Here is a 60,948-nt window from a genome sequence, read left to right on the forward strand (position 1 = left end):
TACTTTAATACAGTCAAATCAAAACTGAATGAATCCGAGCCCCAGCATCTGAGTAAGCTGCTGAAACCTCAAAATGGCGACAACTATCAATCGCGTCACCGGAACTTTGGAAAGAATTCTAAGATTTCTAGATGGAGAGTTGCCTCCAGTGAGAAGAGCTTTTGAAGCCAAGATACTGTTCTTTGCTGGGCTGACTTACAGCATCTTGCAGGTGATCTCGCATGTTCTATTTGGATTTTTGAGTTATGCCCTTTACGCAATCACATCAATTCTGATCGCTTTACCCAAGATGATTCTTCCGCCGTTGTCGTGGTTGCTTTACCCGTTTTCATGGTTCCTGTCTCCCTTCTATTGGCTTTTCTCCTGGTGGGATTCCGATGAAACTTGTCCTGCCATTTACACACACTCTGACATTGGTGACCTGTATGAACGAATCAAGAACATTGAGGCTTCGTTCAACTCCCAGTGGAGGCTTTTTATGATTTCTCTTATTGTTATGATGATCGCAAGCTCACTTTTCATATCATGGTCAGTAGTCAAAATCAATTTAATTTTGAAATCGTTTAATACTGAAAATGGCGGAAATACCAGAGGACGTCGTGAATTGAACGATGAGGAACGTTATTGCACAATATGTCAGGATCAGAGAAGAAATAGTGTTATTCTACCATGCCGCCATATGTGTATCTGTGACAATTGTGCGAGGGAGATTCGAACAACAGGGAACGGCTTATGTCCTTTGTGTCGAAGTAGAATTTCAGAGTTGATCACCGTCTTTCATTGATTATATTTTATCTCTTTATATGCTCTGGGGAAAAAAAATGAAAAGATACTTGTAAATAAAAGTGCTGAGAAAAATGAAAATTCCATTCATCCGTATAGGTACTTGGTATAGAGTCACCTACATACACATTGACCCTAACCATGCTTTTGGGAGGGGGCTGTTCTCTGGCCTAAGATGGGATTGAATCAACCCCCTTGACATCTTGGCCGTCGGTAGCCAGTAGCGCGAGCGCCGTGGAAATGTTCACAGTGACAGTGTGCAATGTTATCTACAAGGCTGTATTGTTATTTTCCCCCGAAATATTAAGATTTTATTTTATATGGATTAATTATATGCTTGAATCATACTTTTTGTTCTGACTAATTCATTAAAAGGGCACGTCCACCCCAACAAAAAGTTGATATTGAATAAAACGGGCATAACGCAGAAAATTTCATCTACATCAGGTAAAAAAACACTTTAAAATGTTTAATTTTCTCCTCATTGTCAAGTGAAAATTAGTGAAACATGCTTTACTCCTAATTGCATAATGTAATATTACCATTGTTTTAACATTTTGTGGTTCAGTCAAAGTTGTCCTTATTGTCAAATCTGTAAAAATTGAAATATTGTAGAATTCTTACCAAAAAAAAAACAAAAGAAATAATGGGTGAGTAGTATCATCGTGTATATCACTGTGTTGTGCACATCCATGTAACTGTAATGTGAAAAATAAGAGAAACTTACAATTGTCATAACTTTCTTACTTTACATCATGTTTTAATGAAAATTGCAGCATTAGACTGATTTGATATTACACTATTGGTTTAAATTATTTTTTCTGGGTGGAGAATGCATATATTTGCTGTGAATATTCTTTCAAGCATTCCTGAAAATCAGTTATTTTGTAATGCATTTTTATAATTTTTTGTGTATTTCATCGTTTGTCGACCGTTGTTTTTCTTTGATTCAAGTGTATAGTAAACTAAAATGCAGTGTGTGGAAAACATTATTATAAATGTTTCTCGTGTTTGTGTGGCTTTAAAACCAATAAATTATTAAAAAGCTTGACTTTAAACAATAATTCAATACCCGTATCCGTGTGAATAGTCATTTTCGTTGAAGTTCAGTATTGCCATTTCGTTTCTAATTCTTCTTAATAACATGAATAATGAAACTATACATTTGATGTATAGCGTAGTGATAACTACTGACTTACTTTCTTTGAGCTGCAATGTTTCACATGGTGGTATTAATAAACTTAACCACCTGATAACCAATTCTTTTATTAATATAAGACTACGAAGAATAAACAAAAGAAATAAAATAAAAAGGCGTCTTGCATTTTACAATTTGTTTTCATGGAAATATAAAGTAATCTACTTCATGTGGACACCGTATGTGGCTCGTCTCTCTTCCTGTCATGAGATGTGTTTCAGGTGCCTATATGCAACTAAAAAAAATCACAACGTCCAAATAACGTGTGACTTTTAGCACGCTGAGTGCAGTGGGTCCATAGACATGATAGATACATGATTGGGTCAATATTTAGCCTCTGATGAGCCACGACGCGCAGCGGAGTGGCTCTGGACAACTCTAAAGATAATTTAATAATTATTCATTATGTCCAACTGATAAAAAAGTGTCGTGTTGATTCTTGCATGGGCGACAATGCCGGGAGGAGGGGACGTGTCGAATTTCGAATTTTCGAACAAGGGGAGGGCGTGGATGTAGCCCGTGGGCCGCGGAACGGTATTGAAAGTGGGGGGGGGGGGGGATGACTGACCATGCAAAACAATCACAATCAGATGGTAAGTTTTACATTGTTGTACACGGTTTTGGAAAAAAAGTGGGAGCTGAAGCCAACCCAGGCCGCCCCCTCATTTCCGCCGCCCCTGTGTCTATAGCCCCCCCCCCCGCTCACCTGCGTTTTTTTTTAGTATACATCTAAAAAATGTGGAAAAAAAAATCAAATGGTGATGTGCAACCCTCTCACAACTTACATGTTCGTTCCACGGCCCCGATATTATCATCTTTTTGATTATCCATAGCTTTGATCAACCCCTTTCTTAATTGTAAGAATTTAACAATATTTGGGAATGCCGATCTAATCTCTCAACACGTAAATCCCTATCAATGGCAGCCATGAAAACCCGATTATCACCGCCATCACATTTATCATTTTAAGGTATTTATTTGTAAATCGCGAAATGTAAAATGGAGATATGTTATGCATGTACCTTGTGCATGGAATTACATTTCATCAGTACGTGTTTGGTTGTGTAAAGCGAGTCCGGTCAATGTATATATTTGCGGGGTTGATCATGAACATTGAACACTTTGGTGAAGCTCATTCAGGTTATGTAACATCAATGGTCATGGTACTTAAAAACCATTGAACATGGACGTCAAAGCCATTGTTCCCTTTCAGGTTAAGTTTAAAAATAGATGAAGCCCTGCGGGGAAGAGGCGGATAGTGATGCAGATTAATATGAGCGGATCTTCGATCGACGTCAAGTATTGATTTGTTCTCTCAGAATCGCCCGGCCAAGCCCTTTGTCTACCCCCAAAGACTGCTAAAGACGCCCTCAATCGGCCCCCAATTCAACCCACCCCTTCCTGATTGTTCACGATCTATAGAAGATATTGATCGATGTGACTTACGCTTTGTAAGACTTCAACAGTTTCTGGGATACGGGACTGTAAATGATACGGTCAAGCTGGCAGGGAGATGCCTATTGTAGATGTAAACTGTAGATGTTTACGGACCACCTGTGCCAGAGGTTCAAAACAGGTTATGACACCAGATGTCGACGACACTGGAGGATCTTCAGAATTTCTGGTTTAGGTTCTGCTTACTAGGAGTTCGATGTGATAACACTAGAAAACTTGGAAACCGGTCTGGTCCATGGAGTCACCTTAGATTTCAACACCTCTTTCTCGTGCTGAGAAGAACATGGAATTTGGATCAGAAGAAAGAACGGTTTGACGTGGACCTTAATTATGGAGTATTCAGCCTTTTGGTAGCTCCATTTCGTGGATTCCCTTAAAGAATTTTACAGCAGGATGTGCAAGTTTGAAAGTTCCATCGGGTTTCTGTAATTTGGTTTAACTAAAAATAAAAAGTCACTCCGACTTAATGTTGCAAAGTGTGAAGAAAAAGATCTGGACTGATTTCAAATTATCTTATATATTTTTGTTCATGATTTGTGAATTATAAAACATTTCGGTATTACTGGACGTCTCTGCTTATAAAAACAAATCAACTTGCTTTGACAAGTAGAACCAGAAGCCCGATAATCATCACGTCCGTGCCAGTCATCATGTGGATTATTTAGGCAAGATGAACTATCACAGTACCTTCTCGCTGCAGTCGATACATAGGTTAACTATGATGATTTGATTGCTATATGAACAACATTTCTGAAGAATCAGACAAATCTTCAATTTCACCATTAAAGTGACCATCAGGAAAGTTAAATCCCAAGCGAGCTATATCATGTATATCCTGGAGGAGAAACGCATTCGATGTATATGTCATAATCACATTTCATTATCCAAATCAGGAGATTGAAGCCTTGCCTGTAACAAAGTCATGATTGATTTGTTCCTTGTTGGTTTATCTCACTTTGTAATATTCAATGTGTTTGGTCTTGCAAAGAAATGACATCTACTTTTTAAGGCACTGTATACTTCCTATTCAGAGTGATTTTTAATGACTGCCCAAATACGCATCATCAATTCGCCATAGAGATGGAAGTAATTGTGTAAATCGTATCATGTTGGAGAATAGGTGACAGAAGAAAGAAGAACAAAACTATTCAAGAATTTCTTCCGGGATTAAAAAAAAATTAAAGTCCGTATTAAGAACTTGATGACGACAATGGCGACAGGACGAGTGGAGTTCCCTCAGCTTCGATCACTGGGTCGACCACCAAAGAAAGCGAACGCGATCACCGCCGGCTTGAGAGATTCATCAAGACTAGTTGACATCAACTTGAGTTCTCGCTTGATTAATCGTTTACCGGCCACCATCTCGTCAACGAGCGTTGAAGAAGATGAGCCGGTGTGTGAAGACCCATCCCTTCCTCGTCATTTCTCTCTTCAGGGTCAGCCGAAGAATAAAACCGCCGAGAAACGACTTCAGTTCTACAAACGAATGAGCAGTCGTAATTTAATCGGAGTACAAAACGCGGTTGAAGCCACTACTCCCGGGAACCTTGATAGCCATAAGGTTGGAGAGAAAGAGGAGAGGGCGCGACGGCCGTTTACGCGTTCGGAGAGTTTCCGACTTGGAGCTATCAAGGAACTCGCCAAGCAAAACAGCTCTCTGAGTGATATTTACGACGACAGTGCGTATTTACGACGGTCTAGTAATTTCAGCGACGGAACAGTGGATGTTGTCAAAACACGCTCCGTGCCTCGACCGCGAGGAAAGTCTCTCACAAAACAGATAAGTCTTCTCAGTCTTCGCTCGAACACGTCGACGATGTCGTTGATGAGTTTAGACAAGATGGGAAGGAGTGGGAGAAGGAGAAGCAGAGGTAGCTTTAATCCAAGGTCGGGCTCACGAACGAGGAAGTCTGGTCGACAGGGAGAATCACCATCCCGGATTGGCGGGAGACTAAGCAGGAGATCGCAACTCAAGGCTATCGCTCCCCCTCCAAGTTTGGTAAGTCGGCCATGATCAAAATTATGCACTCATATTGTCATAATCTCACGTGTCAACATCGAGCAAAATTCGATATTTAATCTTCTTTTTCAATTCAAGTTAATCTTCTTTTTCAATTCAAGTTTTTAATTCATATCTCTCTTTTTCAAAATTGTCCCCATCAATAAAAATATCAGATTTTTTTTGTAAAGATATCTGGAAATAATTGAGGTATTTTGGGAAATGAATAAAATAATATAGCAATATAGTGCGCATCGGAATAAAAAAAAAAGTCAAGACATATTTTCGCTATTATGAATGACTACTGTTATTATTTTAGTTATCATCATACATCTTACTTAGATTTATATCATTATATTCATCAAATCTTTAATACAAATCGTCATCATCATTATTAGTAGTAGTACTAAATTATGCGGAGCAAATATTCGCTGATGAATGATACGCGCCGTATAAGCTAAAACAACTACATGATGACTACAGTTATTCGATTAAAATATTTCACACTCACTTATTAGAATGGATTATTTTGAAAATGTTAAAAATTAGAATATAAATTTGATAATTGGGGAGGGGGTGGGATACCTTCACTGCTTTCGGTCTATTGTATTTGTAACCTTTATGTTGAGCTTAAATGAAACGGACAATAAACAATTCTTCATGAATATGATATCTCATTTTCCCCTGACAGATAAAGCACCGTTTTATGAAGGCTGTAAGACTTCTTCAGCTAATTAACCGCTCGTTTCAGATCAACAAAAGGTAAGTCATATCTTCTTGATACATCCCCCTTCCCCATCCCCTCCCCCTATCCCCCTCGATCTTCACTGCCCCCGGCCCCCCCCCCCCCTTCTCTCTCTCTCTCTCTCTATATATATATATATACCCGACAATATTCGAATCTTAAGGAGCGTTCAACAACTTTGGTGTTATGTTTTCTTGTTTCTCTGCTTGCATTTATTTCTGCATGTATTATGTTGCATATGATACTAAAGCATGTTATCCGTAAAAGTACTAATACCATCGTCATATGTAAGGTGTACACCGCAACGATGTAGGGCCTATATTTTTCTTTAAAGTATAACAAGAAACAGCCATCTATTCCAGTACATGATTCTACATTGTATTTGTATAATATGTTCTTTATATTATGTTACAATAGATACAGATTTCTTGCAAACATTGTGTACAAACAACAATTTTGATGATAAGATAATATGATTTTGTTGAAATAGAAGCCGTTATGTGAGGGAACAAGATGCCGAGAGTGTCGGTCTGGGTAGCCATTCTTCTCCTAAGAAAGAAGTAGGAATCTTTTTCGATCTTAATCACTTCAAGGCGAGAAAAGAGGTACGTACGTGTAAAACAGGGGCGGATCCATGATTTCCCAAAGGGGGGGGCAATTTTTCCCGGAGAATATTTCGTACCAGAAAAAATTTTACAAGCAAAAAAAAAAGTCTTCAACCACAAATAAAGGATATTTCGTCCCCGAAAGAAAATTGACAAGCAAAAAAAAAAATCTTCAAGTTCGAAAGAGGGGGAATACCTGTGTTTTCATGGTATTTTTACATTACAAATTTTTAAGTTTGCTTCTCAAAAAAGGGGGCACGTGCCTCCTGTGCCCACCCCCCCCCCCTGGATCCGCGCCTGGTGTAAAACATGAAGAAGGATTAACCATCCCTGAGAATTTAGTTAAGGCCTTAACTTTAGAACGTTATTCATTTTCATAATTATATCAAACATTCTCTGAATGATGTGGTGGGTATATCCGACATGTGGTTGTTATTGAAACGCGAGAATTCACTGAGGGGCAGATGTGAGATTCATACAAGATGGTACATAGTACTCTCTTCATTTTCTTTTAGAAGCAAAAAAGGGGGCATCTCTTACTCCATGAAAGGGCACAGTTGCTCCCCCGAAGAGCTGTCAAGTAAAATACAAGAAATTGGGCACTTCTCAGATAAAACATAAATTTGATTGTGGACAAAAACTTAAAAAGATGGCAACTCGGCATGTGATTCCATGACTACGATACTGATTTTCAATGTTATTGTCTAATTTGTTCATCAATAATTAAGCGTTCGCCATGTGCCCCTATAACTATGAAACTAATCTTTACTGATGTTTTCGCATTTTGTTTAATACATTCACCAATAGCAATAAGGTCATATATATTGTATCGTTGTACAATCTTAACGTCTATCTCAATTGCAAGCTACCTTTCAACCTACTTTATATTAGTTGGCTTACCGAATTAGACAATTAGGCTATCAAAATGATAATTACGTTCTCAGCTATTATGCAAATCAAAATAATGCTGAATAATTTAATTGACTTCCGTGGCGCTTCTTAAAACCAAACATTTAACTTATCTCCGAACAAGATTGGTTTGTTCTTTCTTTCTTCACAGTGATCATGTTCATGTATATAGACCTATATAATTCCCTTTTTCAACGTATGCAAATAAGTTTTCAGTAGTCTAAAGACTTTTATAGAAATTTCGCTAATTATTGAGCTAGATTGTTTTTTGTAATTGGTATGTTTTGTAAGTTGGTATTTGTACGCAGTGCTACAGGTGGGGGTGATACGCTTCCGAGCAACAGCTATTTATTATGCTTTTGTCACCCCTGACCAGCATGTAGCACTGTTCCATTCTGTATTGTTGGTTTTTACCATGTATAATGTTATCTATGGTTCTATCATGATAAGGTCAAATAATAATAATAACAATGATGATAACAATTTGATGGATTTAAAAAAGAGAAGAAAAAATATATGAAAGAAGCTATAAACTTCCTTTTGAAATCTGTGGCAAATATGGTAAATTCTTACTGGTTTTCATTAATAGAGCCAAGGAAAGAGGAAGATCAGTTATCTGCCACCCGGAGCCCCAATTTTTAAAGTCGTTTCATTTTCCTTTATAGGGCCTACATTTTCTGAGTTATACCGTATCTAAATAAATTGTAGGCATGTTATTATTTGGTGAATGATCTCCTATCCTTACCAGACTGAGATAATTGTCATTTCTTAAGGGACATGCTGTACAGACGATTCCACGTTAATTACGGTGGTTGATATTCACCTAGAAAGGCGATGTCTAGTCAACGACTATATTTGTTATTCCAATTATCAGTTTCGTAACGTAATTTCTCTCTCGTCTTATCAGCATGGGGAAAACAGACCAAATTGTTTCCCATCCCCACACATAGGCGGCAAAAGCGGGGGGGGGGGGGGACGGGGGGGGGGACCAATTTTTTGTTGATAACCTTTTTTTATTCTTTATTTTTTGCTTGTCAATTTTGTTTCTGCGTCCCCCCTAAATTCAGGTGGACCCCCCTAAAATTTGGGTTGATAACTTTTTTTTTTTTTTTTGCTTGTCAAATTTTTTACCAGTGTCTATCATAAAATTTTAGGTGGACCCCCTGAATTTTTTGGCTTCCGCCGCCAATGTCCCCACATAGAGAGTTGCACTCCAACCTTATACCCTTTTACATAATTCTCTTTAATTCAGATTATTCGCTTTCTTATAGGGGTAGACAAAAATGATAACAAAAAAACATTTCAATTTGATTCCACGAAAGGTATATAGGTCTGTGGGAGAGGTGCCACATTAGGGTCAAGGGAGTCTGTGTGCTTGAATATTTCAAAAAAAGGGGAAAAAGGGGGCTAAAAAGGAATGACAGAAAAAAGGAGTATAAAAGGGGAGATCAGGGTTGACCTCACTTTTGGTTTGATCCTGCCCCCTATCAAATGTCCTGGCGCCGCCCCGCATAAACAGAATTTTATTTTGTTAGGACTATAATGAAACAGCTGTTTGACAGTGTGGTTTCGTTGTAATATTTTTTGTCCCTTTCCCTCTCCTAGTCACGCTCTTATTAAATAATCGTGTGGGGGGGGGGGTCGGTCACTCATCGCTTAACATGGCTAAGCATAGTGTAAGCGGAAATATGGCACTAAAATGTTAGAATATAAGGCGACTCAAAAGCGCAATGGAAAGCAGGGAGACGGATATTTCAATATCGACTCCTCACAAGCCTTGAAACATTTCCTCTAAAAAAGTATCAATATTTCGGAATCTGCAATCTCACGATTTATGTTAAGAGTTTTATGGTGACGCCCTGTATCGTCTTCAAAGATCATTAAAAAAACCCTTGCGAAAAGCAATATAACCTACGTAAAAAGTGGCCTTGTTGAGAGACAAGAACAGTGTGCAGATCAAGTATTTTCGGAAAAGCTATTCACTATTTTTAAAACCTAAATCAATCCGTCTACTGATTGTGAATACAATTGTTTTCTACATGTTTAAAATCGATACCGACAACGCAATAAAGTAAAGGTGCGTCTGTTAGAGATAAATGACCTCATGACCTCGTGTGACGAAGGTAAAGATGGAGCCACCAAAATATTGGGGCGCCATTAACAATTAATTATTATATGATAGTGGGTATAGAAATACATGCCCACCTATAATTTGGGATCAGAAACAGCCCCTGAAATAACGAATCCAAAGACTTAAAGAATAAAATAATTTGCCTTTAATTCTTAAAAAGGTGAATTAATGAGTGGTGATATTTATAAGTACACAAATTCGTCCACAAACAACTCAATTAAAATTCTATTGAATTAAGTAAATACCATGAAATTGTGCGAATAAGTACATGATGCAATGATGACCCCATTTCTAAGTAATGTTTTACATATTTGAAAATTAAGTATTTCGAGGCACAGCTGTATCTTTAATGATCATTCACATTATGCTGAAACAAATACCTATTTACATGGTGTAAGAACGTTGGGTCTAGATCTAAACAAAGTAAACATTTTTTATCGCAATGTTTGTAATCAGAATTCTCTCACCCTCCTATCATCACGTGACGTGAGTTTCTATAATCACGTGACTTGTATTTCTATAATCATAACTATTAGGGTCAGCTCAGTTTGGAAGTTAAACGGATTTTAATGAAGGAACCAAGTGACAGGAGTCATGAAGAAGTAAAGAAGGTATGTCATTGTGATTGTTTGGAAATTCCATAATTATTTCAATTGTAGTAATCCCCTCCCCCCCCCCCCCCCCGCTCCCCCTCTCTTCGAAAATACAAGCCGGATTTAGATTGTCTTTTAACTGCAACTGTTTCCAGCCTTTACAATGTATTTAAAAGATTTAGCATAAATTTTATTTGGATACCTAGCAATTCATGTTTTAAAAATCTGTCATATGACACGAATTGAATTTGTGTATTTCTTGTAATAGTATAAAATATAACTATTTATAGTTTACAAAGTCTTTAATGAATAAAGGGCAATTCCTTAAAATATGTACGTCCGACCCCTTATATATGGGACCTACATGAAACCATGGACCCTACCATGATGAAACTTTCTGATATCTGGTTCTTATGACAGTCTGTAATGGTCTAAAAAGACCATGACTTGGTCAGTTTTTCTCAAACTTGAGAAAAATGGGAGTCAGACGTAGAAAAGGGTTGATCGTTTTATGGACTTGCCCTGATATAAGCCGTTATTGATTGTTAAACTGATTTGATATCAATTTATTGATGATTATCTTGATTCTCACCCATTAACCATATTCCCAGGCATTAATTTCACTTCGTACAACTCTGGACGCTTTCTGCGAGTTTCCAGTTCAAATGCAACAATCTATCGCAAAATTTGGATTCTATAACAAGTAAGTATGAACACTCCAATAGTCATACACAAAACAGATTAAAGAATTCACATAGCTTTTCGTAAGTGTTTTTTATAATTCAAAATCAATAAATTAGTGATTTGTCCTGTTTCATTATATATATAAAAAATGATGATATATAAACAATCACTGGTAGGAAAATATAAACTCTTAATTGTAGATTGTTATAATTTTCATGAATGATATTTTCATGAACATAATACATTTGTATCTATTGCCGTAATCATCATTATCATCAAATTAGCAGTAATACAGTGGTAGACGAATAAGTAATAGCTATAGTAGAAGTAGTAGTAGTAGTAGTAGTAGTAATAGTAGTATAGTAGAAGTAGTAGTAGGAGTAGTAGTAGTAGTAGTCGTAGTAGTAGTAGTAGTAGTAGTAGTAGTAGTAGTAGTAGGTAGTAGTAGTTGTTGTAATAGTAGTAGTAGTAGTATAGTTACAGGCGAAGTAGTATCAGTGTTGTTATTATTATCATTATTGTTATCATCCGAATTTATATCATCTGCATATCATCATTAAAATCATCGAAGCCGCTATCGTTCACATTGAATGGTATAATTATTTTGCACCTTTCACATAATTCTAAAGAGGAATAAACTCTGAGTAAACTAATCTGTAATATTTGAATGAAGGCTTGAGAAACGTCGCGTGATCGTACGGGAAGGTCATCGAGCAGATAACTTTCACCTGATGTTATCAGGTACAGCGATCATCACCACAACTACCAGGGATGAGCAAACTCAAGAACCAAGGGTTAAACTCGTCAACTTCATCAAGAGAGGAAACACTTTTGGAGTGAGTATATAGATGTCGGTGTCTCGCTTCTAGCACAGAGGCGCCAAAGTTTAAGATGACGTTGAAATATGTACACTCCCTAAAACAGGATTGGTCAAAATGACTATTCTCTCAGAGAATGGTCCGGAATGGTCATATGAACTAGGCTTGGTTAATAATGCGAATGACCGATGAAATTGGTCAAAATCGATCAAATTCTTGGTGAAATTTATTTAAGCAATTATTGGTTAATTTTAAACATGTTTCTCGGTTGGACACGTATTAACAAAGAGAATGGTCATTTTGACCATTGTTCCGTCAAAGACTACGCCTCATAAATATCGATGAACATGCATTTGCGAACCATGTAGCAGTTTGTTGGCGTGGTGCAATCGGTCACTCCATGAATGGTAAGGCCAAAGGTGCGGGTTCGAAACTCCTTTGGCCGTGCTGTGAAGAATACAATTCCAAGCCTATAAATTATTCAAAATTTCAACACGGATATCCTTCCTTGCTATCTTGCGGAAAAAGAGGATGCGTCCGGGCAGAATTAACTCATAATTCTGAGAGTGAATGCTAGATATGTCATGAATGAACTTTATTTGAATTTTTATCATTTTCTTGTAGGAACGAGAACTGATGACTGGGGTTGTGAGACCACACACTATCGTATGTCACGAGGAAGTTGAATTACTCAGCTTAGACAGAGAGGCAAGAAATTGATTCGATTTAAAATAGTCGTTTTTTTATTAATTTTCAATTGATTATGAACATTGATTCATTAGTTGTGCATACTTTTTTTTATCTTCTTTGTAATTTGTATCAATAAGATCTTGAACATAAGAGTAAAAAAATAGGCTGGGAGGGGGACTTAGAATAAGCTGGGACTCAAGGATTGAAGCCATACACTACTTATAGGGTGAAATCAGTATGCTTCATTCAGACACATAGGTATTTATGTACTCTTTACATTCGAATTTAGATTGAGAGATTTGTAAATAAATGTGTTTTCCCTTTTCCGTATATTAATTGGTGTAAAAAATTTCCCCATCGTACGTAACAAAATGCGAAAATTGTGACACAAAATAATTTAAACTCCTTTTTGACTACGTTTTCTTTAAGGAATATATGACAATCTTCACACCTAAGAACGAGCTTGAGATCGAGCAGGACGTCGATGTGGTCACTTTTCTTCGTACGATCACGGTTTTTAACGATTGGCCTGTCGAGAAGCTACCGAAGAACAACCCTGCTATCTGCCTTCTCACCTACTTTAGAAAGGGCGCGGTGGTTTGCCTGAACAGCAACAAGACGGAATGGATTTATGTCGTCAAATCTGTGAGTTGTTTTCTGATCCTATAGTCTCGCTAATATAATATTATATGGGGCAAACGTCATGGTTGAGTATTTGCCTGAACAGCAACAAGACGGAATGGATTTATGTCGTCAAATCTGTGAGTTGTTTTCTGATCCTATAGTCTCGCTAATATAATATTATATGGGGCAAACGTCATGGTTGAGTATTTGCCTGAACAGCAACAAGACGGAATGGATTTATGTCGTCAAATCTGTGAGTTGTTTTCTGATCCTATAGTCTCGCTAATATAATATTATATGGGGCAAACGTCATGGTTGAGTATTTGCCTGAACAGCAACAAGACGGAATGGATTTATGTCGTCAAATCTGTGAGTTGTTTCTGATCCTATGTGTCTCGCATATATAGTATTATATGGGGCAAACGTCATGGTTGAGTATTTTCCCAAAATGACGTCATCAACTTTTGCGTCAAACAAGTCTAGAGTAATGGTTGTGACTTTATTGGTAAATTAGCAACGATATTCACCATCGTTGGGGGGGGGGGGATACCTTAGAATGGATAAAACTAATATCAGGCGTTCTTACACAAAAAATGCATATTAAATCAGTGTTGACAAAATGAATATGAATCACTGATTTGCCCTACATACAAACTTATACTTTTGAAATATTGAAACATTGGCATGTTTAAATGAAATTAATGTTGTTATCAATTTGCGTCAGTACAAACATTCCTGATAAGATGCAGGCAAATTGAAAAATAAAAACTTAACAGGCATGTCTGCGAGTATACTGGACTATCCTTTAAGTTGCATGCCGAAAAGGGAGAAAATGAGAAAAAATTGCAAACGTTTGAAGAAAAGAAAATGATTTTGTGAACATGATTCTTACAACCGCCTTGATTCACACAGCATACATTGTTATTTTTTTCCTCCATCCAGGGAGCTTGTCAAGTGCTAAAAGAACTCAAAGAACCTATAACTACAACTCCACGCAAGACCAAGGTGATAGAATCTCCCAGGAAGAAACAAACAACTCACAAAGCAAATCGCAGTAAGTACTTAAACTTTATTGGTTTTTTTTTCAGAAAGAAAGATATCGTTGACACTCCATGAACATAAGATTTAAAGAATCGGTCTGTAAATCGTTTTTTTTCTTTTAAGGAATTATTTTGTTATTTAATAATTTAAAAGGTATGTAATAGTGCACGTGCCTATGTGATAAATATTATATATCCGCGTATTTCTCTATGTCTGTCTGTCTCTCTCATTAAGTATGACAAAACTGGGAATACGAACATTGCGTGCTTTTTTTCAATAACTGTATTAAAACAGAACAGATCTCGCTGCTCCCTCTAAAGAAAAAAAAATGAATACATCGACGGTTGCCTCTGATTATCAATTCTAAAACATGTTTATTCTTACGTTTCTTATTTTCCCTTTTTTGCCATACCAATTAGCTGGAGTATCTAATTCATTTATAAATGAGCGGCCAATGCAATTTGGTCTATTACTACAGAATCTTTTAAAATAAATGATGTTCACCCTAAAGGGCGCAATCGCTTTCTGAAATGTAAGATAATAGAAAAGAAGATAGTGAGGAAGAAGAGTTGCTCTCCCACCCCCTCACACACGCCTTCTTTTTCCTTCATTTTCAATTTCTCGTGACGTTTCTCCCAATGCTCTCCTCCAATCAGGAAAGAAACTGAAGTTACCACCCATCATCAAAGTCACGGAAGACGACCAACCCTCATCCACGTCCTGGTCCTCTAGCCCCGCCCCTAGCATCAGAGATGACGTCAGCATCGCAAGCATTGGAAGTAATGGGGAGCCGAAGGTATCCAAGGAGAAAGGGCGGTTTTACAAGGCAGCTAAGACAGTTTTCACCACTGAGGTACAACTTAGACAGAAGCTGGACCGTATTGGAAACGCCGAGGAACACATTTCATGTAGGTTTATCACTGTTTCTATACACCCCCTCCCCACAAACAAACAAAATGAATAAATAAATGAAAAATTAAGTAAATAGATAAATAAATAAATAAATAAATAGATTAATTAATTAATAATGATAACAAAATTAATATTATAAGACTCATCTCATTGTAAATACAATCATTAAAAAAATGCAGCTATTATAGCAATTTAAGAGTTTCATTCAGTCTAAAACGTTATCATCACTTTTATATTGAATGTAAAATTCTGAATGTTTATTTTCTTTATTTTAGTGTTGGATAATATTAATGCTCGGAGTCGCAGCCCTCGCCTCGCTGACTTAACGGTGGGTTTATCAGTTGTAAAAATCGAATTCATGTCTCATTTTCTTGTTTTATGTTCTTGGGTATGTTGCAATAATAAGTAGCGTTCGAGCTAGAATGGTGCGGCGGAATTTTCATGGTTCTCACGGCTCCCAAACCACCGTCCTGATCAGCACCAAGTCCGATTTTAAGAGAGGATATGGGATATTTGCTGTCATTATTTGGTCTTTGCATGTTTTTGAGCATGGTAGATGCAGGATTTCAACAGCCGAACCAAAATCAGTTAGGAAGTTTAATGCGATTCAATTATTATCTTACTTAAGTCCGGGGGGGGGGGCTTTATGCCCCATCTTCGGTCCAACTTTGCATGCAATTAGTACCACGAGATGGATACTGTCCTCCCTTTTGTGTCACACCCTTAGCCGTGACGATATTAATAAGTTCCTTTGGATGTTTTTTTTTATAGTAAGGGTCATTCGTTGGAAGTGACCGTTTCTTTCTTTTTTTTTTCTTGAGTTTATGAATTTACCTCGATCTTTTCTTCCTATGTTGTGCTTGTAAATTGATCAGTTTCCTGTTCTCCTTGATAATTTTTAAATCCTGTAAAAGTCGCTCCTGGTGATCTTGAAAGGAATACATCGGAGGCATCTAATCTCTTGCTATAGCAATTCGTATAATACTAAAACTCCCGACTTTTATTTCAACAGACAACGCTGATGGTGTCCATGGCTTCTGATGCTGGTAGTACACGAGATTGTGACGAGAGGAATTCAATCTTTCTTAAACTCCGACGATGTGTTTCGGGTGAAGTTTTCGTAAGTAAAATACTCTAGTACAAATTATGTAATGGCTTGACATTATTGTTCTACATTATGTGATAAATTTGAAAATTTACATAGTCTTATGATTAAGACCTAAAAGAATGTTGCACTTTTCGTTACTTTTTACAATATTCATTCTACTACATGTGCAAAAAATAATAATGATTTAGATCAGATGGAAATGATTTTTGAACCGAAATACCACAATATATATTCTGATTGTTGAATGGAAATAAAGGAATCGTCTATTTCAATATTAAATCATGTTTTATAAGGATATCCACTCCGGGCTTAGTTTTCTTGGTTCAACTCAAATCAATGTTTTTTTTTTTTTTTTACAGGGGCTCAACTCAATCCTCTTTAAGTCTGTCGGGGGTTCCCCTAGTTTAACTCTGACGTCAGAAGGGGCCGAGTGCATCCTCATCTCCAAGAATTTCTTCCTGCAGCACCTAACTGAGACAGCCAAAGATCGTCTACTTCGTACGGTAAGCCACACTAACAGCTACCGGTAAACAGTAGACGCCCCCTACTATGTGCGGCAATTCGTGATTTTTGTCAGGATGGGGAGGGGGAGGGCAAAAGAACCACACCCCCTATAGGCTGATGTAAAAATAAAAAAAAATCGAAATTCGAGATGGACTCGTCTCAAACCCTAGCCCATTTTCCCTATGTAGATGTGGTCATATAAAGATACCAGATTAATCACAACTTTCAAATTAAGTAAAGACAGTAATAAACGGGGCATGGCGATTGTCCACTATGATTTTTCATAAGATGAAAAGAAGAAAATATAAAGCAACCCCAAAAAACCAACTGGTCGACAAAAGGTACAAAAATTATCATTCAGAAAAAATATATAGTTTGTGGGTTGCCTTTGTGGGATGATTTTTTAATACTTCGAAAACGTATCTGCTACGAGGCGAGTGGTGTCGTGGTCAAATTTTTTTTCCGAATGCAAATGTAAAAGGTTCATCTACTTTTTGTATCTAAAATTCGCTGCTTCAAACCTGTCAATGTCGCTATGTTTACTGAAAATTTCTTATGTGGACCAGTTATCAAGCCATTTCCTTAAAGAGTGACAGATTATTGAAGTGTGTCGTAAAAAGATGCTCCCCCATGACTTAAATAATTACCATTATTACCTTATTTTCCTTCTAGGTCCCTCCGTGGCCGGCTGAAGCTCGTTTACAAGAATTACTTCAAGAACACGCTGACTGGGATAAATACAAATCAGCTATGATTGGAGATATCATCACATTCAACAAGAAGGTAGCCACTGGTATAATCTGATGAGTTTATCATGGACATGTTCATCTCAATGTCGACGCCAAAGACAGCATTTGTATTACTAGTGCAGAATTTACGAAAAAGTGCGGGTGTATGTTTTCGAACAGCTATACTAAACACCCACCCGGCCCAGCCGCTTTCAAGGGGAAGTTCACCCTGTCAAAAAGTTTAATGTAAAAATAGCAAAAAAATAATTATAAGATATTGTCGAAAGTTTGAGAAAAATCCATTAAAGAATAAAGAAGTTATTAGAATTTTAATTATTTGATTTGTGACGTCGCATGGTTAAAAAAATCAATGAAATGTCATAGTCTCAGAAAATTGAACATAGTTTTTACAGTACCTTCAGTATATCAATAGACAAATCATTTCACATCCGTCGCTAAGAAGAAAACAAAAGTAAGTCATCACGAACCATTTAAAAAAAAGAAATTTAGGCATTTTATATTACATAACATATGGGGGCAGCTGCTCGTTTATGACGTCACAAATCCAAAGCTTTAAATTCTTATAACTTTCTTAGAATTTAATGGATTTTCCTCAAACCTTAACCAATATATTTTATTATTTTTCTGCTATTTTTACAACAAACTTTTCTTCACGGTGAACTTCCCTTTTAAATGTGAGACGGATATCAACCCCATATGGAATCAACACATGTTTGTCCACAGTTAGTGGCGTAGTATTATTGTTTTCAGTACCCCCTTTTCATCCAAGTTTGATCATAACGGTTAAATCTTGATCGCAGGTCGGACGACACTCTAAATCGCAGAGATTTCAAATAAATCCTCATCGGCTGTGGTTCGTTACCAGTCGAACTCCTGCCTTGGATTTTAATCGTAAAGAATTGAATTTAAATCATTTGAGAATAAAAAAATAATCTTGAGCATTAAAACTAAATACAGAGTTGGACTGATCAGTTCGGATTATTAGGATTTATTTCAAATATCTGAGCTTGAGAGTGTATCTCATCACTGCTTTCACGGGTTTATGGTTAACTCAGCAAACGTTCAAATAAGTTCAGTGCAAATTAAAATTCGGGACATATTTTAACTCATTTATTCAGTTGAAAAAACACACACATAATTAACAGATAAACCAAATATATACCACAATATTGCACAACCTAACAGGTTCATCTACATCACATATTGGCTAAGAAAAAATATAAAAAGTTTCTGAGATTATAAAGGACGGAAAATATACAGGCACTCGAATTTTCTCAAATAAGTCTTCAAAATATACATATAAGACACAGATTTCACGATGAGATAGCCAGTTCTATTGCACTGACCTCTTTTGTGTCTAATTTATACTTTCTCTCGAGTTGCATTTTCACAAATTTAATTTCGCAGAAAATATGTTCAATTACCATATTTTGTCATTTTATAAATTCGATATGATAAGCATTCAGGTTGATAATATATCTCTTCATGATCATTAGACGAAAAACATCTTCGATTTGCTTTCAATTTCATCTGATTATGTTTCAATACACTGAGCTTTATTGGTCGAGATATATTAATCTTAATTTAAAATTTTGTGATAATGTTGTGTTTATTGTTTCGAAGTAAAAGTGCTGTCTCAAACTGAGAGTGAATATTTTGATGCTCTCTTTTAATTAATGGTGCTATTCCATTATTGTACTGTATCTTACACTGTACACTCTTAGAAAAAAGGTTCTTAAAGGGTTCTATATACTAGTCCCGTATTTAAAACCTTTACATGTTCCCTAAAGGGTTCTAATTTACCATAAACAGCCACTTTGAGACTTTTCAAGTTCTTTTTATACGTAAAGAATCTTTTTCGAATCCCTTTTTCGAGAGAGTTCAAATTCGCACTTTTTTTTGAAAGAGTATATAAATGAAGATAATTTGTATTTATACCAGCAAACTTGTTAACTTATTCAATGTATATCATCTGTAGTGACATATTATTAAATAGTGTTTAAAATATTAACAATTTCAAGCTTGCAATTCCTTGTATAACTTCGAGTCATTTGAGTTTTGATGCTTTGGATATTATTTTGACTACTTTGTCGGCAGGAATAAAAATAACCAATGCTGCACGATTTTGCTAAATTTGTTCCAAACACAGGTTATTTAAGCATAGCTCATTTAAGCAGAATCAATTTAAAAATTGGTAATATATTGAAAGCCACTAACGGTGAATTCCGGTAGTGATGATTAAAATCACTTCCATCACTTCTGATACTTAAGAATAGACATAAATAATGATATAAAAAAAGCGTTAGGCCTATATCTTTCGCATCATTCGATCATAAGACCATACAGGTGAGGCACCAGAAGGGGGGGGGGGGGCAAGACGATTGAAAGTCAAGATGACTTCATTTTTATCCCACAATTGAATTACAGGGATCCTTCAGAGTTACACCACCAAAACCTCTCCTTTGTGCACCCTTTTTTTCTTCCCTTTTCCCTCTTTTCCCTTTCCACCACTTTTTTATTTAATTTTCTGTTCAATGCTTGAAAAGAGTCCCCCCTGCCACCACCTTTGAGGGCATGGAATAATGAATTATAAAATTCTTATTGGCTCAAACATCTATTTATTTTAAGTTGAATACAATAAAAACGTTACCCCCCCCCCCAGATTTGAACTTGAATCTTCATTTGTTCCTCGATCTGATATAATATTTCAGAAAAGACCTAAATGGAGGTTGGAAGTACGCTTCCATCATCTTATATTTTTCTCATTTTCTACACGTTGTTGAGAAACCTTGTCAGTTATTTTAAATATTAGATCTAATAATCGGGACAGGAGATCTCTAAATGTTATAAATTACTTCTGATAAGAAAAAAATAAAAGATGTGTACCTATGTTCCAATTTTGCACCAGTCCTTCAAACTGTATACACTATGACCCTGTATCGATAATTCATGTTTTTAATGACTGATCATCATGCCTTCAAGTCTTTCATTTTTGATTGATCATTGAGTATTCCTGACAGAGTCTCTGTTTTGTAAGTCGACCAGTTCGTGTGACTTTGAAGATTTTCTTGAAGTTTCTCAGCCGTCGGGTATGGATACACCAGAGATCGGACGTTCCGTTTTACAGCGTTGGGGGCGTGCTTCATAAAGAAATCTTTCTTGACCATGATGCATTCAGCCCCTCTACTCACCTGAAAAGAATTGGAAGAAATATTATCATAATACCAGTATGAGATAGAAAAAAATGCATTGGAACAAATATTATCATAATACCAGTATGAGATAGAAAAAATGCATTGGAACAAATATTATCATAATACCAGTATGAGATAGAAAAAATGCATTGGAACAAATATTATCATAATACCAGTATAAGATAGAAAAAATGCATTGGAACAAATATTATCATAATACCAGTATGAGATAGAAAAAAAATGCATTGGAACAAATATTATCATAATACCAGTATGAGATAGAAAAAATGCATTGAAACAAATGTTATCATAATACCAGTATGAGATAGAAAAAATGCATTGGAACAAATATTATCATAATACCAGTATGAGATAGAAAAAATGCATTGGAACAAATATTATCATAATACCAGTATGAGATAGAAAAAATGCATTGGAACAAATATTATCATAATACCAGTATGAGATAGAAAAAAATGCAAATGCAATGAAATAAGCCGAATTTCTTTATCATGAGATTTGATTGATTCAATACAATGATTTTTCTTTTTTTGTCAAAACAAATCCGTAAAAGGATAGTTTCATTATTAATCATAATTTTTATTCTATAGAAACAATAAAATCAGCCACACACCTTGTGACCGTTTTTAGTATCGCAATATCTTGTTCTGACTTTTCTTGAAAATCACACCTTTTCTGAAGTGGTTAAAAGACTTTTTCAACATTTTTTTGTCCATGAATAGAATATCTAGCATATCCATGATATTGTATCCTATGTATAACGTGTAATTTACATTTGTTTATCAATTTAACAGATGAAAACAAGCCTAGTTGAATAGAAAATACTAAATTTAAATAGGTCTGAAAAGAAGCTTGAGTATGTTCTGATCCCACTCAGGGGGCTATGGGGCTTAATAACTGACCTTATTTGCAAATTTCTTGGGATTTTTTTTGGCTACGTAAGGGCTGACAAATAAATACTTGAGCAGAATCAAAATATGAATAGGGATGAAAACAATCACAAGTTATAAACTCACCAGACTGACTGACGATTGCTTGTAATCAAAACCAAAATCAAAGTCAAGTGATGACAAACCCTGCAATTAGAAAAAAAAAACAAATATTTCTTTTAATATTTTACCAATCAAAGTAACGTTTGAAAATATAATTGTAGATACATTTATAAACCATTGTCTGAAGGCAAACGTATAATAGAAAAACAACATCAGCCGACTGCATCATACGTTCTCATATTTCAATAAATTTTATATAATAATAATGCACACCTCTTGATTTGTAATTATACACAACTTAACAAGATAATTGTGCAATTATAGACAACAGGATAATAGTACAAGTAATAACAATTATATACCACAATAATCCATCATATATATTTCAAAGGTGTGCGTATCGGATTTTTTTTTTTAAAGTTGTTCCATGAAACAAGTACTCGACACCCACTGAAATATTACAGTATTATACTGCTACAACATCTGTCCTGTCGATGTAGCTGAGCTATGATGATATTTAGGACTGCTGATACGCGTGTTCCCTTTTCTTTTCTTTTTTTCTTTTTGTTTTGTTTCTTTTCCCCCCTGTCCTTCCCCCCTTTTTTTTTTTACTTCCACCTGACAGTGCATGGCGCCCGAAGAACAAGACCACATACGCCATACGCTAATGGACGCTGCTGGTGTGGCGTCGACAATATTAAAGGTGCAGATATGCTGTTGAAACAATTTATACTTACAAAGCAATCCTTAGGATGTAGGAGCTCAACCTGGATGAAAACAGATATTCCCTTCCTATCGGTAGGAATGGATGCTCTACGCCTACGAATAGGATCGGCTGAAACATTGATACTTGGTAAGCTGGGAGGAGATACCTGATGAAGAATGAAACGAGAGAGAGATAAGATAAACCACAGAAAATGTCAGAACAATGTGTAACTTTGTTTTAAACGAGGGCCTATTTATAATTGTAAAGAATATGGTCAGCAACATGTCAAGTATGATCTTCTGATATGTTCTGGTTTCATTGGTTTTCTACTTTCTAGAACAGATTACGTCTTATTTACACAATCGAGAAAGATAGGTTATTATACCCTTAAGGTTTTTCGTTTTGCTTGTAGAGACTTTCACCTACTTTGTTGCTGCAGCTCTCATAAAGGTACTTGTCAGTTTCTTCACTGTGTAAAGAAAAATGTTTAAGAGTTTTAGAGAAACAAGTTCATTCAGGATTCAATACTAACCGATTTTCTTTTCTTTTCCCGCTTGCTGCCAGATCGTTTTGATTTTCCTGATGACAATGACGAGAAATCCCGAAATGTACTCGGGGAAAACGACTGCTGAGAGGGCGTGGCCCCTTTCCTCATGTCGATGTTTGGCAAGGAAGCAGTCATGTGATTAGTCACATGGTTTGTCATGTGAGTGATTGTGTGACTTGGTAGGTTGTCCATTTCATCCTCTTCACTCTCTGAAAGAGTCTTTGATCGAGTGAGGAAAGTAGGCGTGTCTGAAAGACTTCGGATATCCATGTGCTGTAGTGTTACCTATAATGGACATAATGACAATTGTCCATGATAAACATGCTTCTCTTTCGCAAAAATGGGTGAAACTCTCAAACACAATTTGATTTTGTGATATGATTGGTAAAACTTAAATTCTACAGATGTGATAAATACTGCACTAAGACAGACATGAATATAAGAGTCAAAGCCAAGGTGATGACACTCTATTATGACTCGTCATACAAGAACGGAACTACAGAGGTTAGGGGCGGTCACCCTCATGATTTTTCAAGTAGTGTAAAATGAGGTGGGGAAAAGGAGAAAGGGAAAGGTTGGGAAGGAAGGAGAGATCTACGTCGTGTCACTCTTACCCTTGTAATTCAATCGGGGAATTATGACGTCATCTTGAATTCATCTTGCGCCCCCCCCCCCAAAAAAAAAAAAAAAAAAAAAAAAAAAAAAACGTCACCGCCACTGAGTGCAACCGTGATGATAGACAATAGTAATACCATATGTATTGAGGAGCTCTATGGATGCTTTCATTTACGCTCTTGTCCCATGTCATGCATAGGTCTAAATATGTCAATTTCTGATAGAAAAGAAAGAGAACAGGGCTCCCGGATATTACAAAAAATTGTTGATATTGAGTAGCATATAATTATCTTACCGCTTTGGTGTGTTGGCCAAGCATGACCCTCTTCGGAGACGAGACTTTGAGTGGCTCGATGTCTGGTAGTGACAGCGTCTTACTCCTTAAACGAGAATTCACTTCAATATCTGAGGCAATAAACATAACGATAATAAATAAACAAACGTGACAGACTTTCGATGAAAAAAATTATGAATTTCATTCAGTGGCAAATGTAAACGAGTGAGTTCGTCACTCGACGTAAAGAGCGAACAAACGTTCACTCCTCATTGAGCGGTTATTCACTGTGATCCGAGTGTTCAGCATGATATTTCGTCGTCCGCCTCCTTACTCGTTTTCCGAGTGGTCAATTTTCCTTACAGTAAACAGTCGATCTTTCGCTCAATCTTACTCGTGTTATCGAGTGTGTGACAAAGGAGAACTTGATAAATAGGAAGCAAGCGAATTTCACACTTATAACAAATCAAAAGTTGACACGTCCTTGCTCGAGAATCGCGCATCGCATCAACATGGCGAATACAGACCTAGTGGAAAAAATCCCGATGTCTTCAGAAATCAAGAAATTTCTCACTCTTTTTTTTTTTTTTACTCGAAAAGGGGTTGTCCTCCATTTAACTCCTTGAACGAGTAGAATTTCACCCTTTTGAGTGGATTTTCATTCATTTACATTCAGAGATTAATGAACAAACCAATCGTAAAACACCCAGTAATTTTCTCAAATGGTTAAAAACAATGAACATGATATTTTCATCTGTTTCAATGGTATATTTCTTGTTCATCAAATGAACTGATATGCATACCAGTGGTAGCTGTTGATTGTAGACGTGATGGCCTTTCATCTTCAAATGAATCTCTGCCTGTATGTAGGTTCGGTTTGACAGCCTTTAGTTGCATCAAGACTTGACATGTGCCCTAAGCATGACATAATCAAATATGAAAAATGATCTATTTATTTCATCCATTTTCTTCAGCATAACAATATATGGTAGCACATGTAACAAAGAATTTTTTTACAATAAATAAAAAATATTCATCACTGAACAAGAAATCACTCGCGGAAGGCGGATTGTCACTGTGAGCAAATATGCTTGAGAATATGAAGATCTATTTCGTTATCATCAAATCAATTTGATTATTATGATTACAATTGTTATTACTTCAATCATCATAATTCATTTTGATCATTACTATCATTATTTTTATTTCAATTATCATTAACATTAGTATAATTATCATTAATGTTACCATCATAATCATCATCGTAGTTATTATCATTACCCCCATATTAATCTTACCGATTTTACAACATAGATCCATTCCGACTTTTCACTGTCATTCACTATCACCTGACCACGTCTGTAACAGGGAAGAAAATAATGAACCATTTTTACAGTTTGGTAGTGTAATAAGTAAACTCAAAGAGACAATGTTTCTTCGTAAACCGACTTTCCAAGGTTATTGATAAAGGTAAGAATTAAAAAAAAACCACAAGAATACACTTATTGGAGGGACAAGCAGGGGTTGATATTCAATATCGTTTAAACACTGGAGATGTTTCATGCATTCTTTACGATTTCACGCTTTCCCTGGCGTTGCTTGATGATTCCATGCATGTGTTTTTACAGAGAAATGCAATAGAAAGCAAGAAGAAAGAGGATCACAATTTCGAACACTTTTAACAGGTGTTAAAGTGACGTGACATAGACCAATAACGAAGTTTTTCCTTCATTTTCATAAAATGAGAAATGTCTTAGTCTTTTTTGAAAATAGTATTGGCGGGAAATACTCGGAACTCTTAAAACCATAAGAGTTTAGAAACTTTTCTTCCCCTTTTGTAAACAAGTATTGTCTTGGTTGATTGTTTCGATAGTAAAGAAACCCTTTAAAGATAATCCAAGAATCGCAATCAAACCAAACACAAAATATATTTTGCAAATAATCATAATGATCATTAATGCTAAAACCTACAATGAAAATCATCTCAATGTCGTACTACATCTGTTTCAACGGTTGTACTCACTTGTAAAAATGAAAAAGGCACATTTCCGGATGCTGTTTAAGAATTTCGATGGGCCAGTACTTCATGAAGTTGATTTGTCTACAACAAGGAAAAGAGATAATGATGAATGGCCATTATAATAATGATTTAGATGAAAAAATATAAGAATTAGATGATGGTTGTGGCGATATTTATAGGCAACATGAATATGGCAAACCATAAAAAGGCTAGTGATTTCATATTCTTTTTCTCTCTCCCTCCCTCTCACTGTTAATTCAACATAAAAAACAAACTCTAAATCAGGACCTCACTTCAATTAGGGGGGGGCAGGCACAATAACAATACTGGGCAAGGAGCGCGCGGGGTGGATGGATACGTTGTCATTATGCAACAAGCGAATCAGCCACTATCTGCACCAGGTCCACCCGGGTCCTCACCTTAAAAACTTTACATGTTCTGGTTCCTGTCCGGGCTCTTGTCCTCTCATGAAGATATCGAAGAAGTCTTCTCGTGTGATGGCTAGAAGATGGACCGGTCCTTGACTCGACACGGTCGCCGTACGTCTACCGTGGTGTAGGATTGCGATCTCACCGAAGCTACTCCCTCGACGAAGCACGGCTACGGTTCGTATACTCGATTCACCCGTATCAGGGTTATTGGATAATATGGTTACCACAACTATAATCAAGATAATGGTAAGAACGAAATAGAAAAGATACATAATGGTGAAGGTAACCAGAAGGAAAAGAAAGATAAATAATTTTGGAACGTACTCAGTCTAAAGTACTTCTCCGTAGATTGGAAGTCAATCTATAACAAACTGGTCAGGGACCATTTCATAATTGGATCGAAAGGTTCAATCGAATAAGATTGAATTCTAAATCTATAAGATTGAAAACTTAATCCTACTTTGGATTGATCCTGATCACAATCTTTTTCAATCTAGATAGTTCCTCTTCGTTTACAGGTAGGTTTTATGAGTTTACACAGGCCTACGTTTAAGGCCTATTTTCAAGAATTGCATTCTTATTTTACTGTGGTGTATTATGATTAATCATAATTAAGTTTAATTTGAGTATAACTGAGAGAAATTGTCTATATAGCAGAGAGTTTAGACAATATAAAATATGTGAACATGAAGAAAGATAATTATAATCAAATGAAATTTAGATTTTGTGAAACGAAATGGTCCATTAATGATATTTTTAAGTACTCAAATACAAGAATGTAAGATCAATGAGCTTGTATAGGCCTATTGAAATATATTGACACTTGGTAATGCACTCACCTGAACCACAAATGACGAAATAAAAGTTTTCTGCATAATGGCCCTGTCTAATGATGACCCGTGTAGGAGGAATGCTGAAAAAAAATAATAAGCATGATAAAATAGAAAGCAATCTTCTGAATCCCCATCGTCTAGTTCATCAATTTTTCTTGATAAACTCATTTAGAAGAAAAAAAGAAAAAAAGGAAACAAAAATAAAAACGCTTAGAATTTGGCATTTAAATGTGATTTCATCTATTGGCTTTAAAAGGGCTAAAAAGTACAATGATGTTTCAGAATATATCAAAAGCCAACTCCTTTCCTGAATGTTCTGAATTTATATGGTATCAAGATTGTTATACTGATTTTTAAGCACTCATTGTATTTTTCGAACCCACATACTTACAATTCATACCATGCAACTTTGACTAGTTTTTCTTGCATATGAAGCGGATACTCGGCAAATGATTTCATCGTCTGTAATCCAATCAAAGCCTGTTAAATGAAATCATTATGATTTAAATTACTACACAGAATATTGATTCACTTACCAGAAACTTTGGATATCGTAAAGATCACATTCAGTTTCAATGTTTTACAATATCGGCGAGATGTAAGGCTTTCATTTAGACATGATATAGCAATATTAGTGAACAAAGAATAGGTTTAACTCAACCAGTGGCGTATAATGAACCAAAAAAAAAATTAGGGGGCTGCAGATATGGTGTATCGGGCAAAAGTCTATAAAAAGTTGCGAGCGAAGCGATCGAGCACAAATGTAGACATTTTCATTACAATACTAAAATTTTGTGATAGATGTTGTCAGAATATAAAATCATATCTCACCCTTCTCTCTTTCCTTTTCTCCTTTTTTTTTTGGGGGGGGGGTGGGTCGAGAAAATGTTAAGGAGGGAGGGCTTGCGCCCAATCTGTACGCCACTGAACATGCTGAACTGAACTGAAGATAAGACTAAAAACCAACGTGAGTAGATGGCATCTTACATTTTCTTCAATACTTTGTATTACACCCGCTTTTTCGCAAATGATAACGTTCATAATAGCTTTTTCTGTAACATATTCTATGACATTTTTAGTCTGTTTGGATTAATCAATTAGAATATATGCTGCTTGATATATTAAATGAATGTTATTCCTTTGATAGGATTCAACTTTGAATATAGAATGTTTGGGTTTTTGTATAGTACGCAGAATATCATTTAAAATACAGATTAGCCTATACTTACCACTCCTAATTGATCTTTTGTTCTGACGTAACTCGGTGAGCTCAAAATGTGCTTGACTTCTTGTGTGATGCCAACCTTTGTAGTATAAAAGAGACACGGTATATTGACACGAGAAAAGATATAAAACGAAAAAAATGTAAGAGGCGAGGGGGATATGAAGATATATTAAGGTAGAGGGAGTGGGAGAGAGGAAAGAGGGGAAGAAAGAGAAGAGAAAAGAAGACAGAGACAGGGAGGGGTGATCGAGGGGAGAGATGAGAGAAATTAGCGAATGCGGTAATATGAATGATAATAATAGTAATGGCAACAATAATGAACAGATTTTTTTATTGTCAAAATTGAACAATAACGCATTGTACCACTATACTGCACTGTGAAAATTGTGGTGTTAAAACAGTGTTAACACCAGTTGGTGTTAATAGAGGACCACACCCTGAGGTGTTAAAATTACACCCTAGAGATTGTACACAACACCAAAGAGTGTAAATGTAACAACCAAAGGTGTACAACACTGTCCATTTAACACCAGTCTAAAATAACTGATGTGGTCCTTTATGTACGCCGGTTAACACCACAGTTTTGCTGTGTGCTGCGAGTAATGTGGCTTAATACTAGTAACTCAGATCATTTGGTAATAATGAACATTAGATAATCATAATCATTAATTGTCATTTTTAATTGCGTTGGGGTATTATAGTCAGCATGATCAATGGATAATTATTTGAATACCAAAATTATCACAATAAGCTTGTTCGAATCAATTTTATCTCGTCTTGGTAAGATGTGAAAACATTAATTTTGAAACCAAGTGGATTCAATTGAGAAAGGAAGAGATAATATGTCATGAAATAATTAACTTCGTATTGTCTGCATCATCCTTCACAAAACATCCTTAGACGGAATACCTCTTTCTTGACTTTGAAGTAGTTCCGGTCAAATGAAAGGCCGGACATCTTCATGTTGTCAGATTGGTATTCCTCCGCGAGGCTGGTGAACGTATGTGGCTCAATGCGTTCACTATCCTTTTTAGTTCTGTTGGATAATGTAAATATGTAAAAGGGTGATTATTCACTTGTGACAATGCTCTAATTAAAGGAAGAAAAATATAATTTAACATGCAGAGAGGGTTGAGGGAGATAACGATATCGCGTGAAGAGCAAAATTTCTTTGAGATTTTCTTCTTTAAAAAGGGGAAGAAAAAAGTCCATGAGAACTGTCAGAAAAGCGGATGCTGCCTTTAATCTGGACACACAACATTTAATATTGAATTTGTTAATTGTATCCATAGCCACCCCTTCTCACACCCCCCTTCTTTCTTTCTCTCTCTCTCTCTCTCTCTTACAATAACAAGCCTACCTTCCCTCATGCAAAAAACATCAAAACATAATGAATAAAGAATGAATGAGCGCACGCACAGAGAAGTAGCGTTCTTCATTTTGATCAACATCGACGACCCTCATAAACGAACAAAATTGAACAAATAATAGACAATTCCAGGTAGTATTTCCGGCGTCACCCATCAAACATTAAACATTTATTCGTAAGCATGACGAGATAAAAGGAAGTCATTCGAACATTAATGGACCTCATCGAGGTCGAAAGATGTGAAAATTTTAGAAGGTCTCTAAGTATATTGTTCACCTTCTATCATTTAGACATGTTAAGCCGAGCCTGAGGCATTGGTGTCCTATAAGTGTTTCTCTTATTGATCCCCATTCATACACCGTGGATTATAAACACCTTCAATTATCATCGTATGGGAGTCAAAAACAGACTTCCCACACCTCAACTACTATCTCCTTTGTTGCGCATGATGTACAAATAAAAATGACACACTGCACCCATCGTCGTGTTATGGGCTCTAAATCATTCTAAATGGCTTTTTGATTTACTCCCTCGCACAATTTTGTATAAATTCTAATATTATTGTTATTAATGTTATTTTGTGTTATTTAGGAATCATTTCGATTCATTTCATTCAAAATGCATTGTTTCTTTGTTTAATTTTAGAGACGTGAAAATAAATTAATTAGAATTTTAAATGTTGCGGTTAAAGATGAAAGAGTGGAGTGTTTTATAAAGTAGTTCGTAAAGAAAGAGCAAAAAATGAATTTGTATCAAATAAAATTTGACAGCAACGCACGTAAAAGAGTGAATATTCTTTTTCTTGAGATAACACGGCCTTTTAAAATTGTTTCCTATTTTATTTTTTCTGTATTCCTGAACAAATAGTGAGTTCGACTTTACATTGAGTTTGTACTTTGATATAAGGTCTATTATGTTAATTTAAGAGAGACCCCCGAAAACTCGCTCTGATATTTTCGTATATTTTTGCCAATTTTTAAACTTCTTCTCATGTTCTTGGTGGTTCTAGATTCTACGTACTCGAATTATTTTCTCTTTGCTTTATGATTGCTCGGTCAATATTTGGTTGATAGATTATCATATGTTTGACAATATCATTCCCACAAATGTTAATGTTTACAGTTCATTAGGATTCCATTGCTAATATGGTAATGGTTTGCTCAGATGGCTTTTAAATTAAATTTCGGATCATCTTGATATGGTCTGGTTATACACCCTCCCCCCCCTCTCTCTCTCTCTCTCTCTCCCCCCCCCCCCCCTCAATCTCGATTATTCTGTGTAATCATTGTACTGTAGTGAACTATATAGAGAAATGACATTCGGGATTCGTGCTTATAATGAATGGATGTATAAAAAAAATCGTCTACAATAAGGGCTCAGGGGCATTATTTTGTTTCAACAGATATTTTGACACTGAGTTAAAAAAAAGAATTTAAGATCATTTCCAAAATAGCAGACAAATATTATCTTGTACTTCTTTCTTGATTTCTTTTTCTTTAGAACCTTATTTTTATCTAACATGAAATTCGATTCCTTCAAAAAGGTAGACCATAATTTTATTTCTATTTCTTCGTTGCCACGTATGTTTCAGAAAATTAACTTCATGACATATTAATTCGGAAATATAGATTCATAGCCGATGCTATTCCAATTCTAATTTGACTCAAGCGTTAAAGCGGTATTAATACGAAGCAGCTTGTTCTTGATGTTTTTACTGTTTTTCTTGTTCCACCAATGCATGGAATAATCTTGCTTACTTTGGAAACCTCGTATATGAAAAACAACGATACCACCACTCTATATAAAAGTGTATTCACACAAGCACTGTACTGAGTACTGGTAATCAATTTACATCCTTTAAACAAAATATGATGAAATGAATAATTAACATGTGAACAGATGAAAATCGCACCAACCTCACGAATAACCAAAGAGATACGTGAATTATTTGTGAAAATCTACTATCCAAAAATGTAGTCACAATTGGTTAAAAATAAGGAGGCTTGCTGCTTTATAAACTATATACATGATATACGAGGCTTACAGTTGGGGAAAGCACTCATTTCAACCAACATTGTAAAATTGTCAACTCGTGTGGGTCTTATATAGAGAAAATTCTTGTATGACCAAATAGTCAAAAGCATGCAATTTGTGTTGTTATTCTTTTATTCAAGATGGGCTAGATCGCAAAGATTTCCTCCTTGCTTCTTTTGGCAGCATTATAGTCATTAGAAACCTTACGCGTTATGCATGTTATTGGAGTTTTTTTTACTGTTTAATGTGTCGCCTCAGGCGCGTAGCCAGGGGGGGCGGTGGGGGCGGTTGCCCCCCCAAAAAAAAACGTCTCCAAAAAGAAAAAAAAAGGGAAAAAGAGAGGAGAAAAGGAAAAGCGAAGGGAGGAAAGGGAAGAAAGGTGGCTTTGTGGGTTTTTCTTTTTATTCTTTATTTTTTTCTCAAAAAAGAAACTCGATCCTTCACTCTTGCTCTAATTTTATATATATGAATTTTGCTTCCGCGCTGGGCGCGGTTAAATGACAATATTGCAGTTCTCCTTTGTTTCCCTCGCCCTTTCTCTAACCCTGTTTTTCCACCTCAGCAGCTTTATGTGTTTCTTGCCGGTTAAAGTTCAAGGGCATGGAATTAGAGTAATTAAGGTTAGGCCGAAGTATATGAAGTTATCTTTTTTTTTCCAAATTGATCGCGCAACTTCTGGTCGGTTCGGCTCCGGGCGGGTAAAATCTTTGTATCAATTTCTGCCGTCTCCTCCATAAGGCAACTTCTCCCGCTTTTCAGTTAATTACTAAAACAACCATAATTTGGGGGCAAACAGGTTCCTAGTTTAAAAAGAGGAAGGAATAAGATTCGTGTCGTCTAAATATAAAAAAATACAATATTTTATATCGAATTCTATTAAACTTCATGTCATTTCCCTGCACTTTCATCTCCTGTCCTGCCGCCCTCAATTTGAAATTTTGAATGACACTGAAGTTTCTTATCATTCAAAATCGCGCTTCACGATAAGTCAAAGAAATTATACATCATCCTTTTTTATATAATTTCAATAAATCACAGAGGTTTCAACTTTTTGCCCACTATTTTCCTTGTAATGAAGTTTAATAATCTTAGAAAATCAATTGAATTAGAGCCGATGGGGGTATTAGAGATATCTGTATTATTTTGATGAAACGTCCGCCCTTTGAAATTTCAGAGTTTCATTGCTCTGCGCGGGGAGGAATATCTTCCTCCCGGCATATACCCTTCTTCTCCTCTGTTTTGCGAGTTAAAGATATGCACTGTCGCTAAATTGGTTGTCAAATCTGATCTTTCCAAGGGAAGCACTCAATATAACTTACAGAATAACCTTTTCTCGGGACCCTTTTCTTTGCAAAAAAATGATAAAACGCTTTAGCTTCCGCGTTCCGCGCGGGGTACTTATTATTTTAATTTCCTCCATTTTATCCCTTTTTTGTGCGTTCACAATCACTTTTGAAAACAAGGTTCAAAATCACATAATAGTCAACTGAAATGAAGCTGATATAGGTACTAGAGACAAGAGAGACGGCTCCTTTTCATTTTAATTTATGAAACACCGAAAGCTTCGCGCTTCGCGCGGGAGGGGGAAACTCCCCCTCCCTGCACCCACCCCCTAGGGAGCGCGCTTTGCGCGCTCTGTAAGTGTTGGCACGCTTCGCGTGCATTTACCGCCCCCTCCAAAATGAAATCCTGCCTTTAATTCGATGGTATAATGATTTTTTTTTTTAGGATGGTTTCCTGTTATGTACCATACTAAATATATACACACCCTAAACTATTGATATTTTTTGTGGGTGTGTGTTTGTGATTTGATTTTCTTATTTTTGTGTTGTACTAACGTAATAGCTTTTGTTGGTCTAGAGTCGGTCTCGTTTTAGTGTCTATAAGTTATCATTTTCAAAGAACGTGATGTATAATGAAAACAACGGGTTCAAAAATACACTTTATACGCTTTTGCTGCATGAAGAGGCTTTTACAGCGATATTTATACAACAGAATATATGATTAAAAAGAAATCATGCGCCATGACTAAGGTGAATGCGGATTGCCCTTCTAATCCTTTGAATAATGGTATATTTATAGATTTTAAAAGAAAACACTCTGTTTGATACCATAATCCTACAAATAGGACCAACGCGACGTAGTTGTTACAACCAACTGAATTATTACGATCTAGATATAAAGGGTTGGGAGAGTGAGAGAGAGAGAGAGAGAGAGAGAGAAATAAAGAAAGAAAGACAGTCTCTTGACAATCTGTCGATCTGATACTCGCAAATGCAGATTAAATTCCGGAAGGAAACAAATCCCTGCATGAATTCCCGGTCTTTTAACGAATGAGGGATATTTAAAAATAAATAAATAAGAATAAGATAAAACTGAACAAACAAAATTAATGAATAGACAGGCTGAAAATATTATAAACCCTTACAAATTAACAGTTCATATTCATAAAAGTCAGGGTTTATCACTAGTTAGATTACAATTATTGTAATCATACAGTCTAAATTGTATTTTTATAAATCAAATTATGGATTTGCTCATTGCTTACAACATTTCTAGATCTAAAAAAAAAATAGAGTACATCTTCAAAAAGAGATAAGGCATTGAATGGCTGCTTTTTCCAGATCCTGATTAAAAAACAACTTTGTACTGTAAGTACATGCATGACTGATAAAATCTAAGTTTATCATTTAAGTTATACGGGTGTTGCGCTGCGATATTAATCATAATTTTCAACAAAATTGTTAACAAACCCCTTTTTCCTTACTTGCCATTTTAATGGTATCGAAAGGGAATATTGAAGTGAAATCAGACTTGGTAATCACAGGGTACAATCTTCTTTGTAATTTGTCTACTGAAGTAACACTGAGGGTTTGATGAGTAAAACAAATAAATGATCTATGCTGAACTCGAAGGACATAGTACTGTTGACTCTCAAATTCACAATCATTAGTCAAGACTATATAACTACGTAGATTTTCCCCAATAGTTATATTATTACGAGATATTTGCACTGACTCGAGTGTGTTGTGTGTATTGTGGGGGTGAATTGAGCACTTTTATTTCAACATATTCAAACATCGATCCGATATAATTATACTTTTATATGAGAAACACGTCTTATGAATAATAAACAAAAATCTTTTGCAGATATGAATATCGGGCAGGGTGGGCGACAGGTAGCATTCAATCCAAAACTTGTCAGGCGCTCGGCATGATACGATAGAGAAGGGGAATAGTGATAATGAGCTGTTTTAAATTCACCTCTATCAAAGGCGCGTTCCTATTTGTATTTGGAAAATAGTAATATAGACTTCTTTTTTATCATGCAGGCTTTTCTTCATTCAAGGCCCTATGAGGAAAGCCCAACATTTCCATGACAAGTTGCTTTCAACTAATCAAATAATAATAATAATATAGGGTATTTATATTGCGCACATATCCACCTTGTTAGGTGAAAGGCGCTCCTATATTACCCGGCTAAGCAAGGCGTTCATAGCGCACACAGCTTTTTAATGAATTACTTCCTACCGGTACCCATTTACCTCAACAATCGTTTCAGTATTTCAACGGTATTTAAAAAAAAAATATTTGGTATAACAACTTTTATGAGTTAATAATCAAGCAATTCGAATAAATAAGAACATCTTGTGACATGTATTGATTGACATAAATACCATCGATGTTAGGACACTGAAATAGAATATAAGATTTTTATGAAAATTTTGAGAATAGACGTGCGGTGACTGCTGTCGGTCCCTGAGTTTAAAGCGATAGATTTATATTGTTAGTCGGGTCATAATCAATAAATATTGATTACAAATGTATGTAAGGCTAGACCGAGATAATAATGGCATATCAATTGTATGGGTAAATAAGATGGTCAGATTCGAGGTCATGACTTGTTAATTTTGCCCATTCAACTATAAAAAAAAAAGAAATAATGCGGATTGGGAATCGAAATTTTATTCTTAAAAATAGATTGGTTAAATTGGAGACAATTAATGTGAAAGTTTGATGGCCACCTCGCTTCCAATTTCTCTTCTTTGTATATTATTCTCGACCCCCCCCCCCCTCTCTCTCTCTCAATCTGTTGTCTAGGTTGTGTCCCAATCACAATTATTTATCACGAATGGGGAGACATCACCTTAGCGGGGATGAATTTCGTTGGTACGTGATCAAACCACATCATCGAATCATGTTACAATTATCACATCGCTGGGGCATGGGGGTCTAAATGAAATCAAAGATCCCAGGGTCATATTCCGTGTCATAATGTTGAACATGACGTGACCTCGGAGAACAACATAAATTTGAATTTCATGTGGGTCCTATTTTTAAAGAACGGGAAATTTATTTGAAGAGAGTTGTGTCATGAGCTCTTAAGAAATTGGGGTTTTCTGTAAACTACGCGACGTACTTCATTCGCGCAAGAGTACAAAGTTTAGGTATCCTATTCTTAATAATCTTGTTATTTATGATGTCTTGATCCTGTTCTTCGACTGCTCTGAATTTACCAAACATTTCATATTATGTTTCCCGTATTTTTCTCTCATTCCATCCAATATTTGATATATTTCATTAACTTTTCTTATCCCGTTTGTTGTCATGAAACGTGTTTGCACTTTACAGTTCCATGAGGAAATTTGTGATTTTCACCGATATGTTATAAGCTACTCAAAATCATTGCATCAGATTGGCTACAAGCAAACCAGTCTGTGACATTACCCACAGAACTCTTCATAACATGCACCCAAGATGTTCGTGTATCAGACGGAATGCAATCACGTAAAACAGGTCATATGCCAACATGGGTCAGTCAATACGTTTACCCCTATCGAAATTATGTAGGGGAGGTAGACTTGTTTTTGTTTTAAGTTAGGCACGAATGAAATAAGAATGGCAAAATTGTGTTCCTCAATATTTTCTAGTAATATTCGCTATAATGTTCACGATGTTAGAATACTCAAGTAATGCTCTATTTTGTCACGTATATATGATTATGTTGCCTAAACTACATCTAAACTACATTAAACCGCAATTTCATTTTATCATTAAAATATTCGATTTGTTACGATTATGGCATCAAATTTATACGTCTATTTACGAAAAGAAAAGTCTTTAAAGTGTACACGATATAAAAAATGTATTGTGCATATCTTCAGAAATTAAGAGACCGTTTGCCAGATGGGGTAGAAGAAAATAAAAATAAAGGGGAATATTCTTACTTGAAAATGACCTTGTAGACCCGGTAAAGTACAATGACGAGTTTGGCTGCATGAATGAACTTCTTTCTAGCCTGGGAATTTAGATATGGACAAATTAAAAGTGAAAATGATAATCATGATAGAATTATTTACAACTATATCGGAGAATAAATTCTAACAATGTATAAAACGAAAGGAGCAATCACGAGCATATCCCCATGCGATGGCCAATATTTGGGTTGTCTTCGCTGAAAAAAATGATACCATAATATAAATGGATTAACATATTAATATTTATCTATGATTTGTTTTACCAGTTCTATTCTTTTTTGAAAAGGGGGTAAAATATATAATCACTCAAAAAGTGAGATTGTACGTTTGAATTGCTTCTCAAAATGTAAACTCATCCACCGGAGGAGTGACAACCTATTCCAAATGTTATACATCCAACCTTGCATAAAGCTGAATCCAAATATTCAAGTGTTGGGTCGAACCATTTAAAGCTATAAATGCAACATTTGAAAAAGGTTGTTGCTCCTCCATTTAATTGCTCTTTATTAAGCATGTCAGGTTTTAGCGCGTAAAGAGTGAATTCGTTCAGTAAAAAAAGGGGGGGGGGGAATCAAATCATGCAACATGTACGTTTAGATCAAAGATGAAGGTCGTATTCATAGGGTGTATTGAGCAGACACGTATCTATTTTTGTACAGTTGTAAGTGAACAACGAAAAGCATAGTATTAAAAACATGGAATGGAATGAGATCAATATTTCATTCTTCTATTCAATTGGACCATCTAGAAAGAAAGGAGATTACACGCCATTCTTGTTACATTTTATCTCTATCTTACTCCAACTTCTGAAAAGAAAAAAAAAACGATTATTATTGATCAAAGTGTCTACTTAATAATTAATCACTCCTAAAGCCAACTCTCATAGCACATGCATGTCCATTAAAAACGCCAAATAAATGTTATAGACACTGCAAGGTATGGATCGTTCAAGTCTTGTATAGGATTTAAATCATTGATGAATAATATATGCAGAAACAATGTGAGATTAGATCACGCTGATCCCCGTGTATGAAAAGTCAATTACAATTTATTGATTAAGACATCGTTATCAACTCATCCATTTTCCTTTGTGTTGGTGGTGTTGATGAAGAAAAAACATTAGTAGCTTTATGTGACATAACCAACGGTCCCCAGTTTTATACAAAAGATTTTAAAAATATGACGAAGACGGTGATGATAATGGTGATGATAATGATGATGATGATGATAGTAAGAATAATAATAGCAAGATGATGATGATGATAATAATAATAATAGCAATAATGATAATAATAATGATAACAATAACAATAATAATAATAATAGAATAATAATAACATCAATTTGGATAACATCGACAAAGATAAAGATAGGCCTGCTTTCACATAAAAATTGCGAAATACATGTAGATTACTGAGCTCCAAACGATTCTTTTATGCTTTTTTTAAGTTTCACTGCCTTCGACTTTATCAACCCTTATCCTTTCATTCAATTAATTTACTGAAAATTGTAACGACTGATACTTTAATTTTGAACGATTTCGAATTGACAATTAAGAAGAAATGATGATAACGCTTATCTACATATCAGTAGGGCCTATATAACAAATCCACAACTTTCAATTTCAATTTATTTTATTCAAATAAATTGAAATTGAAAGTTGTTTTATTCAAATAAATTGAAATTGAAAGTTGTTTTATTCAAATAAATTGAAATTGAAAGTTGTGGATTTGTTATATAGGCCCTATATACTGATATGTAGATAAGCGTTATCATCATTTCTTCTTAATTGTCAATTCGAAATCGTTCAAAATTAAAGTATCAGTCGTTACACAAATTAATTTAAATGATTACGATTTCAAATTGTCATATCATTATAATGAATGAACTTACATCGAACGATGGTGAAAATAATCGAATACTTGATACCGCCTCGGCCTCGGGTGGGGTATCAATAAATTGGAAAAACTTTGGCCGAACCCGTCGTCGGTTTCGAGTTGGATGTCGATGACCATGATGCTGATTACTTGACTGATTTTGAGACGGCCTCGTGCTTGATGCAGGAGTCGAGGGCGTACCAATACGCTTGTTTAAATTTTCCGACATAGCAACAGCACTCATTCTTTTTAGTATTTTTATTCTGCTTGTTAAACTCTATTCTGATTTGAAGTTAGACAAGTTATATCGCATTACATTCCTCAGAATCGGGCCATACTGGCAACCATAGCCTAGATCCAGAGCGATGACAATAATCTGTCTGCTTTAAGAACTTTGCTGAGATCCATTCCTGTATCCTCCATTACGCTCGTTCAGAGCTGCGCGTTTCTGATTTCGTGGGTTTTTCTTTCTATTAGCCACACGGGAATGGAACAAATTAATTACTTTTCTACCTCTGCAGTTAAAGATCATGTAGATTCGGATTTTATTGCAGGTGTTGTTTGTCTTCTAGCAGTCTAGAGGTGATGGTGTCAATTTTATTTGAAAACTATTTCCTTGGTTTAAACAACGATAATTAAAACCCGTTTGCTATCTTAATCAAACATTAACGGATTGTTCGCCAGGATGTTGTCGAAATCATGTTACCTCTTCTCTCGGGCAATGTCCCGTTAAAGTAATTCGTATCTGTCAAAGACAATGGAATCCCTCTATATTTATAAATGCTCTGATTATCATAATTATGCGTTGCTTCGTATTTTCGCGTTTAAAAACATAAGATCTCCGCCACGTTACAGTTTATTTATTCTTAATACGTCTTTAAGTATTCCTTTATAATGAATGGGGATGATTCGATTTATTAATCCGTTCCGCGAAGAGCTATCAAAATGTTTTTGTTTCTTGAAATCGCTTCGCTTGATCTGCAGTCACGTTTTATTTAGCCATCTAGCTCAGGGAAAGACATGTTGCACGAATGACGGATGAAGCTTTGAGCAAGAAGAATGTTTAAATGGCGTCATTGTCGAAACATGGCATAAGTTGACGACGAATATACAGTCTTGCGGATAGTCTTGCTTCTGACTTTCCCCACAAAAGTAATTCAAATCATTAGTTAATTCCTAGTAATCACTCTCCTGGCAAATGACGGAATCCGATCAAAATGTCACGCTTGCCCTGGCTAACGTATATCGGCCAGCTTTGATCATCTTCATCGGATGTCCTCCACTATTCCAATTCAGGACAAATTTTTTGGCATTTGCGTCGCTTTTAGGTCTTAAAATAGATGGCCATTTTGGTAAAACTGCTTGAATCTAATCCAGACATTTGCAGAATAAGAGAAGTAAATGAAAGAGATACATTCCTAGTGAAAAGTACTTCGACAGACATGAGAATCAAACCGACTTCTTGAGTGACGATGCGTGCTGTCGCTAGGCTGAGCGAGCTATCACGAAGGGGGCATCGAATTTTATGGCGATTGTGTTTCGCGCGCACGACTGAGCCTGAAAAGACCGGCTCATATCGTTGCCAGCGTCACCTTACTATTATCCATTGCATTGAAGATTCGAGTTACCTTTGTATTTAAATTATACATATATACTTTATTATACATTTGTTGTGGGAGATGGACTTTGTGGGAGGTTAGATTCCAAATAAAGTAAAAATGAAACTATTGTGAGCGTTTTGAATATAAATACGTCATCAGTATCGTAAGATAATATCGTGTGATTTATTTGTTATTCCTATTTCGATGAAGTCATTCAGTGGCAAACATAATGTATTCAAACTGAAGAAAAATGGCATGGATGAGCATATGCATGCCATAATTATGAAAGAAAAAATATTTTGAAAGGTGCCATGGTAATGGCGGCAATTTGATACACGAACCTCAATACTTTATCGTTGTATACAACTTCAACATTGAATTCTATAGCAAGTTTGTGCGCTCTTCAGAAGGATTTCGTCAAAAAAGATATTCACTCTGTAGAGAATTTGATTGCATTTAACCTAGAAAGACATTATCAAAATATACCAAAGTTTAAGAAGATTCCAACATTTTATTTGGTCGACTTTGACGGTTTCGATTAGAAACATACTTCTTCACCAACAGGTTGGGTATTAAGACCAATCTTTTCAAGAGTATATCAAGTTACCTTTTAAAATATGATTGCCCCAAGTTAGATGTTTAATGGGGAGGGGTAAGAGATACATAAGACGTATACAGAACTACAAATGTAACAGTTTATCAGAACGTGTTCTTTCACATTTTATATCGAACAACCAATTTGTATGTCATTTTCAATAAATCTTTTTGTCATTCAAAAGTACAACAGGTCAAAACCGTGATACTGTTAAATTCGCTGCATACCGACACAGGTGCCAAGTTTTGCGATCAATTTCAAACAGTGATGAGATACATTTCAACCGAAGTTTGGTAGCATGTGCACTGTTGCTATGGTAATCACCCTTGACCTCAACCCAAAGCACGGATGCGATTTCTTTTCATTGGTAGGTTAAGTGCCAATTGCGATTTAGTATTCAATGACTTCGACTTCTAAACTTTCACTCTACCGAGGTCACAATGGCCCGAAATATTTTTTTTTTTCAATTCATTAATTTCTCTCTTTCTTTTGGGATGTGCGATGTATCAATAATCCCAATCAATACGATGTGCGATGAAAAAAAGTTGAATAAATAATAAAATTAATAACATTAATAATTTTACACCTACTTGACACGAGGTAGATTATTATAGGCTCACAATTTATTTATTTATTCATGCATGTTCACAATGTACAATGTAAAATAATACACAGATAATATATAAATATATATATGAAACACAACTAAAGAATGAACATACAAAGGTGTTGCAACATAAGCTAAAAGCTTGATTGGTTGAAGCACCTTTAAACTGGTTTTGCATTCCAAGAAAACAAAATAAAAATGTAAGAATAAGGAAGAGAGGAAAGAAAGAGAAGAATGTAAAAGTGATAGTCTGCCGAGATATAACAATGACGTTTCAAATTGTTATGAATATATGGTATAGTAATTCAACAAAGTTAAATTCTTAATCTTCACAGCTTCACAACTTACCCCACAGATGGGGTAAGTTGAGGCATTTGACATCGTTTTTTTTTCAAAGGTTACAAAGACTTTCAGTGTGGGGGTAAAAAATTATATATAGGTGAAAAATATTTCTGATGAATCAAACTTAAAGGCAAGGTACTTAATTCTTCAATATTGTTAGTCATATCAATTCTAACATGCAAAATGCAAAAAGTGTTCCAACTTACCCCGCCTTCCCCTACTGAGTAAATCAACCATGTAAGCACAACTTTTGCATATTCAGTGATCCACTTTATGCAGGTCATCATGATTATGCTATAATGTATTATGCAATAAATTAACTTTAAAGAAGGAGCTGCATTTTAAAATTGCATCATTATTCTAATTATTCAATTTTCTTTATCTCCTATTCAACGTTATGACCCGTATTCGTAAGTCTTAACTCTGTGCTTCATTTGTCAAAATTTAGTTTAAGTCTCGCCTGAACGAGGTTCTGCAGAGGCCTATATAGTGAGACCTTTTCCTTTTAGTCTGTTAGTATATCAGTCTGTCGGTCTGTTAGTCTGTTTTTGTGTTTAGTCTGCTCCAAAAATGTTTTAAGTGTTTTTCAACTTTCTCTAATTTCTTTATTTCTGCCTATGAGAACCACGGTATAAACAAGTAATTGCTGATTGTCGAATTATGATGGACATAATATGACGTAGAGGACGCAATAACTCTGATTTGCCTTTCCCAGATCAATATCGTCAAAGTGGAAAATCTATACATACCATGTATAGTACAATGGTGATACAGCAAAGAAATTTCAGAAGGCGAAATACAGCGTAAAAATGACGCCTTTTAAATCATGAAAATCTAATTTTGTGAATGATAGATTTTGAAATGATATTCAGAAAATAACATTTCCATTTCCCTTTTCGCTCCTTTTTATTTTATTTATTTCTATCTCAGTGTAAGTTTCGTACTTGCCCAGCAAAGCAGAACTGGTATTTCAGACCGAATTAGAGCTCATCTCTTTTCTTATTCCAATTTCGTTGTCGGGGTCGATATCACAGTGCCGCCATTTAAAACACGGTGACCCATTGCACCACAATGACATGTTGCTAAAAGTGTTGCATGTTATTAGTTAATAGTTTTACGACTCGTGATGATAAATATGTTTTATGAATATTCGTGGAGTGTGTATGAGTCTTTGACGACGTAAAACCTATTCTGATAACATGGATACCGGAAAGAAAATGTCGTATATGTCAATCTACAGGCCTACACTCAAACTTGTTGGAGTACCAAAATATTTTAATGGAAAATAAGTAGAGAGTAGACAAGTGTGACACCATGGCCTACCACCCCGCTATCTATAACAATCATGATCCTGCTTACAACACAAGTCCCCAACTCTAAGCCCACGATTTACACCTGCATGGCACATCACTTCGGTACACTCTAGAAGACACTCATTACACAAGCATTGCCAAGGGTTTGGAAGGTTAATACTAACCATCCAGATGTTAATTACCTTAAAGAAGTCTACATCTTATAAGCAAACGATCAGATGACGAGATCTTGGATCTCATCATGACGATGTCTGCTTAAAATAGATGATCGGATGGTGAGATCCCAGATTTCGTCATGTCGATCTACATCCTTTCGAACAAGATCAGATGATGAGATCTCGGATGATGCCGGATCTCGGGCCCGGTGCATAAAAGTTACCGTTATGGTAACTTTGCCATCCAATGATAACTACCATGGTAACAAGGCTCAACAGCCAATCAGAATCAAGGATTCCATGGAGGTTACCATTGGATGACAGAGTTACCATAATGATACATTTTATGCAACGGGGCCCTCATTATGACGACAATCTTTAGCAGAGATGATCAGATTACAATATCTCGGATATCATAATGATTGTCATCATCATTTAAAAGAAATGATGCTTGCCCACTTGAAGCTTCGCGTGCGCACACATGGTGTACGACAATTAGTTGCCAGAGTTTTTCCAAGAATTTTGTCATCTGACCAATTTTCCTCAGAATTATGTAGACATGACGAGATCCGAAGATATTGTCATCTCATCCATGTCATCAAAGTTCTCTTCGGCATGACGGCGATGTGACGAGATCTCGTCATCTCATCATCTTTTCCAAAAGGTGAAGACATGACGAGATCCTCATTTTTTCCTATGACTAGATTTGACATCTTGTCAAGTAATCATTTTTTTTTTCAGGATGTTGGCATGACAATATTCATGATCCAATCATCTGGTCATCTTTTCCACAGAATGTTGGTGTGACGAGATTAGTATTTGTACACCTGGGGGCACTTCTAACTGTCTAAACTTTTACAATTAACAAAGGCTTATTTTTCACCAAGCATAATTCCTATTTTGCAATTAGCTGTTTATAAATTGTATCCATACCTCTTTCTTCTTTTGAATTTCTTTCAATTCTTCCTCTTGTTTGATGAGTAAGCTTATCCTCCTCCAGTCTGACATCCTGGTGTTCACTGACCCCCTCCGACCAAACAGCGAAGTCGATGACCCACCGACATCGCCGCCGTCCTGCTCCGACCAGCTAAACCTCGTACTCCGCCTCCTCAGCAAAGGCCTCATCGGGGGAGCCTCGTCGTCTCTCAGCCCGTCAGCTCCCCTTGAGCCACGGCTCGCGCTCGTCCTGCGTCGTACCGCACGTCGTGACTTCGTGAATGCCCGAAGAGTCTCTTCCTCCTCGCTGGTCGTCATCGTCTCCGAGCTCGACCTTGTTCTCGAAATCCTTTCCTGGGAAGGCTGTCTATGTAATGAGGAATTCTTATTCTTAGCCGCGACGGAATGGCTCTCTTTGATTTCGGGCATGAAGTTCGATAGCGACTTGGTCGAGTTTCCTTGACGTGTCTGACTGTGTCCACTCGTATTTCGTCCATTTTTCGCCCCAGAAGTTGATTTTGATGATTTTTCTTCGTCAAGCACCGGCAAAAGGGGCACGCTCGACCCACCGAATAAAACCGCCAATGCATGTCGTTTGATTTCCAACTTTTTTTGAACGTCTTCGCTATAACCATCATTGTTAACATTTTCCTTCTCAGGTGACATGATTAGCCTATTTTACTTGAATTTAATTGCCTGCCGATTCTCCCAAATCTAGAAGAACATTTACTTTCCTGTAATCATTTGTGATGTGATTACCTTGTACATCCACATATCGTCTACCCGATTCACAAAATATTTAGTCATGAAAACATATTTCCTGAAGAATACATTCGTTGCTCGTAGGTTTGAGGGGAATTAAAGTCTTCAATAACTGATCCGAACATGCATCATTTACTTCAAAACATTTTCAATCAAGAAAAAAAAGGCACGCACGAAGCTACATCTGAGGTCCAAAATCCAATCACCAAACTTTAATTTGTGCTCATAAAAGCGATAAAGAGTTAATTTCATATCAATTAATAACAGTAAATCGATCGTATGTCAATATCATCTATGACACAAAGTTTCGAAGCTTCTGATTTCCAGATCATTAATCATGTTCACAAATTTCAGAGAAAAATATTAACTGGCTGAATTGCAATATTCATCGCAGAATTTTCTCAATACTGCAGTAACAATCCAAGTTTGTTGACAACGCCAGATATACGTGTGCATGAATATCTAAAATGTGCGATATGTTCAAGGTTGATTCCTTATTACACGTGATTTCAGGGATACGATTTTAGTCAAGTAAGTTTTCCAACCGGTGTAACTCCGTTTGAATTTAGATCGCATATGGATTTTTTCCCTTTTTATTGGAAGGCTAGAAACGAGATGACTCTGTGCAAATATTGTCCAAATAGATTTGCCAATTGTTCCCCAGTTTCCTACAAAAGAAATCTTTTATTCAGCGATATTGATTACATGTATCGTTGAAGGCATGAGTGTATCGATATCTCGATACAAGGATTGTCAGATGATAAGAGGATATAATCGGATTAAAGCAAGAACGGGGTGGTTAAAAATTAACAAGATCGTCTGCTGTTTTCGGTTGTCATGGAAATATTTGTTTTGTTCACCATGTTCACAGTGTACGGTCTGTTAACCTTATCCAAGTATGAAATAAAACAATATGTGCAAAAAATAAATTTGCTATTAATGTTTTAGTGATTATTTGCAAATTTCTATTTTGATTTGAAGTTGTATTGGACAACAAATTGACGTGATGAAAATTATTAACAAATAATTGATATGCAAAACAAGAAAACCGTGAAAAGTTCCGTAATGTATTTTAGTTTGGGCTGATCTATTTTATCTTATAGATTATCTCTTGATCAACCAGACCAAACTTATCAGTCACCATTTGTTTCATAATAATAGCAAGACATTGGACTTATATCGCGCCAAATCTAATATGTAGAGGTGCTCATAGGGCGCTTTATAAGAACTTTGAATGAAATAAGAAGAATTGAAAATAAATGTTTACAGGTGTTTTTGAAAGTTTCAGAAGGCTGTTCTATTACTGTTTCATGATCATAATTCGTATAAAATTCCATTCATGATTTGAAATCTTTGAAAAGAGAGAAAAAAACATCTTTTTATCCATCAATATCAAAGACCCAAGATGTAATTTAAGGAGAGCGTCACTCTTGTCTGCACTTTCGGCATTCAAGTGTCATCCGATGAACCGCGTAAGTGGTCTATTTTGAGAGAGCGTGGCGTTACAATAGTGACAGGAGTTACAAGCACAATAGAAATACGTCATAAAGGTGTTGTAAATCAATCATTGAGGCTTTGTCACATTACGCCCTCTGTCGATTTTATTTATCGATGTGTGCCGGTCCATCAATTTTCGTCAACCGGTTTTGGACGGACACAATTTCAAGTCGAACTTATCCTAAGTTTGATCAGCACCATTTGCGAATGCCAACATCTATAATGCTATAGCGACACCAACGAAACCGACACTTAACCGACCGATGATATACTATTCGAAATAACTTGGTATTCATGATCGTTGTGCATGGCCCTGGGAAGAGGTGGTGCTGAAACACCCCCAAGATTTACCGGGGGGGGGGGGGTGCTGCGTGTGTTATTCTCCATAGGCAGCACCCCTGGAAATCTGGTAGGTATGATAAAATAACCTACATTTTGTAGTGAATTTTTTTTTTTTGTCTTTTCAAATTCAAACCAGCACCCCCTGTTAAAAGACCGTTTCCAATGCCCCTGTAGTTATGGAGTCGATCGGTTTCCTTATTGTGACTCGTAGCTACGCAGTCAACTCTTTGACGGTATCATCTAAGCTCCCAGTGTTGCATTTCAAGGGTGCAAATTTGCACTATTGTTCTTAGTTTGCAGACAAAAAATAAACCCAAACACAATCGAAATATTTGAAATACATGATTTTATTCTCCAGTTCTCTGACAATAGAGGATTCCAGTTATAAAAATTCACACGCATATAAAAATATCAAAAGAACGGTCTTCCTCATTTTTCCACATTATTGCACAATAATTCACTATCTCTATGTAGTTATTCAATATATTATTCATTCTCTCTCTCTCTGCCTCTCACCCTTTCTCTCTCCTTTCCCCCTCTCTTTGCTACCACTTTTCACTCACTCTTTCTCCTCCCCTCCTACGTAACAGACTATCAGTGACGAAAAGATTTATCATCTAATTTAGAATCCGAATGTGACAGAAAAACTATTGGACTTATTAAATTACAATTATTGATTTGCAGAAGGAATTAAGAAACTTGTTTGGAATAACATTTTACAAAACAAATTATAGTACCTGATTTGACAATTCAAATTATTCATGACTGGGCCTGCTTTCCAAAGTTCTAAATCGCATTTTGATTACTACACTATATGGAGTCGAAATAGATTCTGAAGAGTTGTGACGTCATATTGGTATAATGGTCAACTTCGGTTTTAATTAAGACTACTTTCTGTATTTGTCATTCTACTTTTCAACAAAACTATGTAGGACCATGTCTCACAAAACTTACAACCATTCAAAAACCACCACCATTATCTATCACTATGAAATGAATCAACGATTCTTTTACTGAACGAGACATGACAAACATTGGAGGATTAATATGTAAAACTTTTTTTTCCTGGGCTCAGTCGTGGGCGCGGCTTTCATGGTCATGAAGGTTACCATGGGAAACAAGGTTGTGGACAATGGCGAATATAGGCTTCCAGAGTCCCTTCCCTTACATGCATTAAAGCGGTGAAGGTGGTAAGCTGAAGTAGATTGATAGAGAAAGAAGAAATTGCTCTAAGAGATATATAAACCAAGTATAACAAAAACTTAACTTGTAGGTCATTCGTGTTTGTCTCGTCACCATTATGGATTTCATGTTTGATCGTTCGTTTACTTGTTGTTGTTGTTTTACAGGTAAAGGATCACTCTGCAGCTCGTTTGAACGAGTGAATGAATATTCTCTCGTAAAATGAGTGATAGCCCACTATTATATGAGTAACCATTACGATAAATTCTCGTCAGTCTTTTCACTCCCTCAAAGAGTGAGTCGATTCATTTTTCAATCATCAGTGAGACGAGCAAAACATGCAGCATGACATAATATAGGGAGGGTAAATATCTAATGAACAGTTAAGTATTATTGTTATCATATTGTTTTATTTCAACAGAATGATTGCCGAGTGTCTTTTCATTCGTTTACATTTTAAAGCTATGATGATCCATTAATAATTCAACAGAATGGTTATAAAATTCCCATTTCTAAAGTTATAATTTCAATTACCATCAATACACTTTTCGAACTGTATCTCAGTTTGTAGGTTTTCAATATCAATGAACTATGCATTCTTAATCAAATATATAAGGAGGTAATCATGCAATCAAGAATAATATTTCCGAAAAAACCTTACCATATTCAAGACTGGCTTAGTTGACAATACATTGAAGAAGCTCTTTGAACTAACATTCTGTAAAGCAAAAGAAATAATGGTTAATTGGTATCAGGCCTACTCTGAAAAAATAATTCTAGACAGAAAAACTGCATTTAGACTAAATTAAGAGCGAATAATAGTATTTTTTTGGAACGACGGGAAGGATCACCGAAAAGAATGAATTTTGAATGATAATTAGAAAAGAGAAAAGCATTCATTCTATGTTCAAATTCTTTTCGACCGAATGGCGGTAAGCAGCGGAAGTTTCGAAACTGACATTTTTTTACTAAAGATATTCACAAAATTCACCAAAAATGTGCACAAAATCCTTCAATTTCACTTTTTAAAAATGCAAAAGTGTCCTAATTACAAGCTCCATCGCTTCGCTCCCTTTCTTTCTTATTTTCTTCAATTATTTTTCGGGTGTCTCCCCCCGGAAAAATTCTGCATACGGTCATGCGACCGATTCATCCCATCTCTCCTAATGAGTAAAAATAAACGTTGAAATTTTCACCAATCTCAAATGAAATAATTATGTAAAGATTTTACCGGTTGTGTCATGTTATTCATGCATTTGATGGCTGGATCTCTTCTGTCATCATACCATGGTGCATTCTTCCAGCTGTCATAGTTAGTCTGAACCAAAAACCAGTTTCCTTGATCAACGTTTATCCTAATACCAATTATAAAGTTAGACAGAAAAGGCATCATACTAATTTTTCAGTTGCGAAATCTTTGATTCAATTGGGACTGTGCTTAAATAACAATCATGGCTAATTTACTAAATTGTTGACGTTAGAATGGAATTAGAAAATACAGCAGCATACTTTAATATCAATATCAGAACTTCACCCTTGAACTAATTGGTAACAATCATTACTATAAATGATATATTGCTGAAATAATGCCGAATAATAATGTCCTTATAAAATATCATCCAAATCGACAAAATTATGGAACACTTCAACGAACAAACTGTTAAAATGTTTAACAATATTTGGCGTCGGACGTATAATCGTCAACACAGTTGCTATTTTCATCAAAACTTTTTGAAGGGTATTAGCAAGTATAAGACTTGGCTTTGAATATCGCACTTGAAAATGACAAGACATATACACACATTGCAGTCGTAATTAGCGTTATGGTATTTCGCATTTTTCTCCTGGGGAGAGTGCAAATAATTTACCTCCTGATGGCATCCGATTTATTTCCTTGGGCTTTAGTGATGACCACGCCCTCTCCTGGGTTCATACCACCAACAGTAAGATAGGAAGGCACCATGGTATCTACAGTAGATAGATACTCTACGGTACTGTTGAAACTGTAACGAGATAAAATCAGAAATACATTCATCAGACAGAAAATATTCACACTTTTTTCTTGTCGACGATATATATGCTCATTTTCTTGTTCACTTCGTGATAATAGCGAGTTCTCGTAATCGCGGCAGGGGCGGATTCTACAACACAGTAAATCTATTGGAAATGTCCGTCAAATCACCATGAACAGCTTAGAGGTCTTCGTCGAAAATTGGTGAATAGGGACAGCTGATCGCCGCAAGATTCTGAGATGACGAAAAATTGCAAATATGTAGCTGTTTTGATTCACCGATATCCGACAAAGACTGCTTTGTCACGAAGGGTTTTTTACAATAGATTTTCTGTGTTGTAGAATTTGTGCCCGTCGCGATTGTGAAAGCTCCCTATTGAACGAAAATGTGTCCATTCACTTCCAAATCATTAATAGTTATATTTTTTTTCGAAATAATCTCCTTTATTGATATCAGTGTTTTTTTCCAGGACTGTGCCATATTCATATGTATTGTTCTGGAAAGATCTTTTTAAATTGTTCACCAAACTTTATTTTGGCTCGAAAATATTACTAATACTTGCATAATAACCTATTTCCCCCTTTTTTATCATTTGTGTGTATATTTTGAAGAAAGAAAATGAGCTTACTCTTTTGCCATGAGGATAGCATCTCTTAGTGCAAATCCGGTCCAGTATGGCTTGCGATCGCCCAGGATCCACTCAATAAAACCAAGTATACCGCTATCCTTCAACTTATGACGAGCGTTGATGTTAAGACTAACCACTCCCTAAAAATAAAGAAAGAAATATTGGATGTTTAAAGGTTGACTTTCTCCAAACTGTTCCCTCAAAATTACATGTCATCAGTGGTGGATCCAGGTGGTGCCCCAACCCCTTGGGGAAAGAATACTAAAATTTTGAAAAATGGTACATAATGTTTCTGCCCCCCCCCCCCCCGCCAAACCCCCTTGGAGTCTTGGAATAGGGAGAAAAGGAAGCAACAATGAAGAAGAGCATACAAATGATATAATACCCCTTCAATTCAATCGAATAAAAATGATGTCACCTTAGCCCCACCCATTAAAATATCAAAGAGTTGCCCCTTATGTAAAAGCTTTTGCTACTATTAGTGCACAGTCGTACCTTTATTGTCCTTTACATAATTTTCCGATTTTAACCCAGTCAGAATTTCATCTCACCGGTCTTACGTAAGTCTTATCTGTTTAAAAAAAAACAATAATTGTTTTCCACTGACTTTACGCAGGTCTTACCGTCTTTGAGTCTATTAATTAATTTCATCTCATCGATTTTACTCGGGTCTTAACGGTTTTAAGCCAGCCAGCTAGGATACATCTTAACGATTTACACATGTCTTACCGGTTTTAATCCAGTCAGAATTCCAACATAACCAGCGAAGTGAACAGCTCGAGCGATCACCTTCCCACCTTGCTGATACTCCACATTGGTAACCAAAGGTTTGAGTCTCTCAGAGATTATCCATTCATTCGTCTTTACATCCCACCTAGAATTTTAACAAATTTTCTTTCTTAGAAAGTACCTGCATTAATATTCATCAGTCTATTCATTTACATGAATTTTGTATTCATCTAGTCTATGTTCCTTTGGAACATCAATCTTCGAAATGACAAAAATCAAAGAATAAATCAAATCTTTATATTTTTTAAGAGATTACCGAAACCAACAATGTAAACAAAAAACGTAAGGGTATAGCTGATGTTTGACCAATAGGTTGTATACGTATACCTGTCATGCCCTGTATACTCATAAAGTAAACCTATTATGTACATGTATATAATCTTCCTCTCAGATTGTATTTTTGTTCATACTGTTAACTTCTGAAGGTTTTCATGGCGGAGGAGGAGTGTAGTGGTTTCACGGTACACAATGCAATTAATTGGGCTTTCAGTTCAATTCGATAATTTCATCAGTACATTTATCTACGAATACTTTTATATAGAATACTACCATTCAATTATTCATTTATGAGGCCGGAATATGTATACTTCATTTAAAATCCATTATTGTACTTTGATTAAATTGCGGTGTATTCCAATTTTATTAGCAATGAATATAATTATGGGCATAATATTCAATGATTTCAAACATGTATCGAATATGCTTGAATAAGTAATAAACATATCAAAAAAACATTAAAACATAAGCAAAACTCCTGCAGACTCCACCATTTTTACATTGACAATTTCACACATTCAACTTTTGTAAAACATCCATGCAGGATATGCTGACATCGGCACCAAAATGATCGTCATTTTTTAGTGAATCCTTTTTTTTTTTTTTGGGGGGGGGGCTTGTCAAATTTCTCGGGACAAAATGAAAATCATTTTGTAGTAAAACGCTTTTCTTTTTATTTTCTTTCTTTTTTGTCAGATCTACATCAGATCGATTCCTTGTAAACATTCCCAGGGCCCTGAGATGGTATATAAATTTCTTCCCTTGTTTTTATAAATATGGGTATAAGATACGCCCATATTCAGCTCAGAATGAATTCTTTGCCAATATCATGATATCTATATATTACCGTTAGCCTGTCAATATGGTTTTGACACGAGCTTAAAATGCGAAACAAAATGCCATTTTAATTTCCCGTAGTGGATAATGGACGGCAGTTTAAGAAACCATGATACACTGGAAATATGTTAAGGAACACCTCAACGGTGAAATTAGAATACGGTTACATTAAATTATAAATGCTTAAAAAGATTATGCTGAAATACATTTTTTGATAAAATATATACTGATTGAACAATAGATTGAAAACCACTCTATAGGCATAAATTCAAATATACAATAATTATTTTTTTGTGCTCTCGTGTGAAAACGCTCTTATCTGCTTACCCTAGGAAGGTTCCAAAGTCCATATTCCGTGCGTGATAGATGTCACCTGATTTTATCAAGATCAGATAATTATAGGTGTATTAATTAATCAAAAACAAACAAAATCAGGTAAGATCGGCCAGGGTCCTTTTGATATGCATTTATAGAAAGCAAAGAATGCTATTCGCTTCTTGATAAACTTGGCACTTGAAAATTCTCGTTTAACATGTTTAGTTGTTTATCAAAACGTGTATTTTGGTGTAAACTTCTATTGCTCCAAATCAACATGTCTGAACTCAGGTTATAAAGATTAGTGAAAAAAAACTAAAAAATTGATTCTTCCTTCACCAGCAATCGAACTATATATAAAAAAAATCCCCGTGAATTAATGTGCGATGATAGAAAACAAAAGAAACAAAGTGTAAACAAAATTTGGCCATGTTTGACATAGACTGAATGGACTCTGTCTAATAAGGTTAAGCCATTGACAAGAGTAACACCCATTAATGATAGGTCATTTTGCCTACTGTACATGCTTATTCTGTTGTGTGTTTTTTTTTACAATTTCTTTTCTCCACTTGCCATTGGTCAAAACTAGTTACATTTGTTTATACAGGGCCAAAATTATGGAACTCCCTTCCTTCTTCATTGAAGCAATCAGTTAGCCTTAGTGTTTTTAGAAACAAGTTAAAGACCGATTTACTGAAGAAATACTTAGATCAGTAAACGAATGCCTGCTGGTTATATCTTGTCTAACTTTATAAATTGTATTCTTCCCACAATTATCTTTGCAAAAATAGAGCTATGCTTATTTTCTTTATTTTTTCCTCTTTTCTTTCTTCTTTTCGAATTTCAAATTCTTATACTTAAGGTCTAATAGAATTTTTTGCATTCTGCATTTCACTTTTTTTTTTTACTTTTTAGTGTATCTTTTGTAAATATGTATATCGATGTACTTTGGTTATTTACTCCAATTTTTGGTTTGCTTGTTCTATATGATGTTTTAAATGTTTGCTATTGTAAGTTTTTTAACATCTGGTGGCCTATGGCCCACAAGCTAAGCCTCTTAGTAGGTCACCACGTTTCATTTGCATCTTTTCTCATGGGTGTTGCTAATGTTCCATAAAAAGTAGCGCATGTATTATGTATATTATCCTGTAATTATTTACTTTTGTTCTTTGCTATTTACTTATATCGCAATGATTTACTGTTGTTGTTGTTGTTTAATATTGGAATTGAAACGAAATAAAGATTCATTCATTCATTCATTTCGTCACAAAACTCTCATCATCTGAAGTAGACAAAACTGACCTCTTAATTCAAAATCATTCTCTATGATTATAACTAAACGTCAACAAAAGAAAGATACATCAGTTCGATTTATATACGTATATAGGCCTACATTACAGTTTAAATGTATTTTATCGACGTGTTGATTGATATGATAGTATATTTCCTTCCTTCTCTGTTTAACCTCTAACTCTACTTCCCCATTCCACTTCCTTCTCTTTAGTATCACCATAAAATATAATATCGAATAATGATCTTCTAGCCATGTTGGTTTGGATAATTACGTTATTTACGATTTACCCCCAATACCGTGTGTATTACGCAATTTATGTGTATTTGTGACCATTTTTAAATGCCCTATCCCTGATGACTCACCACTTTTAGTCTGTGCTATTACAGCAGTGCAGAAGGATTCTATCTCATAGAAGATATTCATCAGTACTATTTCACCTGCAGGTTAAAGAATGAATGAATTAAATTTAATGACGAGGATTTAATAACAATAAAAAAAAAACGAATATTCTACAGCACAAACGTGAGATAGATAAATAGTTTTTAGATACAGTCTAAAAATATTGGGTAAAAATGCTCTATGAGGGTAATTATGTGTCCAACCAATATTGGGCATTTCTTTGGGGCATTTTTATATATCCAGTGTGATGAAAATGTTGCCCACTCTTAAGTAATTGCTGCTTATTTTTCAGCCTTACAGGACAATATGCCTCGTGCTGGTTAAAATTTTACCCAATTTTTTTACAGTTTAGATAGATAGATGGATGGAGGGTGGAGGGATGGATAATTACCTCATGGAGCACTTTTACCCAATATTTTTTAGTGTTCTTAGCACCAATTATCGAATACCAGTTGGGAAATATCATCCCCCATGATAAATCAACATAGAATAATTTATCTTACCAATGGGGATCCCAGTCGCCTCCGCAATGCCTTGAAGTTCACGGTCATACGGCTCACGTAGAGAAGACACAACTGGACCCTAATGTGTATATGTTAATTCCACAAAAATTATACATTAAAAAAACGTTCTTATTTTTTTAATTTTTTAACATGTCGAATTAGGATTAATATCTGCTGGCATGCAACTGCAAGGATGCTTTCAGTATTCAGTTTAACAAAATAAATATAACAAACATTTCAATATAAAAAAGAAATGAGCGCGCAGAGAAAGAAGAACGAAAACGGTATTCAGTACAAAGAATAAACAAATAATCGATAACAAACAATTAAAGGGAAGAAGGAAACAAACAATACAAAAATTGACGAAATCAAAACACATTTTCTTTTGAATTTGAAGAGAATAATAAATAGACTTACAAATAAATCATCAATGACCTCAGAAGTGAGTTTCTTGCCCAGTAGGAGCCCAACAAGCCCTTTGATGTCTTCTATTAGAAAACTGATCTGAATTTAATAAGGAGTTTGAAAAAAATATGTATTATTATTCTACTTGTACAAACACTAACATACGGGTAATAATAATATTGATTGCTTACAATATGTATAGTGCTGTTAATTAAAAGGTAAAATTCAACTTTATTTCGTAATAAATGAGCAGGCAAGGTTCGTTATATATATTATACACTACGTCCCATTTCATAAAGACACACAACTTTAAAGAAATTTGAACAATTTGACAGAATCATTTCTTTCGCTAGAAGATACCTTTTAACATGTTTAAAGTATATTCTTGTTTTCTATTACACAGATTCCAGCAAAGTATATGTATGTTGAAACTTGCAAGGGTAAATTGTCGACTTTCCACAATCATCCTTTAGTTTAACAGGAAAATGTAAATTACTCAATAATATCCAATAGTTACTTTTTGAAACCAGAAAAGGTTTCATAATTGTAGATTTTTATAGTTAAGGACGTTCCACAGTTATATTTGTGCGCATTATGATCTGCGCATAGTTTACACTCTGCGCGCTGACGTCACAATGGATGAACAGGTGATTAATTAGCTGCGGGTATGAGCTGATTTTTCTCATCTTCTGCACTTTAACTGCAGATCCGATGCGTTATTTCATGAAGCTAAAAAAATGAATTATTCCATGGACCATTCAAAAAAATATTCTCTACAATTTCAAAATACTTTACTCTGCAGTGCTGCCAAGAATCACGAATATTACCCCGAGTTTGAATAAATGGTAGAGTGGTTTTGATTTTTTCTTCACATAGATACAAAGCATTCGGCGCATTTTTGGTGTTTTAAAAAGCACATTTGCTCTAATAAAAATACTGATAGTTTAAAAACAAGCACATGAACCCCTATTTTGGAATATTTGTTCCTCTTAGGTATACATTCCTCTACAACTCTGCAAATTTTGGTGAAAATGACATGGATTTTGAATAAAGTGCAGCATTTATTGTACGTTTGTAGTTTGTTACTGAAATTTTAAATTTTTTAGATTGGGATTTTGTTATCTTTTACGCCATTTTTAAGAACTGACAGTGCTGTTAAACTTAAAATTGCAAACAAATAGCACTATTAATAGATTCTCTATTCTAACGATACAATTATTAACTCTCTTGCGAAATTTGATGACTTTTTCATGTATTTTGACTGAGTAATGGAGGTTTAAACTCATTGTAGTAATCTTGGGCGGTCTAAAAATGCCAAATTCCTTTGAATGCGCAATTCTTAAGAACATCAATTTGGGTGAACTTTGAAGCTCTATAGCAAAAAATCAAGCACATGGACCTATGTTAATTTTTGCATATTTCGAATATTAAGGTTCTAAAGTATCTATGTGCAAAGTTTGGTGAAAATGACATGGATTTCACTTTAACTGTGGAACGTCCTTAAGTCAGGTTGAAAATAAAAAACAAGTTTAGGCGTAAGTATATTTCTTAAGCATGTTAAGTGCAAAGTAATTTTATAGATCAACTTTATAAAAGCGCCAAGGTATCGAGGTCAGGATAACTCATTATCATTACCCACTAATTGAATCAAAGGAGCATAGGTTGTTTAATGCAGTGGTTTTTAACTTTTAATTGTTTACGTCTACAAACAGGGTAAAACACTGCCCACAAAATTCGATTCGTAATCGAAGTACTCTATATAATCATTTACTTGGTTGTAGTGAATGATTATCCACATTTAAACCTTTTATTTAAAGGGACATCTAACGGTACATAACGACCAACATTGTTTCGATACTCGGTGGTAGTATATATATATATATATATATATATATATATATATATATATATATATATATATTCTCTTTTATATAGCTGATTGACAAGTGTATGAATATGATGGAGGGTAATTACTGAACTTCCTTTTCCTAAATTGAGAAGAAATATCACCAACTTTGGAACTATATTTGGCGAAAGGATTAGGGCTATTTTACTGTCTCAAGTGATGAATTATTTTGATCCCTCGGGAGATGTCTTCATAAATGCCGATTTATTTTAAAATGAGTCGGTTGAGGGACCCTTTTCTGGTCAGATATGAAATGTCAGATATATATCCTATCCACTGGTAGTAAACATTCGACCCCCGAATTTGATACTGTTTTAAAAGTACCACTTTAACACACGAGTCTATGGGAAATTGTTTAGGCCCGTGAGACCTTAATGAGGTCCCAGAAAGGGGTTTCAAGCGCAAAGAACACCTTCACCCCAATCCGATTTCCAAATTTTCTCAATATCGATGGTCGAGTGAGTTTCTTGTGAATAGATCGCTTAAATCCGTATACAATACATTTCCCTTTTCCTAGTTCATATTGTAAGTATAATAAAATGGAGACATGACAAGTCATGAAGAAGAATGGAGCCGAGCATCAGAGCGTGTTTATATTACGTAAAACTTGTTCAGATAATAGAAAAATTACCATAATCGCAATTTCATAATGAAACCGGCCCTGCATGGGTTCCCTGGCGTACCAGAGGAAATGGGGAGCCCCCCCCCCCCCGCCATATTTTCACCTCTAATTCACTCATAGACGACATTTCTTTGTTGGTTGTCAGTTATACTTTATTATTATCTCAAAACAACTTGAAGTTCCTTGTTAGTTTGGACGGCAGATTGAAAAAATGTTGGGAAAATGGCTGATTGTTTAGCATTAAATCGCACATTATTAGGGCCTACTAACAAATTAAATTTGGCAAACTTATAGTCATTCATGTAGACACAGTAGAAAACCGAAAAAGGGGGACCTGATGTATCGAAATCATGAAGTTTGAAATTAAAGGGGAGGTGTCTTACATTTGCTGATTTAGGCTGGACCAACTCTGTCCATCTATCTTCCGGGTCCAAGTCCATATTGAAGACATATTTAGGAGCTGCATCACTGGGGGATGGTGGATAAGCATCGGTTCGGCAATTCTTGTCCGTAAACTAAAGAGGAGAGCAAAAGGATGACAGTTCAAAGCTGGAACTATATTTCTTCGAAGAAGCTGTCATGCTCCATTCAAATAACAGAATCACATAATATATTCATCATATCAAATCGTATTGTCTTATTTTAACAATAGGGAAATTACAAAGAACATTACTTAATTAATATGAATCATAATGTACAAATCAAATTACATATACAGAATACGAAGAAAAGGATATCAATTCAGTGAATGGAAACAAAACAAAAATATGTCTGTATTATAAAAAAAAAAAATGCATGTAAAATAACTCTAGTGACGTACGGCAATGACGACGACAATGGTGATGATGATGATATAATATAATGATGATGGTGGTGGTGGTATATAGAGGTGATGATGATGATAATGATGATGACGATGATGATGATGATAGTGATGATGATGATGATGATAGTATAATGATGATGGTGGTGGTGGTAGTGGTGATGATGGTAACGATGATGAAGAAAATTATAGTGCTAATGATGCTGACGGGGCTGATGATGATGATGATGATGATGATAATTATGATGATAATGAGTGATGACGATGAGTGATGACGATGATGATGACGGTGATGACGATGATGACGACGACGATGATGAAGATAATGATATTGTTATCTAGGAAATAGTTGATGGTAATGTACGCCAAAGGACGCGCATGGATACCCGATTTTATTATTCTACTTTTATTCAACTCTCCTGGACAACTTTACCCCTTCTTACCCTCCCTCATGGTTTCATATATTCCTGCACTGGAATATTGTTGGTGTATGACGTTGCTTATATGTCCCGTCTTCAAGTCAGTATATCAACCAAGACATTGATCGTACATAGCCGTGATATGCTACAGTATGAATGACAAGGGGTGAGTAAACAATAACATTACAATAAATAGGTCTGTGTAAAATCCAAGGGTACATTATTACTTACCGGTGGTAAATCCTGAGCGAAAAGACTCGATATACAAGCCGCTACAAGGCCGAGAATACAGATCAACCTCTCCATTGTTAAGATATCATTTCATAGGAAGCAAAATGAAGTTTCTCACAAATACAGAGGTAAATAATACCCCCAAGATACTGGTAGTCTGTAGGCTGTGTAGGCAGTGAAGGTTTATAAAGATTTAGACGAGACCGTGCAGTCAGATCGAGTGCGTATATTTTTGTATCAAACGCTGCTGGTAGACGGATCAACCCTAACTGCATGTGCGTTGCCAAGATGTTTTGATCGAGGGGGGCGGGGCGGGATGGGACAGGGCTTGGCAAGATGATCAAAACGTAAAGTCTTTTGGGGGGGATTTTTTAATAGAGTTACACTGCCAATACTTATTTTTACGCTACCTTTCTTTCTCTTCTCCCCCGCCCCACCCCCCCCAAAAAAAAATAATAATCACGTGGTGCCGTCCCTGAGCCCAGATAACCGCTATCAAAATGGGTTACCTCCTCATATACACTCAACATGAAGCTTCGATGATTAATTGATATTAAAGGACAAGTCCACCCAAACAAAAAGTTCTTTTGAATACAAAGAGAAAAATCCAACAAGCATAACACTGGAAATTTCATCAAAATTGGATGTAAAATAAGAAAATATATGATATTTCTTAATTTCGCTTAATTTCACAAAAGATTTATGTGCACATCCTGGTCTGTATGCAAATTAGGTGACTGGTGACGTCATCCACTATTTCTTTCGCGTTCTATTATTATATGAAATATTCTAATTATTTTTCCCTCATTGTCATGTGAAAGAAAGTTTTATTCCTCACTGAACATGCAGAATTACAATTTTAAAAATATTTTATGGTTCAGTCAAGTTGGTCAAAATTGAAATATTGTATATTTAAAAAAAAATGAGGGACATCATCTACTCTCTCATTTGCATGTCACTGACTTGTTCATAATTATAACTATTCATTGAAAAATAAGCGAAATTTTACAATGTCATAACTTTCTTATTTTTCATCCTAGTTTGATGAAATTTTCAGAGTTACACTGATTTTTTCTCGTTTGATTCAAATCAACATTTTTCTGAGGTGGACTTGACCTTTAACAGAAAAGAAGTCACGTTCTTGAAGATTATTTTCATGCTTGATCCGTCATTAGATGAACTTTTGATCTTAATTAGTAAATCAAAGTTCAAA

General features: G+C 35.5%; 3 protein-coding genes across 5 annotated transcripts; 1 reads left to right on the top strand and 2 right to left on the bottom strand.

The window, feature by feature from the left end:
• Positions 1-3,408: 3,408 nt before the first annotated feature.
• On the top strand, positions 3,409-19,562 carry LOC129261082 (uncharacterized). 2 transcript variants are annotated; one of them, XM_054899117.2, is made up of 14 exons: positions 3,409-5,435; positions 6,127-6,197; positions 6,671-6,785; positions 10,362-10,436; positions 11,030-11,121; positions 11,776-11,938; positions 12,545-12,628; positions 13,040-13,255; positions 14,177-14,288; positions 14,932-15,183; positions 15,463-15,515; positions 16,200-16,307; positions 16,655-16,798; positions 17,472-19,562. In XM_054899117.2, the coding sequence occupies exons 1-14, from the start codon at positions 4,638-4,640 to the stop codon at positions 17,601-17,603; spliced, it is 2,415 nt and encodes an 804-aa protein (XP_054755092.2). In that variant the 5' UTR covers positions 3,409-4,637; the 3' UTR covers positions 17,604-19,562. The 2 variants fall into 2 exon arrangements, 1 of the variants encoding a protein (XP_054755092.2); XR_010293512.1 differs by lacking the exon at positions 15,463-15,515.
• Positions 18,637-46,384, bottom strand: LOC129261080 (uncharacterized). Of its 2 annotated transcripts, none has more exons than XM_054899114.2 (15): positions 44,491-46,384; positions 37,038-37,108; positions 29,316-29,442; positions 28,411-28,485; positions 27,573-27,661; positions 27,188-27,261; positions 26,337-26,577; positions 25,921-25,998; positions 25,196-25,256; positions 24,701-24,812; positions 23,919-24,028; positions 22,994-23,293; positions 22,493-22,627; positions 21,780-21,839; positions 18,637-20,739 (listed from the first exon to the last, which is right to left on the bottom strand). In XM_054899114.2, exons 1-15 carry the CDS (start codon positions 45,157-45,159, stop codon positions 20,518-20,520), a joined length of 2,424 nt encoding a protein of 807 aa, XP_054755089.1. In that variant the 5' UTR covers positions 45,160-46,384; the 3' UTR covers positions 18,637-20,517. The 2 variants fall into 2 exon arrangements, with proteins under 2 accessions (XP_054755089.1, XP_054755090.1); XM_054899115.2 differs by lacking the exon at positions 44,491-46,384 and adding an exon at positions 38,961-40,440.
• Positions 46,385-47,423: 1,039 nt separating this feature from the next.
• LOC129260098 (acid ceramidase-like) lies at positions 47,424-60,164 on the bottom strand. The gene is made up of 12 exons (XM_054898155.2): positions 59,736-60,164; positions 58,646-58,777; positions 55,747-55,833; positions 55,330-55,408; positions 54,790-54,864; positions 53,146-53,191; positions 51,646-51,790; positions 50,917-51,056; positions 50,145-50,279; positions 49,508-49,631; positions 48,938-48,994; positions 47,424-48,289 (listed from the first exon to the last, which is right to left on the bottom strand). The coding sequence occupies exons 1-12, from the start codon at positions 59,808-59,810 to the stop codon at positions 48,200-48,202; spliced, it is 1,185 nt and encodes a 394-aa protein (XP_054754130.1). The 5' UTR covers positions 59,811-60,164; the 3' UTR covers positions 47,424-48,199.
• Between the last annotated feature and the right edge of the window lie 784 nt (positions 60,165-60,948).

This window comes from Lytechinus pictus, chromosome 5 (genome assembly GCF_037042905.1).
Source record: "Lytechinus pictus isolate F3 Inbred chromosome 5, Lp3.0, whole genome shotgun sequence".
Taxonomy (NCBI): Eukaryota; Metazoa; Echinodermata; class Echinoidea; order Temnopleuroida; family Toxopneustidae; genus Lytechinus; species Lytechinus pictus.

Coding starts and splice junctions, on each gene's coding strand:
- LOC129260098 (XM_054898155.2), bottom strand. CDS start 59,810: ATGGAGAGGTTGATCTGTATTCTCGGCCTTGTAGCGGCTTGTATATCG. Junction 53,192..54,789: donor AATAGCACAGACTAAAAGTG/GTGAGTCATCAG, acceptor TGATAAAATCAG/GTGACATCTATCACGCACGG. Junction 49,632..50,144: donor AAATCGGATGCCATCAGGAG/GTAAATTATTTG, acceptor AATTGGTATTAG/GATAAACGTTGATCAAGGAA.
- LOC129261080 (XM_054899114.2), bottom strand. CDS start 45,159: ATGTCACCTGAGAAGGAAAATGTTAACAATGATGGTTATAGCGAAGAC. Junction 25,257..25,920: donor TGCCTTTTTCATTTTTACAA/GTGAGTACAACC, acceptor TCCCTGTTACAG/ACGTGGTCAGGTGATAGTGA. Junction 24,813..25,195: donor GGATCTATGTTGTAAAATCG/GTAAGATTAATA, acceptor TGTCATGCTTAG/GGCACATGTCAAGTCTTGAT.
- LOC129261082 (XM_054899117.2), top strand. CDS start 4,638: ATGACGACAATGGCGACAGGACGAGTGGAGTTCCCTCAGCTTCGATCA. Junction 6,786..10,361: donor ACTTCAAGGCGAGAAAAGAG/GTACGTACGTGT, acceptor CATAACTATTAG/GGTCAGCTCAGTTTGGAAGT. Junction 15,516..16,199: donor CTCGCCTCGCTGACTTAACG/GTGGGTTTATCA, acceptor TTATTTCAACAG/ACAACGCTGATGGTGTCCAT.